At 37.9% G+C, this 60,948-nt stretch overlaps 4 protein-coding genes across 21 annotated transcripts in view; all 4 read left to right on the top strand.

Moving 5' to 3' along the window:
* Window positions 1-3,089: 3,089 nt before the first annotated feature.
* On the top strand, window positions 3,090-9,801 carry LOC116251106 (uncharacterized). The gene is made up of 8 exons (XM_031625182.2): window positions 3,090-3,245; window positions 3,786-3,809; window positions 4,526-4,631; window positions 4,971-5,039; window positions 5,879-6,372; window positions 7,077-7,338; window positions 8,477-8,685; window positions 9,402-9,801. Exons 1-8 carry the CDS (start codon window positions 3,241-3,243, stop codon window positions 9,466-9,468), a joined length of 1,236 nt encoding a protein of 411 aa, XP_031481042.1. The 5' UTR covers window positions 3,090-3,240; the 3' UTR covers window positions 9,469-9,801.
* A 4,744-nt stretch (window positions 9,802-14,545) lies between these two features.
* On the top strand, window positions 14,546-26,413 carry LOC116250131 (uncharacterized). Of its 18 annotated transcripts, none has more exons than XM_050076723.1 (12): window positions 14,546-14,954; window positions 16,696-16,747; window positions 22,314-22,371; window positions 22,460-22,704; window positions 22,780-22,983; window positions 23,057-23,149; window positions 23,241-23,345; window positions 23,422-23,727; window positions 25,195-25,221; window positions 25,323-25,374; window positions 25,466-25,784; window positions 26,131-26,413. In XM_050076723.1, the coding sequence occupies exons 3-9, from the start codon at window positions 22,314-22,316 to the stop codon at window positions 25,198-25,200; spliced, it is 1,017 nt and encodes a 338-aa protein (XP_049932680.1). In that variant the 5' UTR covers window positions 14,546-14,954; window positions 16,696-16,747; the 3' UTR covers window positions 25,201-25,221; window positions 25,323-25,374; window positions 25,466-25,784; window positions 26,131-26,413. The 18 variants fall into 18 exon arrangements, with proteins under 18 accessions (XP_049932680.1, XP_049932674.1, XP_049932681.1 ...); XM_050076717.1 differs by having other exon boundaries at window positions 23,422-24,088; XM_050076724.1 differs by lacking the exon at window positions 25,323-25,374.
* Window positions 26,414-37,356: 10,943 nt separating this feature from the next.
* On the top strand, window positions 37,357-46,994 carry LOC116251321 (riboflavin biosynthesis protein PYRR, chloroplastic). Its single transcript, XM_031625521.2, has 9 exons — window positions 37,357-37,842; window positions 38,689-38,823; window positions 39,471-39,570; window positions 39,747-39,872; window positions 39,958-40,271; window positions 41,334-41,453; window positions 42,103-42,348; window positions 42,631-42,756; window positions 46,397-46,994. Exons 1-9 carry the CDS (start codon window positions 37,531-37,533, stop codon window positions 46,646-46,648), a joined length of 1,731 nt encoding a protein of 576 aa, XP_031481381.1. The 5' UTR covers window positions 37,357-37,530; the 3' UTR covers window positions 46,649-46,994.
* Window positions 46,995-60,048: 13,054 nt separating this feature from the next.
* Window positions 60,049-60,948, top strand: part of LOC116250169 (probable protein phosphatase 2C 33) — a 5,405-nt gene continuing 4,505 nt past the window's right edge. Inside the window, exon 1 of the mRNA XM_031623636.2 lies at window positions 60,049-60,471. The gene's annotated coding sequence lies outside the window, so the exon portion shown is untranslated. The remainder of the gene's footprint in view (window positions 60,472-60,948) is intronic.

The following is a 60,948-nucleotide window of genomic DNA, read 5'->3' as shown; positions in this document are numbered from 1 at the left end:
CTGTTTGATGGGCGGGTGAAATTTAACGCGGTAATTTTATCATGGTAAATTTTTCTAGAAAAATTTAGTGGATGAAATTTCACCCTCTTCCAAAACGAGGCCCTGTTTGATTGTCGGGTGAAATTTAACGTGGTAAATTTAACCCTGTTTGATGAACATGAAAAATTTAACGTGGTAAATTTAACCCTGTTTGATGCACAGGAAAAATTTAACCTGCAAAATGATGCACCACCAAACGAGAAAGATCATCACCTCATGGAACCACCACCAAGCCAAAACCAACAAACAAAAAATGGACTGCAGAACCCATATATTTCTTCATGAATCATGCCAAAACAAATCACCATACAACCAGTTCATTAAAAAGACGACCATTCACATGATATATGTAACAAAAAGCAAATTGGCAATACATGAAAGCAGACGCCTCCTTTAGCCACTTCATTTTCAGGTCGGCAATACATAAAAGTAGATGCCTCTAGCCACTTCATTGAGAATAAAAGTAAGTGAATGTGCAGCTGTTCACTCTCAGTTCAGTGGCCACAAACATGAGCTACCAGGAAGCTGCTCTGCTGAGACTGTGGGGTTACTGCACTCCAAGCCTTTGCAGAAGCAGAGATGATCTATACTTCTATTTGGCTTTTCTAGTACATACTTTGTATTCTTGATCGCTTTTTCGATGTTGAAATCATCCAAATCTAATATTTCTCATGATTGATAATCATTGGAGGTTGTTGGTGTGAACGCTACTGTTCAGAATACCTAGGCCAGGCTCTTCATTGAAGGCAATAAAAAAAAAAAATCTCATCTTGAGCAAACCTGAGGCAGATCTCATAATTTCTATAAATTAAGAAGATGCAACGATACATAACTGTAATCACTGATATTGTTCTTCAGAATACCTAGGTCATGGAAGGCAATAAAAAAAAAAAAAACTCATCTTGAGCAAACCTGAGGCAGATCTCATAATTTCTATAAATTAAGAAGATGCAACGATCCCAGTTGTCCACCGTTGTGGCATTTCCCAGTAGACAGGAAGAAAGGGAAAAAAAATGGTACGCTTGCATAAAAATGAATAATGCACTCAACTGGGAGAAACAATACGTCAAAAATAATGAAGAAAGGGTTGTTGCAGAAACGAGGAAATAATGAATAATGCACTCAACTTGGGAATGTAAAACTGCTTCTAAGATGCAACGATACATAAAATCAGAACTGATCTAATATGCAGAGATTAAACGAATGGATTGAGCAAGGAAAACGTAATCCCAATAATGAGCAACGAAAACGTAAATGAACAATGACCGCTGCACATAATCCCGAATACCCTACTAAGAAAATCAAAACGCAAATCCCCAACTCCAAAGAGGAGAAAAATCAGACAACGAGAGCGAGAGAAACAGGGAGACAACTAAAGCAAGAGAGACGGGGAGACAACGAGGAGCAAGAGAAGAGAGACAGGGAAAAAAAATTTGGGCGTTCCTTGGGCGGAACGACGATGTGGCGTTGACGAACCTCCAAATATATCGCAAGAGAGAAAGGGAGAAAACGAGAGCAAAAGAGACAGAGAAAAAAAATTTGGGCGTTTCTTGAGCAGAGGGAGACAACGAAATCTTACTTGGCGGTGACTGTGGGTTGGCGAAACGGTGGAGGAGCGGAGCAGTGACGGCGGAGCGGCGATGTTGCCAGCGGAGATGGCGGAGGAGCAACGATGAGAGGGGCGACGCCTCTGGTGCGACGGTGAAAAGGCAAGAATGCGAGGGAGAAGAAGCTGCGAAGGGAGGACGTTTGTGAAAGCATTGTCGAGCGGGTGAAATTTCACCCGCTCCTTTTTACATTAAACGGGTGAAAAATCACCCTGTTTGATGGTTGTTTTGTCAGGCGGGTGAAATTTCACCCGCCCGTACAAATTTTTACCGCTCCATCGACTTTTTCTCGCCCATCAAACGGGGCCTAGGCTAATGTGGCTGGGTTTCAACCCGTTGTAAATCTCGGCTTTAACTCATTTGGGAAACCGAAAAAACTAAGTGCGACAACCGGTTTTTCTCGTCGGAATTTGGCTTCTTTCATCACATGACAAGAGATGGACACAAAGTACAAACCCACCTCCGCCAGCCCCAGACGTTTTACATTACCTATAATTTCTGGTGTCACGATCGACTTTGTCTTGCCACCTGCCCGGAAATTACGGGTACGAAATTCAGCTTTTTAGTTTAAGAAGGAAAAAATGCCTTATTTTTCGGGTCCTATGCTAAATTAAATTGTTCAAATGAAAACATTATTTCCTTTCTAAGTGACAAACTTTTGCCTTTTCTTTTGGTCATGAAAGGACCTTCTTGTGTTTCAGGCGTGGGACATGTAAATAAACAAGTTTTCTTAATGAGTTCATACAAAAGTTTGAGTGGCCATGAATCTATCAACGGGCAGAATTGGATTTTTTTTGTTCTAAGGACCGAATTAAAATTTCTAAATTTTAATATAAATATAGTTTCTAAATTTTTTTTATATAAGTTAAACTAAATTTTTCAAAATTTAAACGTAAATATTTTATTTAAAAAAAAAACTGAGAGGGGACATGACTCACGTCAGCCTCTCTGCTTCTAACCCATGGATCTTTATCCTTTTATTTTAAAAAATTGATTACACTATATACTAACTCTTGAGAAATGTTATCACTCCGCCTCAATCAGTCATTGCCGGATTCATGAGTGCGACTTGACAACTTTAATTTCTTTTTAAAATAATCTAACAAATTTTCTTTTTAATGTTTTTGATGAATTCACGTCACATTCAGAATCCCAGTTATCTGTGATTATTAAGATCTTAAATTTATGAGGTCCTACTCTCCATGTAATCTTAAATTAATGTTTTTTCACATATAAATTCACCATACTAACTGAATATTCCGAAAACACACGTAAGATCTAAAACCATAAAAAACAAAGTTAGTTTGAGGTTTTCTGACAAAATAGGTTAAGTGCGTTGTTTTTATGAAGTTATTTTTTATTATAATTGAAATTAAATTCAGAAACAAAACTTTCCTGTACATTTTATCGTCTTGCTTTCCCTTTTTGTCTCCGTTGTGATATAAGAAGGGGCATAGAGAAAGGAGCGGCGTCCGTTGGAGAGAGGGGGCGAGAGACATAGGGAGCGGGGTGACCTTTTCTTTCCATTTTCTATCTCCTCTCGGTTCGATCCTCTCCCAGGAAAAGGTCTCCGGATCCCTCTCGATCGTGGTTTATGAGGTTCGTGCTCTCTTTCCTAATCCTAAGTTCTCTTTTCCCAAAAAATATGTATATATTTTTATGTTACATGGTTCCGATTTGTGCTTCGTCGTTGTTCTTGATCTCGGTCCGGCTTTTGATTCTCCCTTTCTGCTTTTTCCTGATGTAGCGACAGCGTTGTCCTTTTTTCACTGTTCTCAAGGAAAGAAGCCGAATAGCCAAGTTTCTCGTTTCCATGATTTTTTCCCTTTTCCTTTTTTGCGGTTGTTTTTTTCGTTTTAAACTTATTCTATCATTCTCAAAAAAGGGTTTTGATGCTTCTGTCAAACGTAAAAATAAGTAGGGTAAGTTGGGATTTCGTATTTCTCTTTGGATCTGATTTGCATTTCTCCTAGTCTGTACGTTTCTCACTTTGTGGGGTAAGAAGATTGATAGTTCGTTTTTCTAGCTTTTTGTTTTGATAGATTTTGTGTTCCGCTTTTATGAGTTTTTCTGGAACAGCTTTCTTAATTTGAGTTGTTATTGATGTCGACTTCTTTTTTCCTGTTTAATTGGTTGCAGCTCGAAGGAGAAACCCACTCTTGGGTAAGTTAACGTTTCTTTGATATTAATGATATATGTGTCCATTTCCATTTCAATAATTCTAGCTCTCTAGCATACTGGCAGTCTGGCATACGTTTGAGTAGCTAGAGGCGTCTTTCTGATGTTTTTGTAAAGCTATGCTTTCGAGATTGTAGCAAATTTTGAATCTCGTGTTTGATTTTTCCTGTTGTATGTTGTACAGTTGGTTATAGGAAAAATGATGTTTGCTCGTTTTAGGGTCATTCTTTATGGCCTCTGAACCCTCTGCTGTGAGTGGTATTTAAAAAATTGCGTGCTCTTTGCAACTTTTAGTTTCGGAGCTGTAGGATACTGCTTGGTTCAAAATTTTCTTTAGTTGTGTGTGTTTAGACCTATTTTATACCATGATTAAATTTTTTATGTGTTGCATGGTGTAAGGTTCATGCAGTTTAGTTTGAATTTCTGAAACTGTATGTATTCTCTCTTTGAAGCTGGGCTAGAGAGCCTTGTCACTTTATAATATTAGAAATTAGGGAAAATAGGAATTGATTTCCTGGCTTTGACAAATGCTGCCTCTGGAGGTAGGATACGCTGATTACGTGTTTATATGTAAACACAATGAAGCTGACTAGTGGTTCCATTTTAGTTGCATACTATGGAAACTTGATCTCCATCATCAACTAGAAGTCTAGAAGATTTACCTTCCAATGGATTTATATTTTCTTACCTTTAAATTCCAGTGGTACGCGGATTAAGACCCGCAAACGGAACATCGCAGCTCCTTTGGACCCTGCAGCTTTTGCAGATGCAGTGGTCCAGATATATTTGGATAATGCTGGTGATCTGGTTAGTACTTCTTGTCACTTGATAACTGGTTCTTGTTGTCATTTATGGATGACATGCAATGTGCATGTTGCAGTAGTTTGTTCATATCCCAACACTTAGTATTTAGTTTCTTATTTATTGGATAAGTTGTTACTTTTTATGCATGAGAAGAAGTTTAAAAAAAAAAAAGAAAAGGAAAAGAAAAAAGCAGTGTTCTTGCGTCTTTTGTTGGTGCTGGTCATCAAGTTTTTGTCACGAAAGTATTTCTCTAGTTATGTTAAATATATGTCTGACTTTTATGCTCTTGAAAACTGATTTGCCATGTACACTTTTTTTTCTCATGAATCTTGTTGAATTCAGGAACTTGTTGCCAGGAGTCTCGAATCCTCTGATCTCAACTTCTCAAGATATGGTGACACCTTTTTCGAGGTACTATTCTTGTACCACTTGCATTTGTTTTTAGCTTAAGAAAACATGCCAAATGGATCTTTGTATCTCTTAACTGTTTTGTCTTTGCTGATTCTACTACGACTCTTCACAATGTTGGTGTTCCAGACATAACTATATAATCAAACTGCTGAGTGCCTTTTCAATTTTTCTCTTAACAAAAAATGTGAACTCCACCAAGAACTAGTTCTTGGTGCATTTATTCCTGCTGATATTTGGAATCCTTTATGTTGTCATTCACGGGTTATTGGAGGCCAAAGCGAAGAACTAGAGCATCTGACAGAGCGATTTAAATTAAGTGCATGCATGCCAACCCTGGATCAATATGCCTTTCGTACCTTCTCTTATCTGTGAAAGTTGACTGCGGTGTCTGCTCATCTGCTAGGATCTGCTGTTTCAAAAATCTCTCATAAATAATGTAGTTGATTCCCTACAAATCATAACCTGTGAATGTGGTGTTGAGTCAAGCTACTGGAGTTACTTTCAGCTAGCACGGTCCAGGTTAAGCAGTTATATGTGGTGATAGGACTAATGTTAAAGTTTACTACATTTTGATCCTTGAAGTAATAGTTGGTTCTAGCATGAACATATTCTTCCACTTGTTTTCCACTCAATGATGCATCATTTCTTTTGGCAAAACACATGATAATTGATAAGTTAAACTGCAATTATGAAGAGCATGAGAAAGTTAAAATGATAAATGCATTCTATTTTAGTTCCTTCTTTTCCTTATAATGTTTCAGCTGTTGGTAGAAAGTTAAGCTTTAGTGTCTTTTTTGGTCTTACATATGTATTTGTCTGTTTCAAATCACAAACTGCAGGTGGTCTTCACTGGTGGCCGTACCCAACCCGGCACTATAAAGCCTGATGAAGGGGAGCGCCACACATACTCTGTTTTAGATTGTCAACCAACACGTGAAGCCATTCTCCCATATGTTCTTTACATACAGAAGATCTTGAGAAGAAGGCCATTTCTTATTAAAAATCTTGAAAATGTTATGCGAAGATTTCTTCAGTCACTGGAACTTTTTGAAGAGAATGAAAGGAAGAAACTTGCTATTTTCACAGCCCTCACTTTCTCTCAGAAACTTTCAGGTCTTCCACCAGAGACGGTTTTTCAGCCGCTGCTCAAGGACAGCCTTGTGGCCAAGGGGCTCGTTCTTTCATTCATAACGGATTTTTTCAAGGAGTACTTAGTTGAGAACAGTCTTGATGATCTAATAGCCCTCCTGAAGCGGGGTAAAATGGAAGACAATCTTTTGGAGTTCTTCCCCACTGCAAAACGATCTGCAGAGGGTTTCTCTGAGCACTTCAGGTAGCATTCCTTGTCTAGGTGTGTTTTCTTGTTTGCCTATTAGCTAGCAAAATGCAAGATATTCTGTACAGTCCCTGTCTGAGGGCATGCAATAACTGTGGTATCTGAGTCTGACCGCAGAGCCCAAGGTAGGGTTCTCAGACCTGACATTATCTTAGATCAGACATTTTGTAATATAAGACTGAAAAATTCTCGATCTTTAAATATGTGATTAAGGTTTAGATGTCAGTTTCTTTGCTTGACGAAGCATCGCTTTTGGTATCTCTACTGCCATATTGAATGATTCAAATCCCTAAATTAACATGCAAGGGTCTCAATGTGACTAATGCAATTATCTTCATATGTTTCTTTGGATGAACTTATACTATTTAATCAGCAGGATTGAGATCTCTGTCAACTTTCGTGGTGGTTATGATAGGTGAACCTCTGTGTAACACATACAAACTGAATCCTAACGTTGTATGTCTCTAGAGGTCTTTTGGCAGTTCATTCATGTAGTGCTATTCTCTTATGTTGGCTTGAGCTGTGAAGGGGTTCAAATTTTAAACTGATGTACGTTTTTTTGCTTGTATTAGGTACATTATTGGGCCTTAAGCCATGTGATGTACCTTCTGAATAGTATGCCATGCAAGGGATATTGAATGTGGATTTTGCAAGCATTTGTCATCACGAAGTCTTACTATTGGATGCTTATATTTTTGCAGGAAGGAAGGGCTCCTTCCCTTGGTTGATTACAATGAGAAAAAGATATTTGATGTCAAATTGAAGGAGATGAAGTCTACTCTTATTTCACAGATATCAGAAGAGGCTGATACTTCAGAAGTTATAGAAACAGTGAAGCAGCACGTGAAGGATGGTAAATTTCCAGATATTGATGTTGTCAGGATCCTGTGGGATGTCATCATGGAGGCTGTCCAATGGTCTGGTAAAAATCAGCAGCAAAATGCAAATTCTGCACTTCGCCAGGTAATATACACCTGTGTATTGGTTGTGATCTTGTTGGGACCATATCTCACGATTGGTATTAGAACATGTATTTTTAAGCTTGCTGAAGAAGAAAGGCAATACTGTCCTACTATGAAGTTGAGTCTTGAACTTGTTCACAACATTTAAATGACCAGTATTTTTCCTAGGGAAATGAGAATGGTGATGGATAACCTTTAAAATGGTGGAAATATGTTACACAGCGAAAAAGTGGAAAGAGGAAAAGGGGAAAAATTGCTTTCCGTGCTCCTAGAAAACCTGGAGTGGGTCATAAATTTTCTACTAATGCAAATTTATTGAAAATATGCTGAAAAATTAATTTGCATCCCGTTTGTTGGGATAAGTACTTCTTTATTGAAGATGCATTGAACCGTCATAAATTCCACAGATAGAATGTAAACTTACTTTATGCTGGAAATGCTTCTCTGAAGATATCTTTTTCACTTTTTTGCACCTTTGCATTGCCAAATTGTAAGTACTTGGATAGTAAGAGAGTTTCCAACTCTATAAAAAATGGAAAAATTTGCTTAGAAAATAACTTTGTCGAACTTTGTGCTTTAAGGTCCATCTATTAACTGTTCAAATTCCCTTTCCCATTGGACCAACATGTTGTCTGCAGTGTTCTTTTTCTCTTTTTCCTATTCATGCGTTTACCATTGAATTGACATATCTCAACACACACGATTGGATGATTTCTCTTGGCAATTGACCATGGGCAGGCCTTGACTAGACATCGTTCTTCAATCGGGATGGCATCAAGTGATCTTGTATGATGTTGTGTCTGGTCTTTTTTGTGAGTCAGAGAAAGTAAATCTAACATCCTGTTGAAGGGGATGGGAGATCATCATTTTCTCAGTTGTTTTTATTGCTTCAACGTGCTTACAACATACAATGGTTTCTTTTAGTGGACTTGAAACACTTGCATTGTCCTCTGTTTGTGATCCAATATCTGAATCTCATTGTCTGGTCCTAGGCACTCATTCAAATTGTGATGAATGTTCCTTCTTTTCATGATTTAGCGCTAGAACTTTATATTTGTTTAGGTTTCTCTCTCTCTCTCTCTCTCTCTCTCTCATGCATGAAGGGTATGCTGTCTTATTGTCTGTGTCCTCTTTAACAGGTGAAGACTTGGGCCAAGCTTCTGAACACGTTTTGTGTGAATGCGAAACTTGAGCTTGAGCTCATGTACAAAATTCAGATCCAATGCTATGAGGATGCCAAGCTGATGAAGCTGTTTCCTGAAATTGTAAGGTCTCTCTATGACCAGGATGTGCTTGGAGAAGACACAATTTTGATGTGGTTCCGTAGAGGCACCAACCCAAAGGGCAGGTCAGGAACTTGGCTCTGGTTTTTTTGTGATTTATTTATCAGTATTTTCATTTCTTTGAAATGTGGCAGCGCATGAGTGGATCAATCTCACGTGGATATGTATAGGATTTTTGTTTGGGGAAGGGGCTTAACAGATGCAATGAAAATGATTATTGTTATGGATTTAATGGTGAAGAGCAAAAAAAAGGGAAAATGACAGATTTTCTTCTTCAATCATGAGTCCTTTGTCCAGTGGAATTTGTACTTTTCAGTTCACTTTTTAAACTATTTTTATTTTTCTTTCTCCAACTTCAATGATGTGTCTTCATTGAAAAACAAACCTTCATAAATGGCTCTGCCCATGAATGGATATGGGTAAAAATTTTCTCATGCAAAAAAATTACCTGCTGAACAAACTTGGAGAATTTTTGAGACTTTTCTAACTTGCAATTGCAATGGTTATATAGATCTGCCAAGTCACATTTTTGTTTTGTGTTTTCATGCTTGTGTTATTTTGCTTTTCCACTACATTACCATTATGGGAATTGGTTACTTCACTTGAAATTATATCGATCATTCAGTAATTCATCACTCTCTGTGGAGTCGAAATGGTCTTTTTCATCACGATCCGCTGGGTCAATCCGTCGGTATTTAGAATTTTTTATGAATCGCATCATCTTTACCTGTTCAAATGCCGATTTTGATTTTTGGTACTGTTGCAATGTCTTCTGAAACAGGCAAACATTCGTGAAAGCTCTGGAGCCTTTTGTAAACTGGCTGGAAGAGGCTGAGGAAGAAGAATAAAATGTAAAATGTTAGAATAAGTTTTATGTAGTTCTTAGCATAGATAAGCCTTACTGTTACCTAATCACCTGTCGTTGAGCTGCTCTTCCGTTTTTTAATTTTTTATATTTCTGGATAACGAGGAGAAACAACTTTCATGGTTGTTCATACATCCCAGAGGTGGGCTAGGAGATGCAAGACGCTATGCAAGACTGTATCTCTGCTCTTATGCAGAATTAAACTGTACAAGTGCTCTCCAATCCACCTCAGGGATGTTCTTTAGTCTTTATCTTTAAGTTGTGTTCTATGGACTTCTAGATACATATGTCTATTTCCTTGATAACTTTTTTTTTCCGTTTCTTTTTCTTCCCTTCACCTCGTCTTTTCCTGCTTCTCTTTGGCTTAAGATGTGTGTTAATGTTGTCGTTGTCTCACTATCTATTATCTGTTTGGATTTCCTAAGCTTGTCCTTGAAACTACGGAAGGGTACGGCCTGGTAAAGAAGTGAAAGAAAGTGAAAAGAATTGTTTGGTCTCTTTTGTTCGAGGTTGGAACTCTTTTGCTAACGGCTTTCGAGTTCATTGGAGTCTGAGAGCCTGATCTTGAGCTCAAGTTTTTCCCAAGAGGAGCGAGCCGCACACCAGCTGCCTCTTTTTTCCGAAACATACTTTTCTTGAACCGTTTAAGATTTAATGCAATAATTCGTGAATTATTTTCAATGCATCGCTTTTTTGCATGTAAAAAATGTCTGATAATACATTGCAGTCATCATACACACACGACTCCGGTACACGGTAGCCAAATGTTTCAGCTAAGTATCTTTCGTGAACCTAATGGCCTGGTTGTTCGTTGAATGTTTGCGAACTTAAGAATCAAAAGGTTGATATCTTATTATGCATAGATCTCAGCTGATGACAGCCATGCCACATATGGCATGTTTGGTTGTGCATTTAGAATTTTTCTTGGGGTTTTCATGGTTGTTTTTGGTTTTCAGAAGAAGTGCAGTGTGTTAGATTTTGAAAATCTAAAATAAAATTTGGTCGTCCTTTTTCTTCTGTTTAGATTCATCTCGGATGTATGCTTTTGATGGAAATCTTTCTGTCATTCATTATTTGAAATTAATTGCCGGAGCATTTCTTTTTGCTGTTAAACCTCTTTTTTTGCAACGAACGGCCGATAATTTAAGGGAAAGGGACATTGAGAACATGAAGCAAACGCCAATTCTTATCAATTCGATCCCTGGAAAACATGAAGGGGAGAGTTGCAGTGAAGCTTTCGTGTGTGAGAGAGAAAGAGAGGAAAAAATTTTAAGGCAGAAAGACACCTTTTTAGATGATTGAATACAACTTCTTGATGCACTCTGATCTGCTATCCGTTGTTTGCCTTATGGGGTTTTAACAAAGCAAAAAATCTTAAATGGTTTGGTTTTTTAGTTCAAGTATCTTTTTGTTTTCTCTAGATATTGGGCTAACCGAACGGTGGACTTTTGGGGTGCCGTCCTTGTGGGAGAAGTCGTGGGTTTCTGTGGGAAGGTGGTCACAATTCATTTCCTACAAAAAAAAGAAAAGAAAAAAGAAAAAAAAGAACTGTTGTCTGGATTGGTCGGGAGAAGATGCCTGGTTTTGGCTAATGGCCATCTTTTTGGCACTTTTTTAGCCTACTCCAAAGGTGCTTCACCCTTGAGGTGGATATGAGTAAGGCTCAACTCGAGCTTGACTCGGTTGGCATGTAGCCTATTTGAAATGTAGTGGGTGCTCTTTTCAGTAGTTACAATAGCCTTTAGATATATCTTGCATATTGAATGCGCCTTGGGCTTCTGATTATTCCTGAGCTTCCATAAATACCATATGGCGATATTCCAGGATTTATCTAAAGCCATTATCTCTTAACATTCTTCTATGCTACCATCTAAGAGCTTGGTCTAGTTTGCAAGGTGAACTCTTGTTCCTACCATTTTCAAGGGACTGTGTTCCATACCGTCCTTGCCAGTCTCCACCAAACATTTGAAGAAACATGGTTCCCTTTCTTCACATCAGCTTGGCACATGAAGCATTTTGCTGCCAAGTAAACTCCATGCTTCTTAATGAAACTGCCTACAATCCCAATGAAAAGTATCCATGTTGCATGTAGGAGATGTTGTCTTCCCCATATTAAGGTTCTCCAAATTCTCTTCGTTGCATTTCTTCCTAATTCAATACCATTCCTCTTTCTCTTGTCTGGTGATAGGTTTTTGAGGCTCATCCATCCAAACAAGGGTATCCTGTCTGGTGAAGGAAAGTCTCTTTTGCTTCCAAATGGCTAATTGTGGTTGAACAATCTAGCCAGATTTTCTTTCCATTTCCCTTTCAATTTATGAGGGATTGGTTGTTTTTTCCTAAAAAAAAACTGACTTCTCTGCACTTCAACAATCTTTTCTTCACTCTATCTTTTGCTCTGAGACAGTAGTCCCCTATCTATAGCTCACAATTGTCATTTTGTGTCTTCTCTTCCACTCTTAGATTTTCTTCCATGGATGCCATCAGTGTTATATCATATTCTTGGAGGTTTCCCCCAACCCTTAGCAAAGTACTTAGACCAAGGCTCCTTTCCCAGTCACTTGATCATTCAATCCTTGAAGGTCTGCCTTACATTCACAACCACCACCTTTTTCCTCCTTTTCCTCACCCACTTGGTGATCTCTCAGCTCCTCTACCACTTCCAGGTTCCTTAGGTCATCAAACTTGTTAGCAGCCACCAGTGCAATGACATTTCTTCTTGCAGCAGTCGATCATCGCTTGAGGGTTTTTACCAAACACTAAGCACTTAGAAGCTCAGTTGGTTATCTGCCACTAGATTCCGAAGCCCCAAAAAAGGCATCAAAATGGGTCGTCGACCACATTTTCTGCAACATTTTGCTTTTTCTTCACACTCAATTGCTTGTGCAATGATTTTGCCCCTTTGACTTCTAGCATTGTCTTTCAAATAGGTTGGAACTCTAAAGGGATGTCGATTTTAATGCTTGTAAAACCATAATACTCAACATGCTAGAGGTGTACTTGTCTGCTTCCACAAATGGTGCTCCTATGATCTTTGGTATATTGTTGAAGTCCCTTGGTCTCCATATCTCAACAAGAAGGTCTAGTGATCTGAACCAGATGCAAACCTTGTTGCAACTCCTATTTACGTTTGGCATTCTAGGGTGCCAATGGTTGGCAATCAATAGTCATTCTCCGATTCACCGTCGCCTTGGGGATGTAATTAGTCTAATCTATGCTTTGGAAGTTCAGAATTTGGAACAACCCCTTGCCAACCGTGGTGTCAGGGATTCTTAGCTAGAGCTTTCTAATGGATATGAAATATAGCATAATCTAGTCGGTTTTTGCTAACACTCTCAACTAGAACAACCATTGCACTAAGCCTAAAAGGCGTGCACAGAATTCCATGGGAATATTTGGGGATAAAAAAAGACATCATTTACCATTTTACTTACCTCATTGAGCTCCAAGGGTGGGACTTCTTCCTCCTGATCACTCTACTACCCATCCAAGATGGGCAGCCCATGACTTCACAAGCTTATTGATGTCATTTTAGTCGGTCCTATTGTGTACCCCTTCAAAGAGTCGCCTAACTTCTTTGTCGCTACCCCTATAAATGCATCTCACAACATGTATTCTTGATTCTTTCTCCAGTGGAAGGGGATCATCCTAGCTCACTTTCACAAAAAATGCATGTCACAACACAATATGTTTTAATACATTTTAGTAGGTATCAAAACGACCGGCCAAACAAATGAACATTAAAATGTCATAATACCTATTTGCTAAAGCTGGAACAATGTTAAGACTGCCAATACGATTCATTCAACATATGACAACACTCAAGGAGGCTTTCCCTCTATCAATTCAGCATCTCCAATCCTATATAGGGTTATCCATGGCCACAACCAAGGCATATGTGGAAAGGCGCTAACGCATGTAGTGTATAACAATACCTATTAACCAGCAAAACTTGCATAGGTGATGTAATGTCATGGTTCACCTAGTCCGACAATTTCATTTGCTAGTGCTATCATAGGGAACCTTCTCTATCTATCGTGTCAGACTTCTGTGGGTAGGGGCGGAGCCAAAATTTTCTTCAGGGGTGGGCCGACAGTTCAACCTCTGGATCCGAGTAGGGCCAAACTAAATTCAAATACAAAAAGTATATGTCGCAATTAAAAAATTTTATTTTTTTCAATGTAATTTTTTTTTCATTGGCCGGAGTGGGGCCATGGCCTAGGCGGGCCCCCCTCCCTCCGCCCCTGTCTGTGGGGGAGCATCTCACTTAGTGATTGGTCCGCTAGTTCATTCATGCAAAGTTATCACAGACGAACCACATGGAAGGAAACTTGTATGTGTAGTTTTGGCTAGGATTTCCTTCAATACCTATTAACCATGCTTTTGCTGGCCACTGGTGCACATTTTTCTTTATTTGTATTCAAGTTGAAAATAATATCGAAATATGTGAACATTTGAAAGCACATAGATGTAATATGTAAAAGGGCATCCAATCGAACTCCAATCCATTCACTCTTTCTCTCTCTAGCCTTGTCTTTGATGTCACGGATAAATGTAAATGAAATACAATGGAAAATGCAACGGGCAAGAAACATTTTTAAAGAAGAAGTGATATTCTTCCAAGAGGTGATGTATGTTGGAGATCAAGGTAAAGTATCAAACAAAACATGGCCATTTATGTGGTTAGTATTCTCTTCACACTTTGTTATTCATGCAGAAACAAGGAGAGACCTATGATATTTATCTTTAGATTTAGTTAGAGATGTCAATGGATAAGATTCAAACCATATGTATTTACTATCATATTCATTTTATAGATAATTGTATATTCGGATTTGAATAAGATTAAAAAAATCTACAATGTATCCATATCCGAAATCGATTTTTAAATTCACAAGCAAATCCACAGCAAAATTATAGGAAAAAGCAACTTGGCGTTCCGAATTTTATCAAACAACGAACAGGTTTCGTCCACTGGGACAGGGCCACGATCTGAAGGACATCCCAACAACTCCTATTAATAATCAAACGACATCTAAAACTAAAAGTGACGGTTTATGACGGGAACAGTCAGTACCTATAATTTACCTGAAACTGACAAACGTTGGACACGAACAGAATGTACAAGTCTAACATGGAACAGAAATCCGCGTGATTTCCTGTTCCGTGGCTTTAGAAGGAATGGGGAGAGGAATTTCTCGCGCTCGTGTTCCTCTTTTCTTCCGCCGTTGTCTCTGTCTCCCCCTCCCTCTTTTTTCCTCTTCCTTCTTTGCTCTCTCCCTATTTCTCTCTCCCCTCCCTCCCTCCCTCTTCCGCTGCTCTCTCTCTCTCTCCTTCCTCTGCTTTCGTTTGGGACAAGGGCTGCAACTCTTTGTTCCATAAAAATCACCGCATCTGCTTCGAGAGGGAGGCCGCTGCTCGAGAAAGGGGCGAGCGCGTCGCTGCAAATCAGGGGACTCCTCCGCTGAGAAGGTATCTCTCTCTCTCTCTCTCTCTCTCTCTCTCTCTCTCACACACACACACACACACACACACACACACACACACAGAGTAACATTCTTTTCATGAGTGGAGAACTGTTTTTATTCTTCTTCTCCTCTTTCCCTCTAGGGACGCCCACCAAGTGTTCGGGGAAATGCATGAGCCAGATGAGAGAGAAATTCACTTTCTCCAAGTGTTTTCTGCTCCTGTCACTGGCTACGCTATAAATGGGTTTGAAAAAATGCATTTGCAGCATTTGGAAATGCATAATAGGGGTGTGATAGATTCAGTTTGTAGCTTATGGAGTGTTCCACAATTTTTTGTTTCAAAACAGTTAGCTCATTTTTTTCCTCTACTTTTTTGGATTGTCTATTTTTTTGCTAGAGTGCTAGTTATGATATATTATAACATGAAAACGTATGACAGAGAAGGCATTCATAGACATTCAGTGTTGCTTCTACTTTCAACTGTTCCATCTTCCTGCAGGGTATCATTGAGGTGAATCATGCGGACATCACTATTGCTGTATCTATAGCTGAGAATGTTTTGTGGCTTGGAATCAAGTTGCATTATTGATTCCAAAAAAAAAAAAAGGAATAATAAATAGACTATGCGAAAGTAAAGCTGCAACACTATATAATCTAGTACTGGCTATTGGCTGTACTGTTTCATTACTTGTAAGTTATATGCATATCAAGGATTCTTAGTATATACAAGATTACTTATCTGTTTTAGTATTCAGAATGGTTGTTGTAGTGGATATATTTTTTTTTTACTGCACGTGAGAATTTTTTAAGTGTTCAAACAGACCGTTAGCTTATTTTCTAATTTTAAATGTGTTGTTTTGATAGCATCTGCCATCAGAAGTGCTCTAGTAATGGAGATTAACAAATGTAATAAAGAAGAGAGAGAAATGGTTGACCAAAAGTTAGGTCGCAATAAATAAGAGAGTAGAAAGGTTCGTGTAGTAATGGAGATTAATCAGTAACAGATATAATGAAAGAGAGAGAGAGATGATTAATCAGAAAATTAGGCATAATGAAGAAGAGAGAAAGAGAGAGTGCGCCCAGCCTCTCCTCAATTAACGAAACCCTAATCACATGGCATTAACTCCCTCACTAACTCAGCATTTCTGTCATGCGGTTGAGTAAATTGGGTCTAGCATGGGAACCAACAAAATTTATTACTTTATAATCCTACACATGGCTACTTTTTACTTGTAAATTGTAATATACTATTTTTCACCCACATCCTGTCATGTTTATCTAGTCATTTTTCAATATCTTCATATTGATCTTTTATTTGTTCTACTTTTACCTATTTTTTAGTATTTTTTAAAATTTTAATTAAATTTGCTGAGATTTTCCTGAGAAATATTAATTTTGCAGTATTATACCCAAGAAATACCTCACCATATAATACTGCAAATGATATATGTGACAGTGATTTTATATATATGCACACACTCCTTGCCATACCTCTATACCCGCCTTTTCGAAATATGCCGTGCCTCGACTCGCGCCGCCGTACCCATACTAGCAACCATGTTGCATGGACAGAATGAAATTAGAAATCAAATGCAACCATAGTGAGGACCTCTTAATTCCTAGTACTTATATTCACATGACTTTATCATTCAATTTTATTAATTTTTCTCTCTGGTCAGTTGAATAATTGAACCATTTGGTTACAGTTGCTACAATTTCATTGTCTACCTATTTGTCAAATGCAGTTTCCTTTCAGCTATATGATCTCAAGCAGGAGGGTTCATTGAACGGCAAGAGGTATCTGTGCCCCTAAAAAAAGATATTTGTTGTTGCATGTTGGTTCCATTGAGGTCTATGAGAAGTTAGATTATAGTTCCCAATTTGATTCTCTCTTTTTCTCTCTCTCTGTGCGAATGCCTTTCTCAAACACCACAGCGAACTGTAGTTTATGCTTCTAAGAACTTCACATTCTCCTATACCTGAGGGTAGCAATACATATCTATATACAATTTACTGCATGTCATAGTTCTCTATTTCTGGAAAATAACGTAAGATTATAAGCGCAATGAGAGAAATGCTGATGTATTACAGAAGCTAGAACACTGGTCTGGAATACCATGATTCGTCCACAATGTGCAACAAAAAGATAATGAATAAACTCATCAAAGGAACACAACCAAAAGAGATGACAACATGATTTTATATAGTAGATGAATAAGTAGTATTCTTTATTGCAGAAAATATCTGCTTGATCGTACCTGCACTGTTGAGTTAGTTTATATTGGCCATAGTTTGCTATGGTCATTAGTGGAGGGTACTCCTGTAGTAGAATTCTGTAACGTAGACTTGGTACTGTATACTAAGTCACACAGATTCGCCTAACAGGCTGCCGCACCCGCATTGGTGCGGGTGCGGCCTGATACGGCTGATGGAACAATCCTTAGACATGAATGATGAATTTTATTTTATTTTTTGTAATTGTTGAATCAGTTGATGGAACAATCCTTAAAACTCTAATGATCTAATCCTTGTTGATTTGTAGTGGTTATTTGTTAATTTTTATTTGATTTTTTCTTTTATATATATATATAATATAATATAATATAATATAATGTCTCGCCGCACCCGCACCGAAGTTTTTTTTTGGACCTTGCCGCATCCGCACCGCACCAACACCTGCACCCATGTGACATAGACTGTCTATTATCTTAGTATCCCATACTCCATAAGCTGAAGCTGGTGCATGTTTGTCAGTCCAGCTAGCATGTAATGTAATAACCTAATATTTGGCTTTTAGATTTTGCAGGAAAGTAATTCTTTTATAAATGGCTATTATTTAATAATGAAGCTTCATAATATGTGATGCTTTATATATGTGAAATGGTGTCTAACAAATGAGATGAATCTGTGTTGTACAAAGACCACATATTAGATGAATTGAATGAAACCGTGTTGTTAAAAAGTTACTATGTCCTGCATTTGGCACCATGATACATTATGGATTTTGTATGAAGACAAAATATACATGTTAGAGAAGCTTCTGATCACATGAATGAGGATAGATGTTGACCTAATGGTTATTCGAACTTAATCAGCCTCAGGGACTGATGCAAACTAATTTGCAGAAGAACAACTAACTTGAAGATGAACAACTAACTTGAAGATGAAGGATGTGAAGGATGAACGAGAACTATGAAAGAAACTTTAAAAACTAAAGCACTTACGCTAGAAAACAACATAAAACAAAATAACCCTTTTTTTCTTCATTCGATCAAAACTGTATACAAAATAGCTTTGTCGTCCATTTATACGGACATGAATAGCAACGGGTCGGGTCTTGAACAAGTGCCCGAATCGAAACAGACCCACTTAGATACAAAATAAATATACTAACAAAATGGATAACAAAATAACATATGTAAACCAAATTTACAGTTCAACCCTTGGTCCGCCTTGAGTATCTACGCAGAGGAACCTCCTCTCGCGTAAGCTCTGGGTCTACAGGGGATCCCACGGCTGGAGGCTCAAGGACTGCACTGATGCCCGAAGGTGGAACCTGAGGCGACGAACTGGACCCAGGAAAGTGACGGGTCTGGTCCTGCCCTGCATCAGGGACCAAGCTACTAGCCTTGAGAAAGTCTAGCTCAGCTTTGTCTTGCATACATGTGTGTGGACACACACAAACATATGCACGTGGACATAAAATCACTAGCCCATAAAAGGAAATTCTGGAAGGAATAAATAGATATGTGAACTTTCAACTGCTAACCGAAGCTCTTTGATTTGACCATGCAGATTATTAGTCAGTCATCTAGCCTTTGTTTTCATGAATCGAAAACAAACCTAGCATTTTCCATATGAAAAAATTGATGAGAATGACATGTCGAAACTGACAAAAGAGCAAATATCAACCAAGTAATACTGCAAGTGTCTGGGCAATATTTCAATCACAATATGTAAATCAAAGGCATACATTTTAAAACTGTATTTTCTTCCCTTTGTCTGGAGTGGCATAATGTGGAGCCTCTCAATCACATGGGAATCTTATTTTTCACTATCCTTTACCTGGAGTATGGGTTTTTTTGGCTTGTTAAGTGAATACAATGCTGAATGCCCCTTTCCCCTGCATTTTCTATACTACTTCCCTTTTGTGTATCTTCTCTCCTTTCTTACTTTAAATAACGTGAGCCAAGTAATTACAAATTTCCATTCGTCAGATATAACACGTAAAAAGAAGCAGGCAAACTCTTTATATTTACCCAGTGGTGTGGCATAATTCTAATAATAGATTCTCTAAAATCTCTGCATTCCTTCTGCAATAATATGCCTGGCATCAGTGTCAAAAAATTACAGCAATTTTTATGAATAATAACTGATACGCCCTCTTCATATTGCCATCATATCATCAGAATGTTATCTTGCCTTTCCTACCTGATGCCATCCCCTACCCCATGCTCCATAAATAACCAATCTCCTTCATTGCCTTAAATTTATACTTGCATTGAGTGTGATTTCCTCTCTTCCATCCACCAAGTTTCCTTTCTTTCTACCTACTATTAAAAGCTTTATATTTTGCCTACCAATCCCCTTTCCCACAAACCAGTACCATATTCCTCCTTCAGAGGCCTTCTTATATTACATGTATGATGGCTTTTCTGTATTTTTTTTCTTGGTAAAATTGTTAAGTAAAACAAGGATGAAGTCTTTGTAAATTAAAACTCTTTTTGATGAATAATCTCTTATGGTGAACATGTATTAAATATCATTAATAAAAGGTTACTTGAAAATTTCAGTATTATTGGCCTAATATCATACTAATGCATTTTTCGTCATGTGACAGGTCAGCCATCTACCTTTTTTTTTATCAGAGTTTCGTTTTAACTGTCCACATAAGGAAGCTTAAGGAGGAATATTTTGAGTTGTAGCTTTATCTTGTTGCAGAAGAATGTCAAATATACTAGCAAAACACAATTTGATTTTATTCACTAAACATGTACATCCATTGCTATTTGAGCAGCACATGGGAGAGGGTCTGTCGATCGTGGTTGATTATATTCTAAGTTATGAACTAAAGGTGTTTTGAATTGATTAAGGTTGATTGTATTATTTTTGCACATAGAAGGTCTTGTTAGGACATGAAATATTACTTTTAGAAGGATTTGTTAGGCTAGGTCGAGTTAGGATGAGATCATGTCCATTTAAATTATTATGAATGTGATAAATATGTGTGTATAGATATATATGTTGAATAATATTCATTTAAAACAAATTCCCTAATTTTCTTAATTTTCAATGGTGCCATTTTCTTAATTTTATTGTCTCAAGCCTAGTGCATGACTCTTGCAATGCCTTGATGCTATTCAATTATGGACTGCCTTACTATGCAATGCCCTACAACTGTATTCCTTGCAGCGACCGTAGTCATGTGGTCTTGCCTGCCAACCTAGGATCCTAGATCGAATTTGTGCATCCTAGATCGAATTTGTGCACTCCTGCTAATAAATATTTGAATAGACCCTACAAAAAAAAAATGAGTATCTAATAGTTTCCCATTGTTAGGCATTGGGTCCAAATTAGTTGGATCAAGAGTCCTTTTTTAAATGCAAGTTTTTTGTCTCCTTATGAAATGAGTTGGTCAATGTTATGGGTCGAGTGGCGAGTCTTAAAATTGTAATAAGCTCAACCCACTAATTGTTTATACCACAGGTTGTTAAATAAGCGAGTTGAGTTGTTTTGTCGAGCTACCGAATCTCAACGATGGATTGAAGCCATAAGAGAAAGAAATCACAGCTCTTCATGAGTGTCAGACATGGAAGGTTGTTCCAAGACCAGAGTGGAAAAATGTTGTGGGAGGGTGTTGAAATAGAGTTGAATGTGTCTGAATTTGGATCTAGACACGTCTGATCGAGACATTTCTTTACTTAGATGCCTCCTTTTATTTCAACATGTGTTGAATTCTTTCATTAATGGTTCGTTTGTATTTTCTTACTACGGATATGTCAAAAAAATGTGAAGTTATGTTTAATATTGTCGGTTTGGGTTTATAGTCATGCATGTTGTTGCTGCTTCCCCCAACCATTCTACACATCTCTCTCTCCTTTCCTCATTTTTCTGCAAAAAGCAGAACATGGAAGCCATCTTCAAGCTGATAGCTCCATATTTTTTCACTAGGCTTGGGTGTTGCTATGGCTTGGACAAGGGAGGGCTTGCTTGGCATTCAAGAGCTTAGCTCGAGCACTGGTCTTTGAGGGTTTCTCTTCAAATTGTCTCTAAGCATGCTAAGTGAAGGGGCTAAATAGGCTGGAATATCCAACTGAGCTAGACCAAGGCAAGGGCCTGATTGAGGGGTTGTGGAAGGGCATGCTGCTAGGGCCATGATTGAGAGGAGGCTTAGAAGGGCCTCGTCTGGCTGAAAGCAGCTGACATGCAAAAGTTCCTCCCAATAAATCACCAATATTGATTCGATAATCAATGTTTTGGTGGCAATATCAAAATGGTATTTCAACCCATTTCTCTCTCAGGATTTAATGTACTATACGGACACCGGACGAAGTGGAAGTTGCCGATGGAAGAGACATTCGTAGCAGAGAGAGAGAGAGAGCAGTGGCAAGGGGGAACGAAGTCTCGTGCCCTATCAATTTGCTGAAAAATAAAAACAAAAAAAACCCCAAAACATGGACCGAAATGGACCTAGTGCGGTTTGACTGCATCCGACTCGTGTTTGACGCGAGTCGGGTGCATGTCCAAGAATGACTATTTTATTCGGGTGCGGTTGACCGCACCCGACTCACCTTTGACTTGTGCGGTGTGGATTTGGGTCGCACCCGTGTCGCATCAACGGGGGTGCGGGTGCAAAAAAAAACACTCCCTGGTGACTTAGCTTGTGAATGTTTTCTCACTCATATGAATGATGGCATCACAAGCACAATAGTATTTTATGTAAACAATGTCGTTGATTTAGATTGGGTAGTGGTTATCAAGATGGTGATGGGGGCCTTTCTAATATGCGCAATTACTTCTTCTAAATGGGTGTTGGTGATATGAATATGGATTTCAATATTGTCATGCAATGTTCATTTGAATGATGACATGATTCAGGACAATGAAGATGCTTGGGTTTTATTAGACATTTCTTGAATTACTACAGTTGGAAATTTTGTTTGTAACCAAGAATTTAAAGAAGTTGAAAATATCAAGTAATTTTATGAGTACCATGTTTAATGTATTGGGCCTATTGGCACTATGATATTTGTTAATATCAAGCAGCTAAGTTTTTTGTTTTCGCATTTGTGTTGTTTGTGTTTTTTTCATTTCAATATACCACACTTACATGATCAATTTCACTATCAAATTGCTAATTTAGATGAAAACCCCAGTCATGCCTGTTGTAGAGTTAGACCATGGAGATTCTTCTTCTATTGGTATGTATTATGATAACTCGAGGCTTGTTGTGTTTCTTTTTCTTATTTATTTATATTCACGTTGTTATTGCATCTGTCATATGCATAGAACATTGCACTCAAGGGAAAAAAACACGTGGACCAAATCGTCTTTTGAAGGTGAGAAAGTTGCCTGTTGGTGAAAAACTTAAAGTAGATCACAATTACCTTGGCCAACCTATTGGTGAGAATGCAAGCACATTGTCCAAGTATATGGGATTCCTTGTACGAGATGGTTGTTTAGCGCCTCTTACATATAAAAGTTGGAAGCAGATGCCAATGAGCTATAAAAAGGACTTACAACATCGTGTTAAGGTATACCTTCATGATTGTGCAGATGTAACCTATAAATTCAATTTTGTAATAATTGTTTTTATCTTTGTTTTGTAGGAAAAATTCGATATTGATAAGTCTACTAAGAGATGGATGCTCAAAACTCTTGGAAAACAATGGAGAGAATGGAAGTGTACTCTTAAAAGAGAACATTTTGACATTCACGAGACATATGAAAGACAACTTGAGGATTGTGACTCTAGGGTTGTGCCAAGCCAATGGGTTGCACTCGTGGAATATTGGAACTCTGACGAAGGAAAGGTACAATAAGTGCATGTACATTTATTGATGCAATATGCAATGTTGACATGATGTCCTTTTTTCTTAATTGAAGCAACTTTGTAAGCAAAATAAGAATAGTCGTGCAAAGCAAAAATGTCCTCATACATTGGGTAGCAAGAGTCTTGCACGTGTTCGCGAGGAAATGGTAATTGATGAATTTTACTAAGCTTTGCATGCTATTTGTTTATTTATTTTTTCATTGTTGTGAATGAGAATGTTGTATTCTTGTATGTTAGATGGCAGAAAAAGAAGATGAATCAGAGCCAAGTAGACTTGAAGTTTTCATGAGAACACACATGAGGAGTGGTCAATATGTTGATGAAACATCTGCTCGAATAGCTGTAAGTGTGACAACATATTCTAACTAATTATATTTATGTCCAATGCTTCTTTGTCTTAGAAAAGTTTCTTTTACAGGCTGAATGCATGGAGAGACTAGCTCATTTAGATAGAAGGGGAGATGATATGGCCAAGGATGATACTTTTGCACAAGTTGTTGGAGAAGACCAACCTGGTCATGTGCGCACTTATGGGTTGGGTCCCACTCCTTCGGACTTTTTTGGCTTATGTCCAACCAAGGTTGAATTAATAAAAAGAGCTACAGCAGCAGAAAAGAAAATAAAAAACTTGGAGAAGAAAATAGAAAAGCTTCAAAAAGATAATGAACAACTAGCAGCAGAAAATCGACAATTACGAGCGAATTTACAAGGCCGAAGCTCTAGAGTATGTGTACATTTATCTTTGAGAGAGTGTGTGTTCCTTATTAATGACTTTTTTTGGTTGATTTTGCAGGTGCGACATTGAAGGGCATGATCGTGCATGTTTTTTCTTTTTCTTGTTATAATAATGTTATGTATTGAACCATTAGATGCACTAAATAGATAAGAAATTGTTTACAAGAATGCTTTCTTATTTAATTCAAGTTAATAGATGATTTTTTGGTAGACATCTTATGTACGTATATCAATTTTTTTGGCTATTTTTTACATATATAATCGGATTTGGTGTTTGGTAGATGAAGGGAACTTACAATGGACAGTCTAATGATCTCTTGAAGATCTGCATTCTGGAGTTAGTTATGTGGGTATAATTCACATTTTACTATCTTTCTTTTCTCCCAACTTATCAAGATCTAGTAACTTCCAAGAGATTGCACTTCCATCTGCCTGTAATTGTTTTTCATGAATTTTTTTAACCTGTCAAGTGGTTTATTTTTGGTGAAAATGACTATAGCAATTTGTTTAGCATGGGGTCTACTTATATACAAATATAGGGTTCTAATTCTAATAATGTTCAATATGATTGTAAAGTGAATTGTCTGAATGGTGAAAGGTGAACAGGCTTTAGTTTATGATGTAAAGGATGTTCCTGAAACTATCCGTATGCTGGTTTCTGCTTTTTGACTCGCATTTTTATTTGGATATTCCATACCCTTTTTTAGCTTTAGTGCTGGTTTAGGTAGGTTCAAAATATTTTGTCCTGCTGTTGGAGAAGCTCTAAGGTATAAGAAACTCCTTATTTTGTGCTTTATCTTTTCAGTTTGCCATAGGTGAATATATTTGTTCTCATTTTGTTTTAAATCCTTGATGATGAAAAGAGATGCCTTTAAAAGAGCTTCAAAGTAACCATAGAAAGGTTATCTTCACTGGAGAAAGCTAAGAGGGGTTGGCATGAAGAATATGAAATATCTTATGAATAGGTTACTGCTTTTACTTCAGAGTATTCTTCTCTCTGCTGCTTTCTCAAGTTCTCCACAAGTCTTGCATCTTATGTGGTATAATTACTACCAGTAACAGTTTTGTTTGACGCTCAAAACTAGTTTCCCTGTTGGGTCTTCTATAGACTTTTATACGGACTGGCAAGAGCAATGTGCTGTTATATATTCATAGAATGGGAACTTGATGAAACACAATAACTGGAAACCTGATCATATTCCATACCGTATGGTTTTTTTGGCATCATATACTCGAGTAGTATGGCTGACGTGGTGCATGTCCTGTAGCTGACCACTTTGTTATTTCATATCAAACTTTTGGTGAATAGGGCATTTTTTGTAACTTGTTGCAGGATCATGATGAATATTTTGGAAGATCATGCTTGTGATTGTGTTTGTGTGTGGGGATTTGCTTGTATTTCATATGTTCCTTTAACTTTCTATGTTCTTTATTTACCCTTCTGCTCTTATTTCAGGTTTGACATTGTCCGTAAATCACTTAGGTAAAACTAAAAGCTCTTTTACTCCCACTGACATTTTTTAAATTTAGCCATCCATTCTGGAGCATCAATTTATTGGAAGCGCCTTTTGTCAATTTGTATAGTTTACTCAGTCGTCCACCATGCCCTTGCTTTTTACTCTTACTGCTGTCAAAGGTGTTTTCTCTTTGCAATCTCTTTTGTTTCTGAACGTTTTAGTTGCATGGGTTAACTGTTTCTAACCTAAGAATTTATCTGTTCTTATCAGAAGGAACATCATTGTGAACCATCCTGGGGTTTCAGAGACTGTTTTAGATTCGTGCATGCCTTTGTTGTGACAATTTGGAACATGACCAAAAGAATTAACGGTCTCAGTCAGGGAGCTGCGTCCTTATTACGCTTACCAAGAGAGAAGTTCCTTAACACTGAGAAGAGATGTAGAAAAAAAAATATATTAGTTAGTTGGCCCTTTTTGAGAGGACATGCCAGATTGTCATGGAGAACAAAAACCATCAAATACAATTGGAAGCAACGTCTGTAATAAACTTTGATCATAACGTGAAGCAGCCCTGTCCTGAAAGGAACAAGTAAGATGAATATTTTTATTTTACATCTTGGAAAATTGTGCTTTTTGAGTCTATCTCGTTGAAATTTGTTTTTGGTGTTGCTGCAGCAGTAGTATCTGCACGCAGCAGCTTAAGCTGCTGCTGCAGTAGTAGCACGGCAAGCTAACAGCAACAGCTAGCTGCAACTTTTGCTTTTTTCTCAATAAATTTATAAACTAAATTTGCCAGCACTTCGAAGTTTCCTGTTTCCTGTTTCCTGTTAGTAATATTCGTTAATGATGAAAGTCACTAGTAGTCTAGTTCTCTGACCCAAGAAATGCATCAATGAAAAGCTTTTCGCTGATGATCGATGCCATTGATGTTTCAGGCAGCAGTTTGTACAACCATGGTCAATGATGATGGATGAACGTCTCAGAGTCTTTTTGGTTAAGATCAGATTATTGAAAATGATTGCAGTAAGTTTACAGTTTCGAAATAGTGCTGTAACTTTGGCCTTATTTTGCTTTTTCTTAAGAGGCTTTAGGATGATTAGCTCCTCTATTTGTGGCTTCCTGTTGTAATTATAACAAGTTATCCTTGAGAAAATTATTGTTTAGGGAAACACTATTAAAATTTGCAATAATAAAATATTTTTTTCTTGAAGATTACCATATGATTTTGCTTCTTCTATGAATCAAGGTAGCTTGAAATTTTAGGTTTTGGAGAGTGAGGATAAAGGGAGGGGACGGGGAGGCTGTTGGTTTCGGCGCCAGCACGAGTGTGCAAATATATAAGATTCCCTCTGTCAATCGGTGTTCAAATATGTCTGGTCAAATTCTTACCAGTTAGGTTACGAGTCCTCAAAGGTGTTAATCGTGAAGACCTTTCTCCTGTCAAACTCTCTCCTGGATGAAGCTCATCAGGTAGCCAAGTCACCTTAATCAAATAAATTAATTAATTTAGGTCCTGTTTTAGCTTTTTGGCTTTTGGCTGTGTACGTATGCAATTATGAACTTCGTTGTGGTTCACTTTTGATAGGTGCGTGAACAAGCCAATCTCAACCAAATATCTTCTATTGCTAAGAATGTTATATCTTCTATTGCTAGGAATGTTAATGGATCATATTTGAATCAGATATACCCTTAACCATATGTTGCTCTTTCAAATATGAACAAGAAAAATATCTTATTTGAATCTGAAATCTAATTTCATATTTCAGATTTGAGCTGAATTTGATTTTTACATTCATATGCAAATCTGAATTCAAATTTTAAATTGAATTTAACCAATTTTCAAAATGTAAGAGCATTGGATATAGGATATCTATTTAAAAATAAATTGATATGAATCATATCAGAATGTGTTTAGATGGTTATATATATCCAAATTTGAGTTTGAACCTAATTAGATGCCATTTCTTAAATTTGAATCTGATCTGATTTTTTAATTAGATATTAATTTTTTTTTCACATTTGAGAATGGCTCGGTTAAATATTTGATCCGAATTGGATATATTGACATATCTATCTATTACTTCGTCAAATCAAATGAACTCAATGGAGGATTTGTCGTACTTTATTATTCTGAGGGCCATTGTAACCAATATTGTAATAAAGTGTATCATAACATGCGTCAATCATGCCAATAGACACGTTGTATCGTAAAGTATTGTATCGCAACCTCGCTTGAAAAAATAAAAATATGTTCTTTAAACAAAGCATGTTATGCATAATGATAGGCTTACTATTGTTTTGCATTTGAAGGCTAGTTTTCCCAGACTGCTTTCATGTGGCTATGGCAAACACTGCTATGAAAAGGTTCTTATATCACCAACTCGAACATTTGTGAACCATCACTATGCCACTTATTGTCATGTTCAAAGAAATCATATTTAATGATATTAGACCTCTTCGAAGTGCTATATGGAAGTCCTTGTTGCACATTCTTGGCTTTACGTACATGGTAACAAGATATTTACAGCATCAAGTTGCGTCAGTCGTCACATTTGTCCATTTGATTGACGAACCAACAAAATCTCTAAGCATGAACTAGTTTGCCTATGGCTTAGCGTCTTTAACATTCCTCCCCTTCCCATGCCTTTCAAGAATGGTACTTCTTTTTACAGGTGTGGAGCATATGTGTAATAATGTGTCCATGAGCAGATGTCCATGCTTCAATCCTGTATTTTATCCATAGGTTGCTTTTTTTGTCTTTTTAGCATATTTGAAAGATAATGCCATCAATAAAATAAAGATGTAGCAACACGTTTAAGCAAACAGGATGTTGGTTTTTTTTTTTTTTTCAAAAATTTAAAGGCCACTTTCACTTTAACTCTGGTTTCGTTTCTCTTCCTTCACAAGAAGGAAGCTCAAAAAGTTTCGACATGACGCCATGCAAGTAGTTGAATGTGTGTTTTATTTCTTGTGGAACAAAGAGCCTCATGTATTGTATTCTTATAAACCGGTAGGTGGTTAAGGTGGCATTTCACCTGTAATCACTCATCTGTTTGTTCTATAACATGCAAACACGACGAGCATGGCATCAATGGTATCACAATTTGGATCATTCAACTTGTCATGAGAATGATATACTAAGTCCGGTGGTGAAGCTAGAAAATTTTATCAAAGGGGCACTTACCTTAGTGGTTTTTGTGCATATGGGGCATTTGACGTGAGTCTGCCATGGGCACCACATCTGGCTGGACCCAGATCCAACCCCTTCCTAATAAAAATTTTCAAAGATTGATGTTGGTTGGAGTGGGCAATGGCCCACATATAGCTCTGCTACTAATATTAACTAATTTCTTTTTATTAAATATCTAAAAGGTTGGTGCTACTAATATAGAGTCGGTGTGGTATCTCTCTGCTATCTAAGTGTAACATCAACACTAAGAATGCACTGATTGATCACACAACCCTAATTCCCACCCAGAGGAAAAACAATTCAACAACCTCCAGTAACCCCCATTTCAGCCCCCAACGTTTTATTTATAGCCATCCCTGGGTTAGTGGATAGACCTGACCCAAGATCCAATATCCTGAGAAAAACATTGTCATCAAGATGTGAACTGAAAATTAGTTGCTGATTGAGCAGAGTTCTCCCTTGGAGTGTGACCCTCACTCATTAATTGTGAAATCCGAAATTCCAACTAGTGTGTTGTTTCATAAAATATCACTTCGAAATATTATACATATTAAACCTAATTATAAAATTGTATTTATATATGTAGAAACATGCAACACACGAAAGAAGAAGAGGGGAACACACGATATACGTGGAAAAACCTCAGAAAGAGGAAAAAACCACGGGAAGCTCTAACCTAGGTGCACACCGCAACCCTAGGAGAGAGAAAATTATTTTCACTTAATCACACAATTACACTTAAGTGAAGATTATATAGGAGGGAGAGAAGAATGCCGCCTAGGGTACCGAGCCGGCCTCGGTACCCGTGCCCCATGGGACCGGGTCCAGAAATGGACCCGATTCCCCATTACATCTATTTTAACACTCCCCTCAAGCTTGGCATACATGTCAAACATGCCAAGCTTGCTAACATTTTTCTCAAATTGAGATGTACATAAAGACTTAGTTAAAACATCAGCAACTTTGATCTTCAGACTTCATGTAGGGCAGGATCAACTCCTTAGAATCTATGCGTTCCCGTATGAAATGGCGATCGATCTCCACATGTTTGGTTCTGTCGTGCAAGACTGGATTGTTTGCCAAGTTAATAGCCGACTTGTTGTCACAATACATCCTCATCTTCTCTTCCATTTTCACCCCAATATCTGCTAACAGAATTTTGAGCCATAACATTTCTGTAACCCCCATGGCAACCGCCCTGTATTCAGCCTCAGCACTGGACCTGGAACAAACTTCTTGTCTTTTACTTCTCCATACCACCAGGTTACCTCCAAGAAAGATGCAGTATCCTGTGGTAGACCTTCTAGTATCTGTGCAACCTGCCCAGTCGGCGTCAGAGTATCCTTCAATACTGAGTTGACTTTGTCGAGTATAGAGCAGTCCTTTCCCTGGGTCATTCTTTAGGTATCCCAATACTCTTTCAGCACTTTTCCAATGACAATCAGTAGGGGCATGCATAAACTGACTTAACACACCCACAGCATACGTAATATCCGGGCGAGTAAGGGTGAGATAAATGAGTTTACCAACCAGCCGCTGATACCTCCCTTTTCCTTTCTCATCCAAGATCGTCCCAGTTTTGATACTTATCCTTGTGCCAGACTCCATTGGAGTAAGAAAGGGCCTGCATCCCAGTTTACCTGTCTCTTTTAGAAGGTCCAAAGTGTATTTCCTTTGGCTCATAACAAGACCAGTCTCAGATCTAGCAATCTCAATTCCCAAAAAATACCTCAGTTTACCCAAATCTTTGAGGTCAAATTCAGCAGCTAACGTTTCTTTCATCTTCCTTTTTTCTTCTTCGTCATCACCTGTGACAATCATATCATCAACATATACTAGTAGGAGGCTCACCAGACCATTTCTCTGCTTGATGAAGAGGGTGTGATCACCATTTCCCTGTTTATATCCATTAGTCTTCATCACAACCCTTAGTCTTTCAAACCACGCTCTAGGGGACTGCTTGAGGCCATACAATGCTTTCTTGAGATAACAACACTTTCCTTTCTGCGCATATCCAGGCGGCATGCTCATATAGACTTCTTCCTCAAGGTGCCCATTCAAAAAGGCGTTCTTGACATCAAGTTGGTCCATGCTCCACTTCTTTTGTACTGCCAGAGCTAAGATGACCCTTACTGTCTTCAGTTTAGCAACAGGAGCGAACGTCTCAAGATAGTCAATCCCATATTTCTGGCTAAACCCCTTTGCAACAAGACGAGCTTTATAGCGTTCTACAGTGTCATCAGGTTTGTACTTCACAGTAAACACCCACTTGGAACCAACTAAGTGAGTTCCATTAGGAATATCAACAACCTCCCACGTATTGTTCTTTGCCAGGGCGTCCATCTCCTCTGTCATGGCCTGTAGCCATTTGGGATCCTCCCTGGCATCCTCCACTGACCTGAGAATAACAGCCATAGATAAAGAGGTAATAAAGCACTTGTAGTCTTTACTGAGTTTAGCATACGAGACAAATCTCTGAATAGGGTGAGAAGTACATGACCTGGTGCCTTTGCGTAGGGCTATGGGAAGATCTTCATTCATTGGACTTGGATCATCCGGGGAGCTCACAAGATTGGGATTGGTAACATCAACAACCTCCATCACATCATTCTTCTTCCTGGTGTATACCTGACCAAACAAATGATCACGGGACTGTTCTTCCACAGGGCCCCCTTCCATCTGACTGTCTCTGTCCTCACTGACTGTGTCATCCACACTCACACTCGGAGAACTAGCCGTGTAATCCAAGAAATCTGTGAACTGAATCAACTGATGCGAAGAATACTCGTCCACTCTCTCACCTAAACACTCCCCCTGAAGAGGATTCGCAGGAAAGTATGCCTCGTGTTCATGAAAGGTAACATCCCTGGAGACATAGACTCTGGAAGTGCTAGGGTCAACACACTTGTATCCCTTATGAGTGGAGGAATACCCCAAAAAGACCGCTTTGATGGACCGAGGATCAAGTTTCTTGAGAGTGGGACTATGATCATGGACAAAGCAAATACACCCAAACACCCGAGGGGTCAAAGGCCAGGGACTCTGATTAGGCCATAAAACAGAATAAGGGGAATGTCCATTCAACACACGAGTAGGCATACGGTTAATGAGATGAGCACTAGTGAGAAGTGCATCACCCCAATACCGCTTAGGGACATGACGTTGAAACATAAGGGCCCGGGTGACATTTAACAAATGACGGTTCTTCCTTTCAGCCACGCCATTCTGAGGAGGTGTGTAGCTACAGGATGTTTCATGTATAATACCTTTGCTTCGCAAGAAGTCATCAAGGGATAAGGAGACATACTCTCGAGCATTGTCAGTACGAAGGGTCTGAACAGGGGTTTGGAATTGAGTTTCAACAAATGCAACGAAGTTTTTGACAATGCCGGGAACCTCACTACGTTCTTTCAACAAGTACACGAACGTACAACGAGAGTAGTCATCGATAAGAGTCATGAAATAACGAAAACCACGACCGGTGGGCACTCCCGAAGGACCCCAAACATCAGAGTGAACCAAAGCAAAAGGACGGCTGGTTTTATTGAACGAAATAGGGTACGAGGCCCTAACATGCTTAGACAACTGACACACTTCACAGGCGAAGGTGTCCAAAGAAACAGACCGAAACATCTTAGGAAACAATTGTTTAATCAACTGAAAAGGAAGATGACCAAGTCTCTCGTGCCAGCGCATAATAGCGGATCTGTCCTCCACGTCAGATAACTGTCCACTGGTGGCTGAAATCAAAGCAGAGGCAACCTGTACTGGCATTCTGTAGAGACCATCAATAGCCGAACCAATCCCAATCTTCTGCCCCGTCCCCAAGTCCTGCAGTACACAACGATCAGCAGAAAATATTAGATTACAGTTTAGCTCTTTGGTAATACTGCTGACAGATAACAAATTTACGGGAATATTAGGAACATGCAGGGCATTATGAAGACAATATTTGTTCAGTAATGAGAAACTCCCTTTTCCAGCCACAGAAATAGAAGAACCATCAGCCATAGAAACACGCTGCTGCCCAGAAGTCAACTTGTATTCTTGAAACATCTTAGGGTCCCCGGTCATATGATGAGTAGCCCCACTGTCAACAATCCAATCACCAGGAGAGGAATTACCTTGATCACTTGTAGCAACAAGAGCCTGAGCTAATTTAACTCCATCAGACGTAGATGTGTCCTCTGACGTAGTAGAAAGGCGACTGATGTAAGCTTGTAGTTCCTTGATTTGATCAGGGAAAAGCCTCGATTTTTCACCACTTGAAGAACCACTCTAAGTTGAGTCCTGCACAAGAGGACCTCGCCGACTAGACGGAGGGCGACCACGAACAAGTCTCTTCTCAGGGTGAAGATCCCAACAAAAGTCAACAGAATGTCCTGATTTGTGACAATGTGTACATCGCCTAACAGGGCGTGGTCCAGACACAGAAGAACGGCTAACAAAGGCCGAGGGACCAGTCCCGTGACTAGGGTCAATTTGCATCACTTGACGCCTTTGTTCCTCTGATTCCACTCTGGCATAAACATCTTCTATTCCAGGAATCTCATCACAGTTGAGAATTTGACTCAGAATGGATTCAAACTCATCACGCAGGCCTCCAAGGAAGAGGAACGTCCGGTCCATCCATTCCTTTTCCCAGTACCGAGCATGATCAGAACCACAGTCCCAGTTATCATTCACATGATAATCAAGTTCCTCCCACTTAGTTTTCAGGGCTGCATAGAAGGAGGCAACAGACAGGTCACCCTGTTTCAGAGAATAGATACTGCGTTTAATCTGATACGTACGCAGAACCCGTTTCTTGCGACCATACATCCTTGCAAGCACAGTCCACATATCAAACGAAGTAGGCTTTCGCAGAATAAGAGGCTGAATATCAGCAGACACAGAGCTGATGATCCATACCTTAACCTGACTGTCTTCCAACACCCACGTTGCCCATTGAGGATCAGTTTTGCTGGGCGCCGGTTTGTCGCCTGTGATATAGGAAAGACGACCACGGCTCGTTATCCCAATCTCGAGAGCAGCAGACCAAGAAAGATAATTGTCTTTAGTCAGACAAATGGGCGTGACCTGAACCGGCAAGATCTCGCTCTTGGGAGCGCTGCCCGCGTCAAAGGCCATATCACTTTTAGGTGCAAGCTCTTCCGCCATCACAAGCAGTCAAGTCAGACACAACCCCAGGCAGCAACAAGACAGCACGGCGGCGGCTGAAACACCAGCACCACACGGAACCTTAGGTGTCGGCGACGGTGCTGGATCGCCCGACGGCGGCGACGCAGAGGCGTGACGGCGCTGGACACCCACGGCAGCGGAAAGATGGGATGGCGCTGGATCGACCGACGACGGAAAAGGAGACACCCACGGCAGCGGAAGTCACAAGCGGCAACAGGCGGCGGCGCTGGATCGTCTGAAGGCGGCGGCGCAGAAGATCCCAATGGTGGCGGCGCGGGAAACCCTAACGGCGCAGGCGGCTGCGGTGCAAGGACGACTACGAAAATACGAGACGAAGCCGAACGATCTCACGGCTCTGATACCATGTAGAAACATGCAACACACGAAAGAAGAAGAGGGGAACACACGATATACGTGGAAAAACCTCAGAAAGAGGAAAAAACCACGGGAAGCTCTAACCTAGGTGCACACTGCAACCCTAGGAGAGAGAAAATTATTTTCACTTAATCACACAATTACACTTAAGTGAAGATTATATAGGAGGGAGAGAAGAATGCCGCCTAGGGTACCGAGCCGGCCTCGGTACCCGTGCCCCATGGGACCGGGTCCAGAAATGGACCCGGTTCCCCATTACATCTATTTTAACAATATCCAAAATCGCACTACCAAAAATCATGATGGACCGTAACACACCTTAGGGTGCACTATTCTTCTAGTGGATGATAGTTTGCCTACTCCTTATCTAAATGGCATAATATATTTGTGACCGTTATTGATATGTCAACATATAAACCTGGGGCAGAGCCAAGGGACGGGCCAATGGATAATGTAATTGTGGCTGTTTTTATATGTCAACATAAAATCTTATAATTTTTAAAAAATTTACTTTAAAGCGTATATAAAAATTTTGAAAAATACAGTTCAGCCCTAACAAAAATTTGGAAATATAATTAGACCTTCCTAAAGAAAAATTCCTAGCTCTGCCCCTAATATAGACGGTTGTTTGTTAATCATCTACATTGCAAGCCTTTCTGCATGTTGTATTGCCTGCAGCTTGTGTGCATTGTGATATTATAAAGATTGTGACGTGATAGTTAATTCCTTGGACATTGAAAGTATTCCCCCTTTTATTGATACAAAGCATATAATTCATTAGTGCATATAATTCATTGGTGATAGAAAACACAAACAGCACAATATTAGAGACGTACTACTACAAACAAATCTTTGGTATAGTTTCATACCCTGTCAACATTCTTGCTGTTTGTGTCTCATCCCTCTCCTAAACTCTTGTCAATGTCATGGCCCTTCCTCTGCTCTATCAAAACCTCAAATTCATCATATTTCTCTTCTAAATCCATGTCCTCAGCCTGTTCATACTCATCTTCCTCCTGATCCACATATATAACGTTGTTTTCCATTCTCTTATTTCTCTGTGTTCTTTGTCTACTTACACCCTCTTTTAGTTTCATTTTTTTTTTCTCAACCCGTCCAACTCGCATCATACGACTTGCTCTGCACTCTCTTTGCTTGTCACGTAGATTGAAATTGTTTTTGCAGCATCAATTCTTCCACTAGGTGATCCTCGGCTTTCGATCATTGGTTGAATGTTCTTCTGAGCACCTTCACTTTTTCCGTCAAGATCGTGTCTTTTCTCATGGAGCTTTGCAGTTGGCATCTTGCCTATCGATATTGATGAGGAGCACCTCTTCTAAACCTCACAAGACTACATTTCCTGCTCTATGGATGGCGCGTTGTTGTCTGCAAGTGATGACAAAAATCTTCGCTCCCTTGATTGCATCTCTACAACAATGATGGAATGCTCGATGGCTGCCCACTTGCTAGAGTCTACTAGTGGACCGTAGCAAAGGCCACTACTCTTCCAACTGCGTCTCAGCCTCAACTGGCTATATTTCTTTCTCTATGAATGTTATCGGATAAGAAGGAAAGATCTAGAATATGTATCGGATAAGAAGGAAAGAACAAGAATATGTTTTTAAGGAAAGATATTATCGAGAGAATTTCATTAAGTGTTATTTCCTATATCTGTAAATGAAGAGAGCCTGTACTCCGCTATCTACATCTCAGCCTCATGTAGATATTGATTCATCATCGCACCATCTTTCTTGCACACCACCATTAATTTGGTGGTGAGGAACTTACTAGCTATCATGAGTGCAATTTGCTTCTCTGGCTTAGAGGGTCGCAGTGCTCAGGCTTTGCTAGTGATGATGAACACCTTTGCTCCTTTAGTTTCGTCTGCCTCGTTGACAAGGGCAAGATGTTCATCCACCATGGCAACATCCTTCTCATGCAATACCAACAATTTGGCGGCTCAGGACTTGCAAGCTATCACCAACAGCATTTGCTTCTCTGGCGTCCTACTTTTCATGGGCGACTTGCCCATGCTCTCTAGATCTTGCTGATTGTAGTCATCATGCAGGAGGGATTGTCTTTGCAAACTATCTTGCAACTCCGATCAACAACTTAATTCCACCTCTTGCATGCGAACTTTTAGATTTCTCACTAGTTTTGGAGATATTTTCTTCGTCTTGGGCATCGTGGGGACCTCATCATATGCTTCACTCTCTTTGTCGACATCAGCGCATGGAAGCAATCTATAAAATCAATACCATATGAAGCAGACAGAAGAATTTTTTTTGCACTGTTGGAAATTCTTCTTCATTAGGTTCACTGGAAAAAACCTAGACTAGCTCAACGTTCTTGCTGGCTTCTTTGATCTATGTCAATCTCATGGTTGATGATTTGCTCTTAGACTAAGGAAATTATTGGGAAATTTGGACGAGAAGTTAATTGGGAAGGTTCTGTTTGGCAAACGAAACAATATGCAAGTGTTTCATACATATAGTCCAAAGTTTAGGGTAGATTCACCAAACACCTTAAAAAATGTTTAACTAATCTACCTCATCTTATAGAGTAGATTTATAGAACAGTTACAAACTATTTTATCTATCAAACGAATTATGAAAGACCGTTTGACAACAATAACATGTTACTATATCATGAATTTGCAAAAAAAAAAACAAAGCAAATTCATGAAATGTTGTAATAAGTGTTCCTTGAATCTATCATATTTTTTTGAGACAAATTCATAGGACATCAACATAATATTATGTTATTGTTGCCAAGCAACCCCTAGAGGGTCACCATGGTTCACTTGAATCATCTTTCAATCATGGTTTCAATAGTCGGGGGAAAATCATCCTTCATTCGTTTCCCACATAAATGGCAGATTCATCCTTACTATCTTGTGATTTAACTCTATCAAACATTGAGTTAGATGTGAAGGGACAAGAGAAAAGGGTTGGAGGAGCCGTGCACCAAATCTCTTTTGGTTAAACGGCCCCAAGAAATCTAGCATGGCCACATTAGATGATGAAGAATCTAGTTAATGTATGGTGCCATTTATGAACCTCAACTTATTATTCTAAGTGTCACACTATGTTGGTACCCCAACCATAAAAACGACACGCTGCCATAGAAGTATTTTTACAAATAATTTACAAAAAGTATCTTCACATTTCAAATAAAATCCTATTTCTTCATAAAAATTATCAAATTAGAGTTAATTTTGAAAAAGAATGAACGTTAAGCTGTAGTTTCCTTTTCGACATTAATTTATATCACCAAATTACATTTTTAATCTTTAGTTATTTTTTTAAGTTAACAAAATTTGCATATCAGTTTTCAGTGAACAGTGGGCATTATTAACAGGAGACTGCAAATATAAATTTTATTAACGGAGTTTTAGGGCCCGAGGGAGAAAATTTGCCGCGGCAACGAAGTGCCTTATCCAGCTCCGGCCATACCCGCACTCATACTTGTCATTCTCCTTAAGGCGACAACCAAAGTGGGGAAGCTGGTGAAGTAGTTCCCGGAATGGACGAATCCAGCCACCCATCTTCGATTCCTCCGTGGCGCCGAAACTAGCCATCTGCCGCCAATGGCGCTTCTTGCTCGTGCATTCTCGCCCACTGCTCAGCTCCTCAATCCGGATGCCGCTCACATCCTCCGGGCAGCGAAGCTCGCCGACAGCTCGGCGGGTTTCACGTCGCCACACCCAAATTTTGGATGCGTCATCGCGAAAGACGGCGCCTCCGTGGGCGAGGGGTTTCTGTACGCCCAGGGAACGAAATGCGCGGAGTTGCAGGCAGTGGAGGCGGCCGGAGAACTCTGTAGAGGAGCCACTGCTTATCTGAACCTAGAGCCCGGCGATTGTGATGGCGATGACACCGCCATTTCTGCCCTGACTCAGGTTTAATACTGAATTGCTCTTGTTCTTTGCTTCGCGGCGAGTGGAAACTATGACTGAGGTTATTGTGGGGTTAAGCGCGTTTCCCTTATCTTTAGTCACGGAAATTTGGATTAAAAGTATCTTGTAAGCATGTTTTACAACTCTGATGCTTGCGTTTCTTGTTCTTGTGGATGTTTGGGGAGGAGGAACGAAAGTGGAAAAGTTCCTTTTAGATGACCAGGGCCCATGATTTGTATATATTGATACTGATAATCGAAGCCATGAGTCCGTGACTGGGATTATTGACAATGCGGCTCATTTCAGTACATGCCGAAGCACTAGTTAGCGCTTAATCGAACGGATCATCAAAATGCTATGTCTTAGGTGGTTGGAGATCCGCTCGAGTTGCACATTTTTGGAATAGAGGAAAGGTAATAGCAATTTGGGATTTGCGTGAGTAAGAGATGTGCGTTACGCCGCGAGGTGACTGATAGTTCGAGTTGAACTTTCTTGAAACAAGGATTGTGAAGTACTTTTTACGCAACAGCTGAGTAGGTTAAAACTGTGGGATCTTCTGATAGTCTTGTGGCATGTTATCTCTCTGTTTGTGTGGTTGGAACTGATAGGGCTTACTTTTCTAGAATATCGCTTCACCTATGAACAATACAGTATTCTATATCAGGTTGCTGTTTGAACCTTCGGAAAATTTGTGATCCATGAACGAGTATAGGAGGTGTTTCTGTTTGTATAGTTGCTTCCTTGGTTGAAACTTGAAAGGATCCATCCGTAGACTCTATCGTTTGTACACATGGAGTTTCCGAATGTTTTATATGTTCAGGTTTCTAATGTGCATTCCCTTCTCATTAGGCAGGAATTTCTAGGGTTGTGGTGGGACTTAGACATCCTTTGAAGCATCTTAGAGGAAAAGCAATACGTGCATTAAGAAGCCAAGGAATTCTGGTTGATGTGCTGGGTGAAGAATTGCAGGGTAAAAGTCTTGAGGTAATATAGCCAATTCTTTTTTGCCTTATTGTAAAGTTGCACATAGGGATATCTGGCCGGAGTAATGAAGGATTGCATGTGTATATTATAATGTTGAAATAATCTGGAAGGTGCTATGAGCTAATTTTAAAGGTTTATATAGGTGCATTTTTCAGTATATTTTCAAGAGTGCTATGTCTTCCAAAGACTATGCTTCTGTAAGCATGTCCTTTAATTAAACATCATTTTGTCTTAGAAATTTTCTCCTTATGGTAGTTTGTACTTTGTATATATGATGATAGTGGTCTTCATTTTCTTGTTTCCTGTTTCCTAGTTTTGTTTGTTTCTTATAGTATAATACTATAATCCCAAGGTATGGGCTGGAAATTAAGTACTAAAGAAGCACACGACTGATGTGTTCACTTCCATGCACACTACGGTGGAATCCTATCCAGTGCTTAATCATACCATTATTTAACTTTTTTAAAACAGTTGTCTGTTGAATCCTGCTTTTAAGAATGTGTTCTTCACTTTCATTTTCCTGCTTATTTCTGCTTAATGCTGAATTCATGGTCATGGTCCTGCAGACAATCTCTTCTCCTGTAGTGAACTGTGACTGCCCTTGTTATTTCTCAATTTTTTGTTTCCTGATTTTTTGAAAAGTGCAGGAAGCTTTAAAATTGTGTCTTACGGTGAATGCTCCTCTTCTCTATAGAGCTGCTTATCGAGTCCCCTTCTCTGTTCTCAAGTATGCTATGACCCTTGATGGTAAGTGGTCCACCATGGTTACACTTGCGCTTCATAGTTACTAAGAATTTGGATCTCAATCAGATTCCCTTTATGTATGCTTCTCTAGGGTTTTGTTTATCACCTAAGGTTCTCTATGCATCCGTGTGTGTGCAAAGTAGTGTTTCTATGTAACACATCCTGTGGTTGCCAAGCAGGAAAAATTGCTACTAGCAGTGGACATGCATCATGGATTAGTAGTAAGCTCTCCAGAGACCGTGTCTTTGAACTAAGAGGCAGAAGTGATGCTGTCATTGTAGGAGGAAATACTGTGCGTCGTGATGGTATATACTATATATAGTCCCTCTGCTATAAGTATTCCTGCTTGCTAGGTAGAAAATTCTGGGGTTCATTCATTTTTGCTTTCAGATCCCCGTCTTACAGCTAGACATGGAGGTGGGCATGTGCCTGTTCGAATTGTGATGTCACAGACAATGAAACTTCCAGAAGTTGCACACCTTTGGGATGTTTCTGTTGCACGCACCATTGTGGCAACACAAAGAGGTGCAAGAAGAGAAGTTCAGAAGCTGCTTTCATCCAAAGGTGTTGAAGTCGTTGAATTTGATATTTTAAACCCAAGGGATTTGATGGAGTACTGCTATGAACGTGGATACTTGTCAGTTCTGTGGGAATGTGGAGGCTCATTGTCTGCTCCTGCCATTGCCTCTGGTGTTATTCATAAGGTTTCAGCTCTATGCTCTTTATTCTTGCTGCAGAAGTCGCATATTTATTATTTAATTGAAAAATTGAAATCAAACTTGTCGAAGTCTATAGATGTCCTTAATAATTATATAGTCCCTCTCCATTCAATCTGTCTTCACATAGAAAAAGACAGCAACTATATTGTTTGTTGTTTATAAGTATCACAAATAACTATTGCAATATTATGCTGAGAAACCATTTGTAATCATCTTTCTCATGCACTAAGAATCTGCACCATATTAAGTATCTGAACCAATTTGTTGGAGTAGTTGATGCCTTCAACTGATATGCTCCTATTGGTGAATTTATTTGAATGTTCTTGTCCTACCTGAAAATTTCTAGTAGTTGGAAGAGTGAATTGCCAGTAGGCTTGTCAACTATTTCTTCTCTGGTTCTTCACTTCTCTACTGTGTCTTTCTTGACTATATAAGGAAATACAAATCTGTTACTTTCTATAAGCACACACACACTTATGTATTTGGAGGGTAGTTCAGTAAATAATACTGCTCAAACCATGTATTCTGCATATTTGCATGAGAGACTATTTATAGTCCTTAATAATTGTAGTTAATGTTTCATTATGCAGGGGAATAAAATATTTTTTGAGTGGTGTTAACTTTAGACTTATAAAATAGAGCTCAATGTGACTCTTGACTTTGCAATAATCGTTGAATTGTTTCAGTGGTATCATATGCAAGTTGAGAAGCACTTTCTTTTATAGGCAAGCATGGGATAAACCTTCTATTACTTGAATCTGAGCCCTTGAGTATGATACTGCAACGTAGCTATTAAGTCTATATCTTCCAAGGTGGAATCATGTGTACATCTAATACCACCTGCTTCTCAAGCTTTTCTGTTTTAGCTCCTGATGTCTGATTCATTTATATGCTATAGTTAAACACATCAGTTTACTAAACCTGTTTTTCTTCTTCGAAAGGGGAAAAAAGTTGGGGTGGGGGGGGGGGGGCGGCGGTGGGCGGAGGGATTCAGTGGTACATTATCCTGCCTTGTCGCCTCATGATATGTTGTCTCCACTGTTTCAGGTGTTTGCTTTTGTTGCCCCCAAAATAATTGGTGGGGAAAATGCTCCAACTCCAGTTGGAGAGCTTGGGATGGTTGAGATGTCTCAAGCACTAAATCTAATTGATGTCTCATTTGAGCAGGTTGGTTGTTAAATTTGTTCCCTTTCTGTTTCTTTTTTAGATTAGCAAGTTGATTTTAGGCATTCTCCTGTTTGATTATGCCTAAGAGATGCATTCTTGGTGTTGAAACCTTTTCCTCTTTCAATTGGAGGTTTGAAGTTCAACCCCCCTAGCCATGACAGATGGAGGTTTTGTGGCTTAAATTTCAAGTCCTTTTTGTCCCCTTTTAGCTTGCTATTTGATGCAAGACAGGCAATATATTTGCAGGGTAGGCTAGATGATCCAATCAGTTTTTCAGGATGCTATGTCCTGTGACATTTCTGGTCTAGGAAGATTTATCTCTTCAGGAATGCGGTTGACATGGTATTTTCAATTTCCAACCGTTCTTTTCTGCATTATTGTTCAGATTAATTTCTTTGAAGTAGAATAAGACATGTGTGCACTACTGTATTTGATAACTGAAGTGGGAGCTTCTTGCCTGAGAATTGGAACGTGATAGTTTGAACTTTGAACATTCTGTCGAACCAGAAAGAACTTTCCATTGTTTTGTTGTGATGATTCAATGAAGTACAGTTTGCCATAAAGTGGGAGGGTGTTGGCGGTACCATTGACATGTATTTTTCTCTAATTACAAGTATATATGCTGAATGCTGTTTGTCATGCTATACAGATTGGACCAGACATGCTTATAAGCGGCCATCTCCAACCCATTCCTGATTTAACACCTATAATACCATCTGTGGATGAAATGTCAGTCCTTGATCCAACTCTAGCTCCTTATGAAGCAAACATCATATTCTTTTACAAGACATGGGATCCCTATGGTGCATTTTCAAATTTCTCTCCTCATCCTCTGCATATGCCTGATGAAAGTGGAGAGTACTTCACATGGTCTAGTGTTGAGCACTATTATCAGGTACATATTTATTATTGACAGGAACCAAGTAATACCTCATCCTGAAAAAAATTGCAGCAAAGATGACCTATTTCAGTTTGTGGACTTGATAAAATAAATGATAAACATATTACAGTGGAAATGATGCATTGTAATTTCCACTATCCAGTTAGTAATGGCGACCATCTGACAAAAAATTGATCCTTTATTATTTGTTTAGATATATACTTCTTTTCCCAGTTTGCTGCTGTCTTCTGTTGATAATTTTGTAGAGTTTGTGTCTGAAAAGTTTATACTTTTTAGGCCCATAAATTTTGGGGAGTAAAAGATCCTAAAGCAATTGGCTTTGTGGAACAAATAAAGTCTGCTACAAGCCCAGAGGAAGCTGCACGCATAGGGAGGACAATGCAGAGGCAATGCCCTGACCTGGTAAGCTTTTTCTTTGGTGACTTAGGCATAATCATCCATGTTCTCTGGTATGAATGGCATTTTTCTTGGATGTACATCTGGGGAGTTTTTTGGACTTAGAAGGAAAAATGCTAAGTGCTCTTTTGTGTTAAACAAATATTGCTATTACAAAGGTACTGTGCACAAGCATTTTTGCATATGTAGGTTTTGCTATGAAATTATGAGTAAATTTCTTCTGAATGGTGGTATGAGGGTCATTTGATGCTTGTTGCACCAATCTACTGTTGTATTTGCTAAAATCATTTTTCTGTTGGAGAGCTTTTCTGATCCAGTATCCTCTTGTGGTGAAATTTGTTTTGCATGGTTCAGCCTGTGTTGTCTTCTCAATTAGTTATTTTGGAATTTATCAGTCCAGCCTTTGAACAATCTTAGCCAGTTATTTGCTTGGGCAAGGCAAGTTTAACTGCATGTTGCCTCCTGAAGTACAAAACTGCAGTTAGGTTTTGTACCTGGAAGATGGCAACTTGGCGGGGTTTGGGACTAGATTTTTGTGCGTGGATGTTGGTCTGGCATTGCAGCATCAGAGAGAAGTAATGGAGCTTTTAGGTTCTCGCCTTATGTTCTTGAATGCTTTGTGGTACTGGAGACCAATTTGGAATAATTATTAGGCTGAACAGTGGACAATTGAGGCTGGTAAAAATGGTGGTGCTGGCCTAGCTCATGGGATGACTGCCTGCTTTTCCATTTATGCTGAGGTTTTAAATAAGATTTGGGTTCTGCACATTTTCATGTATGTCTATCATCATTTTTTTTTTTTTTTGCATTTGCCCCGTTGGTTGTTAGCTAGCTGAATATATACTCTTTTGATTTTCTTTATCGTGGTTTAAACTTTTATTCTGAAGTTACAATGGCTTGAGCAATCTTTCTATAAGCTGGTGCAAAGTTGAACACTTATGTTGTCATTTTAACAGCATGTTAGGCCATTTAGTGTTGAAGAAAAACCAAGGTTGATGTAATTGGACGGGATAACACTCTAATTTATTGATAGTTATATAAGATTTTTCATTTCCTTTTGAAGAAAAAGCAATAAGTAAACTGATGTGACAATAAGAAACTCTAATCTAGTAGTAGTTATATGAGCATTCAAACCAAAGGATGTAGATGTTAGAAGATGGATCTTATTGTCTAAAGTTGCTCACCTATGAAGAAGAGAGAAGATAGGATAGGAAGGGATTCCTCAAACAGCCTTTGGCAGCCTCAATCAGTATAGGTGTGCCCTAATCTCGCTCCAATCTCATTATAACATTAAATAGTTTTTACATGACTTGAGAGCATAGCCACAAATATTGTCCTCGGGTTTTTATCACTGAGCTTTTTCTCAGATATTTTTTGACAAAGGTGTTTTTTTGGAAAAATCTAAAAAATCTTAGAGGTTTACAGAACACTAAAAAAATAAAAATGTTAGGTAAAAATACAATAATGAGAAACTAATAAGAAGACATAAAAAAACATCTAGTTAAAATGAGTAGTAAGCATTGTATTGCATCTAGGAGGTCACGTTAAATACCCAAAACAATATGAAATAAAACAACGAAACAGAAGTTGAAAAAAAAAAAAAAGAACTGAAAAGAAAATGAAAAAATCAAGATAAAATCACGACAAATTGATTTGTAGCCTTTTTTTTTTTTCAAAATATCATTTTTTCCCTTTTTTTCATTTTTCATTTTTTTTTCATTAATATCAGAATATTTTTGAAAACATCGTTATATTTGTGGCTATGCTTGAGGGTACATAATTAATATACACAATGACAAGTTTGCCTATTATTACAAGTTGGACAGCATACAATATAAGTCATAAGCTATCTTGGATCTGTACTAGATCCCTATGTCACATGGGTGCAGGGTGCGGGTGCTGGTGTGGGTGCTATATTCCAATAATGCTATAGTGTTTAGTGGGATCATTATGCAATTCTGCATCATGAGCTGTTATTTTGTGATTGAAGATACTACGAAAGCCTATAGGTTTGTATTCCTTCATGTCTGCTCTACTCAAAACGTCAATAAAATTAGTTTTTGTACTGGTAGAAAAACTATGGCTGGATTATGTTTTTGTGGGAATAACCTTAGTGACATGGAAAAGAAAAATGCAAACTATAGTAGCTAGATCAAGTGTTGAATCATAATATAGCGCTATGGACAAACTAGTGTCACAAAAAATGTGTTTTATTAAAAAAAACTTGAAAAATGTTAAAAACAGGTCAATTGAAAAAACAGGAAAAAAATTCCAAAACGGAAAAAGTGTGAAAGAACATGTTTTCTCGTTTTTTTATTTTTTGTGTTTTTTTTCATTTTTTTCCATGTCTTTTACATTTTTTAGTCATTAGATTTTTGTTTCACATTTTTCACATGTTATTTTAGGATATTTCATTTTTTAACTTTTTAAAAACTCATTGAGATTACCTCAGAAAAGCAACTCCGTGGTATTATACCCGAGAAAAACTTCACCATTTAATACGTGAAAATAATACTTGCGACAATGGTTCAAACAACAGCTGAAATGATGTGGATCAAATCTATTCTAACCGATTTACAAGTGACTGGTCCTTCTCCTATTTTGATGATATGTTTCAACAAACCAGCCACATATATAGCAAATAATCTTGTCTTTCATAAGAGAACCAAGCACATTGAGGTTGAATGTCACTGTATATGTGACCTGGTTTAGAAAGCACATATTTCTAAAAGTCATGTGGTCTCCACAGACTAAGTTGCATATATATTCACTGACTGTTGCTAGTTCAAGGTTTTCAAGCTATTGTTTGGCATGATGGACATCTATGCTCCAGTTTGAAAGGAAAGTTGAGAGTATTATTCATAAGTATGAGGGGTCATTTATAATTTCAGTTGTCCACTCTTTATCTTTTCACTAATAAGGTAGACCACTCTGTAAACTTTTTCAGCTAATACCTTTGTGCTGGGATTAGGATTAACACTAAAATCGAATGAATTGTTTCCCCTTTCTTCTCTTTTCTCTTTTATTCCTCTTCCTTTTCTCTCTTTTGACAAAAGATCTAAGATCCTTGTTGAAAATGATGGATGTGAAATCTTGGAATATAAGATTAAAATATTTCTGATCAATTCAGATCTGAGACATAAGTTTACTAAATACACTATTAAGGGATTTTCTCCTGTCAGCAGCATATTTCCATAACTTGTGGTGAAACACTATTGACTTCACAAGTGTGAACTTTAGAAGGAAGAAATCACCTCATCATGTTTTGAACTGTTAATTGGTTGTTTTTGTGCTCTAAAATTGAGTAAAATGTCTTTTTCTGAACTATTTTTGAAGCATCCACATGTTCATAAACTGTGATCTGCTAGTTTTTACTGGATTGCAATAGAATCTCATATGACATATTATAAATGATTAAACCCACTAACTAAATAAACCATGCTAAAAAATGTTCTATAGTTGGATCAAACATAACATAAACAAGAGCATGCATTGACCAATTCAGATCACTTTCTTCCAACATTTTGTTATTTTGGTTTGTATTTTATAAATTTTTGACAAACATATCATCCTGTTGTTGTTGAGAATACTTTAATTAATAGGGAAGTATCCAGCTACTAAATGGTTTCATTTGCATGTTCTTCAGGTAAGAACAGACTGGGAAAACCTTAAGATCGATGTCATGTACAAGGCTTTGAAACACAAATTTTCTATCTATCCTCACTTGAACGCTCTTCTTCTTTCAACTGCTGGATCAGTGTTAGTTGAAGCATCGCCGCATGATCTTTTCTGGGGTGGTGGCAGGGAGGGTGAAGGTTTAAATTACTTAGGTAGGCTGTTGATGCAATTGCGATCTGAGTTCCTTGGTGATGGTTCATCCTCTACCCAGAGTTCTTGATCGTGCTTAATAATGTAGAAGTATGGTCATATGACATTTGAACTTGAATTATTCATGCACAAGTGATTGTAAGAAAGCCAGTTTAGGTTCAGTAGATGTTGTGTGTGTGAGTGAGAAAGTGATAGGGAGGCAGACACCGATTATTCTTTGAAATAATGAGGATATCAATTAAATATGTGTATTTCCTGTAAGGTTCAGATGGGTTTGTAAAGTTCTCAACTTAACAAGCATCTATATACTGTATCACATTTAGATTGGTTTTTGTAACCTTTTGATCGAAAGATGTAATCAATGAACATTGTGAAAAGTGCATATTAAGTGCCAGAGTGTCACTCTTTTGTATGTATGTGCTTTCTTGCAACATTCTGTTTATAATTCTTACTGGGGATAATGGCTATGGCCTAATCCCACCTAATTCCCTTCTGGCAGTGAATCCTTGCATCCTAGTGAAAGTGAAACGAATAAGAGATGTTGATGCAGTCATCACTTGCTTCCACCTTTTCCTTAGCGCCATCACTAATTTTTTCTTGTACATATAACTGAGCAGGTGGTCACGTTGTGGCTGGTAAATACACTGAACACACACATCACATGTATGGGTGGTCGATAGACTGAACACCACGTAGACAAACACACACATGCACACAGAGGCATCTTACTAGTAGTTAACCATCCCATTCTGTCCTTTCATTCTCATCACTGAACAGCTCATTGGTGGAATGTCCTTTTTCCTTTTCTTTTTACTGCACATTTGTGCCTGCTGCCATTGGCAAGCTTGTCAAACTTGATCATTAAGCTTGTAATTCTTGATCATTAGTTGAGTCCAGACGAACAGCCCTTGTCTGTAATAGCCTTATTTACATGTTCAGGGACGGTCTAGGCCTTGCTTCCTAAGTGCACTTTAGCAATCTGTTCTTAAACATGCAACACAGAGGCGAAAGAAGCCCCTGGAGTAGAAGAATGAGCAAGGTGAAATATCTTTTAATTTGAAGAGAGACTGGGTGATCTGGAATTACTCCAACATTCGAGATTCACTGACATTCTATATGTGATTGTGTTGATGGACAAAGCATTTGTCGGTGTAATTCAGCATTGCCGGTCGTCACCTCCCGATGGCAGATACTTTTGCCCCTGCAGGAAATAGAATTCATCGAGGAGCTTATGAAAGATGTTAGGCTGTGTTGGAAAGGGCTGGCATCAAGGCAAGAATTATGCAGCTTACTTAGAAGCACTTGCGCCCTCTGAATCGTGGCATGCTGATGCTGTTGCTTTTTATTCCTTCCATCAGCATGTCCATGCCTCAATGCTAGTTTGTCCTAACATGCCCACTAGGGCAGGTGAATGAGCCGAAAAAGTTCGCCATGCTTGGAGTTCAGCTTAATAAATTCAAGGCCAGCTTGGGCTTGTAAGATCTTTCTTGCGTTGGGCTGGAATGCATGAGACATGACCTCAGTCTGAGTTGGGGCTGTGTAGAAAATGTTCCTGAGTGTGAGTTGGGTTGTGCAGAAAATATTATATACCGTCAACTATTTAAAGGTGAGAATTTGTTCTTCACTCCTAAACCATCAGATGGGAGGGTATGTGTGGTCAGGATGGCTTCAAAAAAGTGAACAGGTAGAGATACAGAATAAAAAAGGATTCTTTTTATTAAAGGAGTCTCATCCGCACATATCACTTAATGGTTAAAGGTTGCTACAAGGTAAGATATTTGAATGGCTTAACTTGTGAAGAGAGAAAAGAAACCATAGTATATCTCTAAGAAATTTAAAAAAAAAAAAAAAAGGATTGTCGTTTCAACAAGAGTGATGAAACCACATATGTCATTTAGTGGGAAAACAAAACGTTTAACACAATCTATTGAATGATAAAATGAATTAGTTACAATCTATCAACTAAGAACGAATAGTTACAGCCCGACATATACAAATCAATACCTGTAACTATTTTGTTGGAGATTTGTTTAGCCCATGAAATTTTTTGTTGTTTACGAATACCTAAAGCACACGTTTGTAAATAAATTGATAGAGCAGGAATTTGTAAATATTTATTGTTGATTCTTAAGTTCATGTTTTTTCCAGATTCATGAGGGTGACTATTTTTTTTCCTTTTTGTAAAATTGTTTAATATTCCTATCAATAAAAAATATTGGTACAAGTGAATCTCCACCATGGCCCTTAATCTGTCGCTAATTAGCAAGACATAAAAGTAGTGAGCTGCTTGGTCCAGTTGCCAACCCTACTCATGATTATTCATCTTTAATCATGGCATGTAGCTTTTTGGACTGTGAAGGAAAACTATGTATATTTTTGACAAATTTACTTTCAAAGAACAAGAGAGTTGACATTTAAAGTGCATTGAAAGTTGAGGGCTGCAGATGACAGCTTGTGTTAAGCTTGTGTGGAAACAAAAAGATTTGAGATCGAGATCTTAAAATTTGTGGACTTGTAATCACGTGGAAATAAAGATTCAACCAAGATGCTTTATATCCATAGAAGATAAGTTTCACTGAAATATTTTATCTCTATTTTGAGGGTGAAAACAGTCCCCATCTTTGAGGGGTCAATTATTATTCTTATTTTGTTTGTGAATTGGGATAGAATTTGTGAGGACAATTACTTCTCAAAATAAGACGAAATTTTATCTACTTGAATTTTGTTCTCTTCCTTTCAGGCTTGCCTTGAGGGGCGTTTGATGGGCAGAATATCTATGCTTCAGTAAATATTATTTTTGAAGTATAATCACACATCATACACTGGTAAGAGTATAAGGTGAAACTCACCCCATATTACATTACGCTGTTAATAGGGGATGTCAATGTGTTGGATTTGAATCAGATAAACTCTTTATCATATCTGTTTTATGAGATGTTCATGTATTCTGTTTTGAATATGAATGAAGAAAAGAATTCAAAATCTGAATCGGATCCAAATCCGATTTTTAATCTCACATCTGAATCCAAATCCAACTCTTAAACCAATTTTTTGCCTGCCATTGTAAAATCACTCTATTTGTTATTATTGTCATGAACTCCATTTTTTTCACCTGCCACTATAAAAATAATCCTATTTGTGATTCATTCCATGTCTACATCTTAGATGGTCGGGTTCATTGAATGTCAGATGAAAAGCTGCCAAAGACGGCTCCAATGTTAAGAGATATGCATCATAAGAGGCAGAGACGTCTCAAATGCAAATCCCTCATGTTATGACAAAAAATGATGATTGAACGACTAAACGCAGAGAGAGATGAGTTAGAAAGCTTGCAGAAATCGTGTAATTGCGTAGAAACCAAATTCGAAGCCTTATCTTAAAAATTTTAACCATACAGATGTGATCTGTTTGGCCTAAATCTAAGTAGTTCACTCATAACAAGAATTATTATGAAACAAACCAGTCAAACCGGGGCGGAGAGAAGGGGGCGGCATGGGCCCTGACCCCATCTCAACAACAGAAAAAAAAACAACAATTTACTCACAAATTTTAATTTTAAAAAATATAATATTTTAACCTGTATCAAAATTTAAAAACTTTAATTCGGGTCTCTGTATCAAAATTTAAAAACTTTAATTGGGGTCTCATAAAAAAAATTACTGATCTATCTATCAGGTTCAAACCATAAGTTGAAATTGAAATATGAAAAGAACAGTTTCTAAAACTCTGTGCGGTCACATGGTATCCGATGAATGAAAAAGACGACAACTGCAGTGACCACGTGATTCGAACCAGATCTGAAAGAAAGAACCAAAGAGAAGGCAGGTATGAACAAGGACTGGCACCTGAATTGATGGGACTCACGCCATAACCATAATCGTTCTGGGGACTCTCTTGCTCCATCTTTAAACTTGTTATTTAGATTTCTCACATGCTTTTCTTTTTTGGGCGGCACGTCAAATTATGTCAACAGGAAACGTGACGTCGAGAACCGTGTAATATTCCTTGTCTCTCGCGGGCGTCAAGCCTCACACACTGCATTTGACGGTGGAATAAGAGGAAGCCACCTTTCCGTCTTAGTTCCTGTCACCAGCTCCTCGTCCAAGTCAATGCCCGAGAATGACGGATATAAAATAGTTGTTAGGTAAAAATTTATTTTGGAAATGCGTGTGTCAATAAGCACCAAAGATCATCGTTAATGTTAATGTATTCGACTGTTTTTTTTTAACGACAAAATATAAATTTTTTTCATATGAAAGGACTGAATTGCCTTTTCTTCTCGGATGACTAACAATTAAAAATCTGTTTCTAAAAGCCAGTTGTTATAAGAACATTAGTAATGGCTTATAATATAATTGTGCATTGTGCTTTCAGCAATCAATGTTTTTAACGCTTACGGTGTCAAATTTTTAATTATATACAAAAATGCAGCTTATGTCAAATTTTGAATCGTTATATGTGTGTGTGTTTGCATTACTGTTTACTAGATATTACCTGGCTAAAAATTATTAAATTTATTAACAAAAAAGCAACTGCCACAGGCATTAGCAACGGCTTATAATGTCGCAATCTTTTATTGTGTTTTTAGCCACTATTAATGGTGTTTTTAACCATGAATTTTCAGTTTTTCGCCATCTGCTGACATTAGCAATGGTATATTGTGTTTTTAGCCTCGATTAATGGTGTTTTTAAGAATTTTTAATTTTTTGCAATCTCCTAACATCCTCTACACAACTATATATATATATATATATATATATATATATCTTGCTCCAACCCTGCGCATGGCCTTTGAAAAGAATGCAAATGAATTGAACCAATATTTGACTCACAATCATTCTGCATTAATCTATAAAGATATCAAATATGTGAATCTTGTTTCTCTTAGTTCCTTTCCTTTAGTTCAATGCGTAGTCGAAGAAAAGGATCTTGCATTAACAAAAGGAAGGAAGCTATGTGTTAAGAAAGTTGCATTGGCAGTCACCTCCAGTGCGTTTATGACAAGTTGAGCCATGCATTTGATTGGAGACGGCAGCAAAATAGTGCGAGTACGTTGCCAGACTCTTGTAATTAATGCCAATACGGAAGGTTAAAATAAGTGGTGAATTCATCTTCTTACCATAATCGTTAACTATTTCTGGTGTGGGCAATGAGCCACCCACATGAGTCCTAGGCTGATGACTCGAGTGCCAAAAAGTGCTGGCTCCGCCACTACTTAACACATACATAAATATGCATGAACACATTTGGTAAGCTAGCTTGTGTCAAGCCATTGTTTGGCTCAAGTCCAGCCAAGAGGTTAGGCCATTTCACTTGAAATCCGTGCTTATCAACCAAAAATATTTGTAACAAAAAAAAAAATTCAAGTATATAAAAGGTTTACCTGTATTGAAATTAGAAACATAAGTTGAATTTCTAATTATAAGTTAAGTAGCTTCATTAATAGTTTTGATTGGGGTCTTGGCATTTAATTTGCTAATAGAGTAATAGTATTCAACATATCGACAAAGTAGCACGATGAGACGACACTGGTGCAATCAATTGTTCAATAACAATTAAACGTGTGCTTTTTAGCATTGACTTCCCTCAAATAATTAGAACTCCTAGAAAAGTAGGCTCCGACCTTTATTTCAATTATTCTAGAAGATTAAGACCGAAAAGCCTAATTGTTAAGTTATTTTTTTCAAATGATTTAAGATGAAGTGCATATTTTAATCGATTTTTATGTTTGTTAATTTATATTTAAATATTTTCCACCAATTCACAACTGATTCAGTTGGCTGCTGATCCGGCTAAGGCTGCACACGGCGAGTCAAGCGCGAGCTGGAGTTGAGCTCGACTCAACTCAGAAAGCTCAAGCTAGAACTCAAGTCGAGCTCAACTTAATGATACAATGTTGGGCTTGAACTCCACTCGTTTAACTCAATTTATGTTAAGCATTTCTCGTTTTTTTTTACTCGTTTAACTTGATTAACTCGTTTAGTTGTTACTTGTTTAATTATTTTTTATTATAATTCAATATTCATTGTGTAATCTAATCAAATCGAGTTCTTACAACTCGAACTCAACTCGTTTAACATTTCCAATATGCATTTGAACTTGAGTTCAACTCGTTTATAAACAACAAGTCAAGTTCGAGTGGAGCTTGAGCTGGCACAACTCATTGTGCAGCCCTACAAGCAACCAATTTTCATAGTAGTGTACCTTATTATTTCTTTACTCTGGCATAATTGGTTAAGCAAGACAAGTATTTCATCTTACGTCCACCAAGAAAACCGAAACCCCCACCTATACCGGTAATGTACTAGATTTGTTTTTTGTACATCGGAATGACACCCAGCTATTCTTCAACACGTATATCATTATTGCTCATCTTTTACCGCATAGAAAGTTGATACCGAAAACTTGAAATGAAGACCGACCGCCTACCAACTCTTACCCCATTTGTTGCGCCTTCATTCTGACATAAGCCGCATTTATTTCTTGAGCCTTGTTGGAATTTCCACCTAATTTGTTTGGAAGTCTTGGGTCAAGCCCGTAGTACATGACCATAAGCTAGGAATCTTGTTAAGACTTTTGGGTCAATGCTTCCGGTCATCCTCCCTTCATTGCTGACTGTTCGATACGGTGGAAACTGTGCTACACCTCTTCAAGTCTATTACAAGCCGAACTTTGCCCCTTTTGATCCAAGTTCTTGTAAAAATTACTTTTTCAAGTGTTCGATCCATTTGCTTCTATGCGCTTGTAGATGGATCTAAGAAGCGGTAGCTCAGTTGTGAGACGCATAAATTCGGTGGGTCGGTTAAAAATATAAGTAAAATTATGCTTTAAAAAATAATTAAATATGTTTGTGTATAATTAAAATAAGAAAATTGTTTAGTTTATTTGTAAAAAATATGAAACACTAAACATGGCATTTTTGAATGAGTGACCGATTATTGAACATGATGGTGAGATGATTCGGCTTACAGGATATCTCACATGTCAAGTGGGCTTTCTTTGGAACCGAGATAAAAAAAAAAAAAAAAAAAATTCAATTCACCAAACATGGGACAAAACATACCCCCTCACATCTCACTCATACCGACTCTTTAATCGGGCCGGACCGGGTTGATGCTCAGGTCTACCTTTTTTATTCATAAAAGGTAAAACATTATTGAGCAATGAGTACGAACTCACTCTGTGATTGAGAAGCACAATTTAAACATAATTGGAGAGAGAGATGAGATCGAGATTGCATTAGCAGATGCAAATGGTTAAGAGCTAGACAGCTAAATAACAAAACGGGGAATCTAAATCTAAGATCTTGTTGAAATATCAAGCCTTAATAATAAAAAGAGGACAAAGAATTTTTAGAGATGAAATCCATTTTGCCGTTCTAACCATAACTTGAGCAGTGCTTTGACTTCTTAATAGTAAAAGTAGGAAACTGATGGTACTTGCACTTGGCTTATAGTTTCTTCTCTTAGACCATAAAAGCCGAGTGTACTGTATCCCTCTAAGGTTTGGATGCAACTTAGGACCGAGGAGGTAGGGGGAATGAGGGGCTTTCAAGTCTTATTCGAGCAGTAGGTTGTTAACCTTTTATTCATCCGAAGAAATGTCAAAAGGAAAATAGATGGTAAACACAAAATATGTCAAAAATCTTTAGGGTTTGTTTGATAGATTTAGATCGCACACTCGAGACGGACATGATATCTTAGTCTTTGCAAGACTCTAAGACTCATAGTTTACATGAAAATTGAACCGCCTAGGTCATGGCCCCACCCCCACCAAATAAAAAAAAAAATTACAGTGTAAAAATTAAATTTTTTTTTTTGCCTTTTATGTATTTTTTGAATGTGAGTTCAGTTTAGCCCTATCCAAATCCAACCCACAAAACTCAGTTTCCATTTGTCATGCCACAAAAAAAAATCTTGGCTCTGCCCCTGGTTATCATGACATGCAAACAAACACTAAGAGGGAACATTTGGATCTCGAAGCTGTGGATTTAATGTCAGACCCGCCTCCCATTGGATCTTGGATATGAGGTTTTGGCAAGATATGAGTATCTCAAATCTTCGTTTTTACATAATGGTAAATTCCGTATGAGGTTGTGGGTCTCACATAAAAGGCTATCAAACACACATTTTAACAATTATTTGGTTGGTCGGTTGACGTAACATGCTTTAACAAGAGAAAGTTCTACTCGGGCAGGAGTAGAACCACCTGAAACTTAGCCTGACATACCAAAATTCTTTACTTGTACATATAAAGATATAAAAATAGTGTTTTTTTTTTGTCTCATATCTGTTACAAGTTTACATAAATGTGCCCCATCTCACTTAAAATTTCTGGCTCTTTGTGATCCATAAAAAGTGTCCCATAAGAACTACTTTTTTAATCAAACACCCTGTAAATATCTGGTGTCCATGGTTTCATAGAGAGTCCACATCTTTGCAATATTAAAACACCAGCATTTCCTCAACCAGCTGTGAGCTGACCTCTTAGGCAGCCGGCAAAGTGGCTCTCGGGCAGTGACGGGGCCAGAAAAATTGGCTGGAAGGACACTCCTTTAAAAATATTCATATCTGATGGGGCACTTTTATATATATATATATAAAAGGATAAATGTTTAAATATGCTTATTTAGAAAAAAAAGAGAGAAACTGATGTGAGCAACTCACCATGTGGCTCCGCCATTGGTCCGAGGCAGTGAAGCTGGCAGATATCAAGAGTTCATTACTTGACGTGTCTGGCTTCTATTGCGGGATTTATTCGATGGCGTGACATTTTCAACAAAGGTTTACGTATACCATGAGAGACAATTGGCAATGGATGATTGAGCTCTCGGATTCGCTGCCGAAATAGAAATGATTTTCTTGATTACGCGAAAAAAAAAATCACAGAATTTAGAGAAAGTAGATTCCTTTTGAGTTCCTTGTGTTTGATTTCTAAGGGACCGCGCCAATTTTCTTGCATTGTTGGCATCTATACTAACAACTGGATCTCATGGAAAGGGACTTGCATGTTGAAGCTTTACAACTCAGTTGGGTGATCTTCATTCTTTGGATGGACTACCAAGTGGGGATCATGAGGCCCAAACAAAATTGCAATAATATGGACCGCATAATTTCATGGCAAAAATTGGTACATATATAATTGAATTATTTTTAGTGATCACTACAATGAAGTTGACACTTGTGTCTATATATTAGATATTTTATGTTCCTTTTTCACACCTTGTATGCTTCTCTGGGTGGATTTGCTCCTAGCATTTGGGGTGGATCCAGATTGGGACTTTTTAGCCATTTAAATAGATATTTCTGGGATTTTTTTAAATTTTATACCAACTTTTTTTCTTTTGGGTGGAAGAGACCAAAACTATTGTTTGTGTGGTTAGTTGAACAGAAGTCCGGCTTTGTGGTAGGTTAGGTCTCTTTACATTCAGGCCGGGGCGGAGTCAAGGGGGGCCTGCATGGGCCCTGACCCCACCTCAAATTTTTTTAAAAAAAAATTACATGTAAATTTTAGAAAATTTTACTTGTTCTATATAAAAATTTTGAAAAATGATATTTCGACCCATGTCAAAATTTAGAAACTTTCATTTAGTCTCCCTTCATGAAAAATTTATGGCTCTGCTCCTGCATCCGAGTGAATGGGAGATAACCCCACCACTGAGTGAGCGATTGAAACCCCACTCATTCCTCCTGCAGTTTACTAGAATGGTGGGCCAAAGTATGACATCAACTATGGAGATTCAAAACCCAGACCTTTTTTCATGAGCCACCTTGCCGTCCGGTTGCATTATGTCGTCAATTTTTGTATGATAGATCTCGAGCTGATGACGTCCTCTTTAGCTTTAAATATTTTAAGCAAACCTTTCTAACCAGGTATATGAAATTCTACAAACTATATATTTTTTTGTTCAAAGATAAAAAAAAAGTTGTTTCTTCAAAAAAAAAAAAGAGAGAGAGAGAACGTATAAAACATACACAGGTGTAAAAAAAAAAAAGGCTTGAATGAAAGTATAAACATTGCAAGTCTTTTTTGGGAGGTGGGTTGTAAATCTCCCCAACATGCATTTTATAGAGAGAAATTGGGGAAGTGGAGAAATGAGGATGAATCTACGTGAATCTGCCGATTCAGACCTCAACTCAATACAATTTCTGATTCAACTGCGACACATGTCATATTTTTTAAAATTTTATTTGTTTTTATTTTGTATTTATTTTTGGATATTTGAGATGAAAAGAATAAAATTCTAATTTGATCTCATCCATAAATTTCTTGGGTTTCAAGTGATCAATTTGGTCCCTCAATTTGAGCAATTTTCTTTTACGCTAAGTGTTATATATATATATATATGTATAAGGTTTATAAATGACAAGCCTTGGTATAAAAAAACTTAGGTACTGGAAGAACTCATTTTTTACCATATAAGAAAATTGAAGGGAGTGTGTGGATGAGAACCTAAAACCAGGGTTTTTTTCTTTTTTTTTTTCTCAAAACATCATTTCAGGAATGTTTAGATGGTGTTAAAATTGGGATTTGCCAAAACCTGGTTTTCGTAAAGGGCCGGAAAAAACCTAAGTGGAGGCAATTTTTTCTGGTAAGACTAATTTTTGCTTTTAAACCAAATTTTTCACTTGTCATCCAAACCAAGTTTACAAAACTGTGTTTGTTTTTAACCAGGTTTCCACAAAACTTTTTTAAAAACTAATTTTTTTTATAATGACATCCAAACGCTCTTTAAAACTTTTTTCTTTCACTTTTTGACATTAAAATCGAGCAAAGCAGGGTAAGTGGGTAAGAGGTGATCTGACTGTCTTTGACTTTATTTTAAGTATAAAATTGGAGGCCAAAATTTCAGCTAGGAACCTCCAAGTTTTTAAAGTCAAAGTGCAATGAACGATGGTTAAGGCATTCTACCTACGATGGTGGAATATCTTTTACACATTTGATACCCAGCATTAGTTGGAACATGTTATTTATTACGGCATTCCACTTACAACGATGAATGCCTCAATCATTCGGCACCATAAGATGAAGCAAATCACCCTCAACCACTCAAGGACAATGCAAGCATATTAAGATTAAATGCACATATTACTCAATGAATTTAAAGCGGCTTGACACACATACACATACAAGATCTACAATATCTAAATCTATGTATTTAAAATAATGTTGAAAATTTTATGTACAGATTGAGTTCTATGAAGATTTTGAGATTGATAGTGTTACTTTTCCAACTCATGAAATCGGATTTCTCTCAGAGGATTTCTGTTTTTTTCCTTTTTTTGTGTTCAAAATGGAGAAGTCAGCCATAGAAGCAAGCTAGCAGCACATGTTTTTATATATATATATATATATTGGAAAATGAATAAAAAATGGCCTTTATTATTCTCAAGGGCATTAATGTAATTTCAGGACCTGAAGATGTTCTGTCTCGATCAATATTTTTCAAGGTCATGAAAATATAAATTGTTCTCAATCATTCCCATGCATAAAACTTTAGATCACCATGTTTGATCCAAAATGGGTTGTTTGGAAAATGGAACATTTCAGAAAACAAACAAAGTAGATTCATGAACACTAATGTTTCATGAATCTATTACAATCTTGAAGGTAGGTTTATGTAACACTCACGTAATGATCAAACTACCAAACAACCCCGAAGGAACTGCCTTTCCGATGTCCATGTTTGAAATGAAAGCAAAAAATAAAGACACTTTCTTGGATGTTGTTATCTTCAACATTCTAACTAAGAAATAAGGAAATCTTTAGCATGAATTCATTGTGTTGGGAAAGACAGGACAAAGACATATTTTTCAACTGACAGTTGTAGAACTGGGAAAATTTGGCATTTGAAGTCCTAAGTCTAAGTTCTCCAGTCAAGTGGATGGGATTTTTGTTCACACATTTTAGGGTTTTTTTTTTCTCCATATCGGCCAAACTTTAGAATATGAGTCAAAAAGACGTTAGCATTTTCCTATCACTTTTCGGCCTTTTGAGCCATGTGCCCTTTGGTCATCCTACCTAAAAAATAACTCCAACAAGAATCCTTCCAGCTATTTCATTAGAGAAAAAAATGCCATTTCATATTTTTGTAGCTATTCTTATTTCTATGCTTTAAGAGAAAAACGTAGGAAAGCAAATCATAATTGGCAAACCTGTGACTCGGATTCGGTCACCAGATAGCAGATGATTGGGTTGGGTCAGCGAGTTGATTGGTTGACTCGTCAACTCCGTCGAGTTTTAAATAACCTAAATTGAGCGAGTCATAGTCGAGTCAGGCCGAGTCAGGGGCAACTCAGGCTGAGTTAAGGGTAATTGGAATCGACTAAGGGGCGAGTCAAGGGCAAGTCGGTACAACTTTGACCCGTGGTCAGCTTTTTTTATCGATCCGAGCTAACTCTGGTGATTCTTGAGCCAACTCAACCAATCAGCCAATTATGAACCAAACTTATAAATTTTAATGAACCACGGTATTCTCTCTCTCTCTCTCTCTCTCTCTCTATATATATATATATATATATATATATATATATATATATATATATATATATATATAAATTAGCATGATTCGCAATGTGATCAGTTTTGAAGAACAATTTTTTTTTTTTATATCGGGGTATCTACATAAATAAGTTTTTCTAAAAGATCTAGAGAAGAAGTGTCCAATTGGATTATAAATTTAAAAAGTTAATTTTTTTTTTTTCGACAAAGTAGGGGCAGTTTCCACACGCTAACGAAGAAAGCCACCTCAAAACTTTTTGACTTTTTTGATTCCATGGAATCCCATGTTCAAAGATTTTTATATGCTTTTTTAAATTTTACTTAAAAAACAATCCTGACCGTATGAGGACAGCACCAATCAAAATTTAGACGACAGAATCACCAAAATTGAAATTTGTGCCGTAGTCTCGCACTTTTCATTTTTCTATTCTTACGACCCACTCGTCACATGTCAATTGCCATTTAAAATTTGCTTTTCTTATTGCAAATCTTTCACATTTAATTTTAAATCTTTGACGTTTTGATATTTCAATTGTATTAAATTTCGTTTAAAAATTACTCGTAAAGACATTTATTTGATTTTCTCTTTACTATTAAAGACGTAAAACATAATTTAATTTGTTATATACTAGTGCCTCTTAAATTGGAGACATCCATGAAGAGCCTAACTTCAATATATACTGATATTTTTTTCGATTTTTTCGTGTTTTTAACTTTAAAATGAGACGAAATAAATAAAAGTAAACTGCATTCTTTTCGATTCTGACTATTTGCCGATATTTTCCAACCGCATTCTTTTGGATTCTTTTTTTTGCCGATATTTTCCCGAGACAAAACGAAGGGCGCAGCTGTCATAACCTGACTCCATCAAAACCAGAACCCCGCGCTTAATCGCCAAAAAACTCGGCGAGCGAGAATTTCTGCTCTGGATAGAGCAAAGGTCATCCACGTCAACAGGAGAAAAAGGATACAAAGAAGAAAAATTTGAGGAGCACAAATAGAAAACCAAGAAAGAAGAATGGAAACGAAAACCAGAAAGAAGAGAGAGCGAGAGAGAGAGAAGGCGAAGAAACAGAGAGAGAGAGAGAGAGAGAGAGAGGAAAGGAGGAAAGAGAGAGAGGGCGATAGAGATGGATTGAGGTATCGCGTAATGGAGTCAAAGATCAAGAAGGCATAGAAACGGTCGCGGTCAAGGACTCGGTGCTACTAAGGGAGGGCTTCCTCTTCTCTACCCACCTTTTGAGCTTCTGAGAAGCCAAGGTTCGGAGACGTCGATAGGTGAGACGAAAGGGATAGAGAAACGGGGAAGAAAAGACAGAGACAGGAGGAAGTCTTTGCGCGTTGATCGATCTTTCCTCTCTCTGTTCGTCTTTTCTCGGGGAATCGGATCAGGTTTGGTTCATGCTCCTCTTTCCAGAAAATATTCGTGCGAGAGAATGGATTGGTAGAAAGTGACGATCGAAAGGAGGGAAAAGAGAAGGAAAAGATTGGCAAAGAGAGGTCGTTTCTTTATATTTTATTGTGCGTTCTTTATTTCAGTCTGATCGAAAGTTTCGGTTTGGATTGAAGGTTTTTTAGTTTTTAAGGAAATGCTCGGTCTTTTTTTCCGGTTTCTTTCTGGTTTTTGTTGGTGTCGGTCGAGGCTAGTGGTTCTTTTCCAGAGATAAATCTTGGAAGGAAGTGGATTGAGGATTTCGAAAACCAGCGAAGCGAAGAGGATTTTTTTCGCTCCATTCGCATGTTAGTCGAAAATGAGAATTTCTTGGAGAATTCTGTAGAGTCTAGGTGTTCTTCATATTATCCTGACTATAAACAGCAGGGGAGATCAAAGGAAGAAAACAAAAAAGATTTAAAACCTCATTTCGTTAT

This window comes from Nymphaea colorata, chromosome 3, assembly GCF_008831285.2.
Source record: "Nymphaea colorata isolate Beijing-Zhang1983 chromosome 3, ASM883128v2, whole genome shotgun sequence".
NCBI classification, from domain to species: domain Eukaryota; kingdom Viridiplantae; phylum Streptophyta; class Magnoliopsida; order Nymphaeales; family Nymphaeaceae; genus Nymphaea; species Nymphaea colorata.
The sequence above is the reverse complement of the archived record's forward strand: the minus strand, read 5'-3'. Positions and strand labels throughout refer to the sequence as shown.

What these genes read in the sequence shown, in the direction of transcription:
- LOC116251106 (XM_031625182.2), top strand. An exon ending in GGTTTCTCTGAGCACTTCAG is followed by an intron (nt 6,373 to 7,076) that starts GTAGCATTCCTT and finishes ATATTTTTGCAG; the next exon opens with GAAGGAAGGGCTCCTTCCCT. An exon ending in GGCACCAACCCAAAGGGCAG is followed by an intron (nt 8,686 to 9,401) that starts GTCAGGAACTTG and finishes CTTCTGAAACAG; the next exon opens with GCAAACATTCGTGAAAGCTC.
- LOC116250131 (XM_050076714.1), top strand. Translation starts at nt 22,314, where the DNA reads ATGAAAACCCCAGTCATGCCTGTTGTAGAGTTAGACCATGGAGATTCT. An exon ending in TGGAGATTCTTCTTCTATTG is followed by an intron (nt 22,372 to 22,459) that starts GTATGTATTATG and finishes TCATATGCATAG; the next exon opens with AACATTGCACTCAAGGGAAA. An exon ending in AAACATCTGCTCGAATAGCT is followed by an intron (nt 23,346 to 23,421) that starts GTAAGTGTGACA and finishes TTTCTTTTACAG; the next exon opens with GCTGAATGCATGGAGAGACT.
- LOC116251321 (XM_031625521.2), top strand. Translation starts at nt 37,531, where the DNA reads ATGGCGCTTCTTGCTCGTGCATTCTCGCCCACTGCTCAGCTCCTCAAT. An exon ending in GTATGCTATGACCCTTGATG is followed by an intron (nt 39,571 to 39,746) that starts GTAAGTGGTCCA and finishes GTTGCCAAGCAG; the next exon opens with GAAAAATTGCTACTAGCAGT. An exon ending in AAATACTGTGCGTCGTGATG is followed by an intron (nt 39,873 to 39,957) that starts GTATATACTATA and finishes TTTTGCTTTCAG; the next exon opens with ATCCCCGTCTTACAGCTAGA.